Here is a 72,089-nt window from a genome sequence, read left to right as displayed (position 1 = left end):
GGTGGTTGTTCTGGGTACTGATTTCTCAGGATCTATGCACCCAAACCACGTGAAAATGTACTCACATGTCAGTTCTAGCATAATATATTTGTCCAATGAATATCCATTTATCCTCTGCATTTCTTTTTGGCGTAGCACTTTTAATGGCCAGTAGTCTATTTGGTACTTTGTCCCAAGATGTTTGACACAAAGATTCGATCAGGGATGTAAAATCTTTCGGTAAAAGAAATCGACTTATTACAGGGTATACAGCCTGCCTGTGAAGACAATTTTAGCGATGCTGGAAAGAGTAATTGGCAATCTGGTGTTATTATAGGTAATTATAAGTTCCAAACGTTGCAAATAAAATGTCTTATGGCAAAACGAAATAATTAACAAGTAGTTTGTTAACGTGGTCATCACCTGCAGCAAGCACAGAAATATTCATTTTGTAAATAACAAACGCCATTTTCTTTCTGTGATTTATTTTATTTGTCCAAGACGCTTTTCGCCTTTTTACTTTAAGGCACTCCCAGTGGACTCAGAATTGTAGGTTATGAAACAGATCATATTTTTTTGCCTGAACAAGTGACTACTTAATTATTCGAATGTTTGGCTGGCATTTCCGTTTCCTCTCACTTGGTCGCGGGCTGCAGATCGCACTATAAAATCGCAAGACATAAGCACATTTTCACGTTAGAAAGTTTTTACTTCACAATTTTAATGTTCTTTGAGCTAATTGGTGTAGAGCACAATTATTCTTGTGTCAATAGCTACGCATATTTTGGTAAAAACTGATCTAGAGTCGTAACTGTTGTGTGCTCAATTTCTCTCTCCTAATTTGGTTTGCATATCTACACGTTGCCAAAGAAACGAAGTATATGTAGTTCATTCTGTTCCCTTTCATATCTGTTTCTGTGTGTGCGAAGTTAGTCTCGGTGGGTTGTAGAAAGATGAATGTGAATGTAGCAGTGAGTTTACTCTTACATGAACTACTCCACAAAACATTTAAACCAAAACTGAAATCAGCTGAACACCAAACCTTTCAACCACTGACAACTATTGCCTTCACTTTCAACTTTAACTCTCAATGACTAGTGACACACACACACACACACACACACACACACACACACACACACAGATAGAAGCCGAACAGAAATAAACAGCTTAGTTTTCAGCATAAAATTCGTTAGGTTGGCAACATGTGCACAAACCAAACACACTGCAGTTACGACTTTAAATTATAGTTTTAGATAAAATGTTTAGAGCTAGTGACAAGAAGAAAGAGCCAACATGAAGATGTGCTTGTGTTTCATAACCGAAGTTGTAGCTGAACCTCCTGCATGTGACCTTCTGAGAGGACACGCAGATGTCCGTCAAAAACTCTCAACTGTCAGTTTAATCACTTATTCACGTAAGAAAGTAAACTCTGGACCACTTTATAATCTGCAAGTATCATATACGAAAACAAAACTGAATCATTCTAGATTCCACCGAAGATGCCTTAAAGTAAAAGGCGAAACGCGTCTTTAACAAATAAAGCACACTGCAGCAGGAAAGCGTTTGTTACTTACCAAAGGAAATAATCAACAGCTGTAGATACTTAGCTAATTACATTTTATGACATACCGGCAAATTAGTTTTGGTTTAACTTTTCTAGGTCTATGTAGAATATTGTAGATATTAACCTGTTCCATGTCATTGTAATTCTCATTTCACATGCCATTAAATGCCGTTTAAAGAAATTCATCGATCCATTTTGAAAAATTGTAGTTACTTTCGTATCTCGATAGATGAAGATGAACAGATGTTGGATATGGTCTGCTCGTAACTTTAAAAACAATTTCAGCATGTTGGCTAAAGTTCATACGTAATGATATGTAACCGAAAAAAATTACACTTAAGGTCAACACAATGTGTTGTTACCTCTTCACACTCATTTCGTGTAATGGTCTGCGTAAATGCGGTACAGCAATTAACCACGGCGAATAACTGAAAGATACTCAGTCCTTTATCGAGAGAAGACACCAGGCTCTAAGACGCAGATGAATCATTTCTTCACAGAATAGTTTCCTTTAAATCGGATGGTAACTATTCCATAGCTTGGTCCGCATCAGCGCTTCGACCAAAGTTTCATTCGTATAGCCGGGTGTTCAGTACATGACGTCACGCTCAGCGCGTTCTGTGATTGGCGGCGCGCACCTGCAGCGCGGTGTGACGTGACAAACAGCGACGGCTATGGCGGGACGCTGACAGCGTTTCCATGGCAACCGAGGCCTTGCGCAATGTTGCGGCGCGCGGGAGCCCTGGCGGGAAAGGGTCTTTACACTTGCCGCCGTCACGTCAGCCTCGTTGACTCCTCACTCCCCCCCCCCCCCCCCCCCCACATGGTACTTTTCCGCCAGTGTGGCAGCAGTGTGTCATGTGCTCGGGGAAGTCCCGGCCTCTGGCTGCTCACAGCAGACGCAGATGTCTCCACCGGCAGGCGACAGTCCGCTGTTTCACACACAGAAGAACAATAAAAGAGAAGCGCAACTCCTGTGTTAAAAGAGGGAAACATCGACAGAAGCGCCTCTAGTGGTATGGAGATTAACTAATAAAGGATAAACACTGCGGGTCGCATCCCTCCTAGTTCATGTACGTTTAGGTTTTTTGCTTGTAATTTTATCCCAGTTTTCCGGGCGTGCTATGTAATTATTTTAGCTATCATCATAATAAAATCATTTAAACACAGCTGTAGCACATTGCAACACAGCACTGACAAACCTATTTTTCAGGAATATTTGTAGTCCAATTTAGCTGCTACAATTTTATTTAGCTCAGCCATTTACACTACAAGCTTGTTTCGACTTACTGTGTGTTTCAAGTGTTGCGTCTGGTTCTTATGACGCACAAAACATTCTCGAGCCTTTAAATGGAAATCAATATAAGTGAGTAATTTACAAGTCTATTGAATAAAAATTGTAGCAGCTAAATTGGACCACAAATATTCCTGAATAATGTCATACTTTGAGATCTTACAAGCTGTAGGGTCAATGGAGAAAAAACCTATTATTAAGAGAATAATCGTCAATTAAAGAGGTTCAATTAAGAAATGTTTATCACAGTGTTAATTAATGAAGAATTCCAAAATTTGTTACGACTAGGTTTCAGGACTGTAATATCTGAGTAACTGCCCAAGAAACTTGCACTACTGACCACTAACTTCTTAAAAATATGTTCCTACATCTTATGATTGTAAATGCTTCAACACAAAAGAGAAAACAGCAATATTAAGTACCAAAAATAGGAAAGTTGGATAAAAACAGTGAAATGGGAACAAAACTTACTTTTTATTTTTCAAGCACAAAATAAAAAATTGTAGTTAATTAGCACCAGTTATGGTATTAGCATCTATATAACGAACACTTGCTATAGCACCACTAGTAATGGTAGGCCTAATTCACTATTAAGAACAGTTTCACCTGATTCACTCCTGATATTAGTAATTTCACAAGGGACACCTGCCACATGTTTTGGAAACACACCCCTGTTTAGCCTATGCCTAGTTTTATTCACAAAATCTTCTTTGAAAAAATAATCTTCAAAAACAAAATATTTCATTGTTGCAAACTCGTTTCCAAAACACCCAACAACTTTTTTTCAAACTCGTGCTGTTTTCGTTTCTTCGGAAATGGACTTTGTTTCTCCCTCTGCGCTGTGCGAGAGGCTTTGGAATTAGTGCATTGTATGTCAGGTGTCGCGTTTGCTTCTTGTTGTCCAGTGTTGTTGTCAGCGTCTTGTGTACTTTGTTAGATCGACAGCCATATTCCCAGATTTCCGGTGGTAAAAACAGAAAACTATAATTGTCCACAGTAAAATTTTATAATTTGTGGCCATGCGTGGCTCACTCTGGAACTTAAAAACGCACGAACATTATAAATATTGAATACTCACTCTCTACACATAAACATTGGAGAAATGACAACTGTTAGTGATAAATGTTTCCTGGGTTTTGACGACTCTCCACTTTTGCCATCGTGCATTTTGACATTTTTGTAGTAGCAATCCGTAAAGGTCTTCCACTTTTTTGCACATCCTTCAAAAAAAACTTAATATAAATATTGATTCTACTTTTAACCCATTATCAATGTTTCATTGTAGGTATCTCGACCTGGCAATCCCATCAGATCTCTACACTTGCAATTTAGACGTTCAATAATTTGAAGGATTATTCGAGACATGCTCAGCAATCTGGGAAACAATGCAAGGCCAATATATGAAACAATTAATTGCTGAAGATTGGTTGAATATTAGTTTATGGTTTGAAAAAAAAAGGCAGTTTTCCGCACTCCGAGGGATGTATTGATGGCAAGCATATTAGAGTGAACAATGCATGGGGATCGAGTAGTGAATACTTTAACTACAAGAAGTATTTTTCAATAGTTGTAAAGGTGCAAATTACTGCTTCAGATGTATAGATGTTGGGGCCTATGGACACGAGGGAGATTCAAACATTCTGAAAAGTAGTAATTTTGGCAAGAAACTCTATTCCAACAGTTTTCCATTACCACCACCAACCCCTTGCCAAATGATACATCTGGTCGATTACTGCCGTATTTGTTTGTGGCAGATGAAGCCTTTGCTCTGTGTGAAAACCTCCTGAGACCATATCCCGGTAAGGACATGGCTGACATTAAAAGATTTTTCAACTACCGTTTATAGAGTGCCGGGCGGTACGTGGAATGTGCATTAGGTGTTTTAGCCAATAAATGGCGTATATTCCACCGTCCGATGGACGTCCGTATCGATTTGGTTGACCTCTTTGTTAAAGCCACTTGTGTACGGCGCAGCTTTGTGAGGAAAAACGATGGGTACAACTTTGATGGCAGATTATTGTGCCCTTTGGACAGCATTCCGGCCCAGGGGACAAGAGGGACCGTGAAAGTAACGCACACAAGATATCAGTTTGCTGAATACTTCTGTTCTACCGCAGGTTCTGCACCCTGGGATAACTGATACGCAAACACTGCTGAGTGAAAAAGACTGCTCACATAACGAGACAGCTATAGAGCGCGTATGTTGTGACTTGTTGTAATTAATTTAACAAATGTAATTCACCAGATGTCTTTCCAAACATTAAAATATGTTATTGTATTTTTGATCTCTTATAGTTTCCAAATTAAATGTTTTTACTACACTCCTGTAAGGCTTCCTTTGTTTCTTTGTCTACGTTGTCCTAACCTTCACCAACAACGTTACATGTCACAGCTAGCCAACCGTCTCTTTTTTTGTCTGTTTTGTAATCGGCATTTTGAATGTCGTATAAAAAAGGTCGAGCTCGAAAATGTAAAATAATACGCTCGCTATCAAGTTCAATGTTTTCCATCTCAAACATAAAAAAACCGTAATGAAACACTTGACTACACACGCTGCCTTGTGTTGACACACTGCTGAGTTCACGCGGGAACGCAATGTGAGAAGCGTCTTTTGACGCAGGAAATGGGACCCAGCCCACCTACCTAGCGCCTGACCTTCCCGTCGGGCGCTGGCAGGGAAAGACGCTGCGTGTGTCCAGCACCGGCCTTCTCCAGCCTGCCTGCCGACTGTGGCGCCTTTTGACGCTGAGCGTCCAGCTCCGAGAAACGCCAACTGTGGCCGCAGCCTAAGAGCGGCGGTCACGCCGTAAGCTGGGCAGCCACACTGGGAGCAGGGATGGGCTACGATCGCGCTCGAGAAACGCGTGACGCGAAGGTAGTTTCTCGAGAATTTCTCGGGTACGCTCGAGAAGTTGACTGTGCTGCGCTCTCTGAGAAATTGAGCAAACCATCAGTACACGAAGCACTGAGCCGCAGCGGTCGTACTCGACGTACGTACGTGCTCGGAAAACTTTGAAATTCTATGATTGATATCAACTGTACTACCGTTATTAATGTGTATTGAAGTATTATTATATGCCTCATAAGACAAAAATCATAGAATTGTTCTTTAGAACGAAGCACAGAATTCCCATAAAACAGAAGCTTTATTCTGACAAAATAAATTACCTTGTACATTCTGCATGTATGCATGCATGCTTAAACGTAAAAGAGAAGTGCTATAGTTTTTTATATACAGAAACTGTGTACATGCGTTTACTTACTGAAGAAAGAAAGGAAACAAAAGTTGTTCAGCAGAAGGCATTTTTACATCCCATTGCTACACTGCCATCGATTTTTGTTTAGAAATGTGATTTTATTAAACAACTGGTCTTTTAGTCTGCTTCTTTGTTTGTTTATAAGTAGTCCTGTTTTAGAAAATATTCTTTCACTGGGAACAGAAGTCGCAGGTATTGAAAGATATTTTTTTTGCTAGACCTGGGTAACTGTTTTCATTTTTTTTTTTTTCTCCAGTAGTGTGAAGGATTATCCGTGCATTGTAGGTACGGTTCTTCCAAATATCGTTGTACCTCCAGGTCTATGCTATCGCAACCGCTTTTCATTAGATTTTTATTGGAAACCTCTTCATCGACAGAAGCCCATAAGGAACTACTGGCGTTTTGTACGAAATGGTACTCGCGGCTAGTGTCGCTAGCAACCGAATGAGTAGATCGTACGGTCTCTACGACGTTTGTGCACTCTGCAATTAGGCTTGCAACGGCATGTTTTGAATGAATGGGATTCGTACATGGTAAGGTTTTGAGACTTGGGTCGAGAACTATGGCAACGGCTTGTACTTTGTTTGTTTCTATTAATCCTAGGTTGGTTGGTTGTTTGGTTTAGGGAAGGAGACCAGACAGCGTGGTCATCGGTCTCATCAGATTAGGGAAGGATTGGGAAGGAAGTCGGCCATGCCCTTTCAGAGGAACCATCCCGGCATTTGCCTGGAGTGATTTAGGGAAATCACGGAATACCTAAATCAGGACGGCAGGACGCGGGATTGAACCGTCGTCCTCCCGAATGCGAGTCCAGTGTCCAACCACTGCGCCACCCCTCTCGGTCTATTAATCCTAGCCGGGATAATAGTGAGTTGTGCAGATGTTGCTGTAGCACTTGCGCTGTCGTGGTAGCCCACTTCCCATTGCATACGGTTATGATTAGCTGTCTGATTAATGGAATAGCTTTCGAAAGAGAGGTATAGTTTTCAGTTGGGATTTCACTTGTTACCACTTCAAATGGCTCTAGTACACATAAACATTCGCTCGAAATTCGCCACTCGTCAGCTGTGAGGTTCTCTACACCTAAATACAAAGGTGATAAACAGGCTGCAATGCATTCCTTTTGCTCGAGACGTTGTAGCATATAAAACCTACTGTTCCATCGGGTTTCGGTTTCCTGAAACTATTTATGAACAGGTTTTTTCATTAGATCCTGGATCTCATAGTTTTTCATTAGCATTGCAACTTGTTTTAAAATAGCTAACAATTTTTCTGGCCCTTTCCCGCATTATGCAGAACTTACTTTTGCTGTTCAAAGAACGTTTCACAACTAAATTGATGGTGTGTGCTAAACAAGGCACATGTTGCATATCTATGTTGCCACTGTGAATAAGTTATACTGCTGCCGTCAAGTTACTGGCGTTGTCAGTTGTGATGCTTACAACTTTGTTTTCAATGTTCCATTTTGAAATCACGTTATGTAACGCCTGACTAATATTTAGCGCTGTATGCTTTTCCGGGAAACGGAATGTCTCGAGAGCTAAAGCTCAAATGGTTCAAATGGCTCTGAGCACTATGGGACTCAACTGCTGAGGTCATTAGTCCCCTAGAACTTAGAACTAGTTAAACCTAACTAACCTAAGGACATCACAAACATCCATGCCCGAGGCAGGATTCGAACCTGCGACCGTAGCGGTCTTGCGGTTCCAGACTGCAGCGCCTTTAACTGCACGGCCACTTCGGCCGGCGAGCTAGAGCTTTCAGGCACCAATTAGTGTTAATGAAATGACCAGTTACAGCAATATATGCCTCACTATTGAGTGAGGTCCAAATATCGGTCGTTAAAGAAACACAAGTAGTCTTCCACGGCCAAGTTTACAGCCTCTTTCTGTTTATGGTAATCGTCCTCAATCATGAGGTTCAACTTTTTTCGGTTTGCTATCGAGTATTGTGAGTCCAACAGTGAAACAAAACGTCGAAAGCCAGTGTCCTCGACGATTGAAAGCGGTTGAAAATCGTCTGTTGTCATGACCACTGGTGCTTCATCTAGCTGTTGTTCCCGTTTACTTCCCTCTATGAAGTGAAACGTAAGATTTAGATCAGTGCTCCTGCAAGGGGATGCGTTATGCTCTACAACTAGTCCAATACAATTACTTATCGTATCGTGCAAAAGCTAGGATAGTATAGGTTTGATTTTGAGGTATGTTGTGTGTTACCAGAGTACGATTAAAAAATCAATGTTTTTTAAGCGTAGTGGACCGCTTCGGACACTATCCGAACTTTTGCACGGTATTCACCTTTTGTACCATACGTACCTGAATATTTTGTTTGCCTCGCACTATTGGAAGAATGAGCCTCTGTATCCACGGACGTCGCTGTTTAATTGCTCGATAAATTGTGCAGTTCAAGATGTCTAATCGTGCCCGTTGTATTTTTTGATACATTACGGAGATTTTTACGACAAAAGTAACGTTATCTCCATCCTCCGTAAAATATTGCCAGCACCGTGACGTTCGTATTCGAGTGTCCATATTGATTTGAATAACAACTTTACTCGAAAGAAACCTGAGACATACTAGGTACAAGCACAGCGAGCGTCTTTGTCTAGCGGCGGCATTCAATTCATAAAACAGCGGCGCGGCGTATGTTGTCGCAGCCAACTGGCGCGCAGCGGCGCATGCCGCCGAGCCGTATCTCGTGAGCTTCTCGAGAATTGCTCGAGAACTAGAGGCTCGAGATATTCTCGGTGCGCTCGAGTCGCCGCGCCTCGCCATCCCATCACTGGCTGGCAGGAGGCGACGTCTTTCGGGCTTCGTGACGTCAGCCGCATGCAAAGCACACGGCTGCTGCACCTCAGCTCACAACACCACCCAACTCGAGCTGTTGGTTTGTGTGTAGACCACTGAAACTCAGTTGTCCTACTCGACATGTAAGTACTGTGGACTCAACACCTAGACCTTGAGACTCATTTGGGTTATACACACGCGTTCGTCCTCTGTATGACCAACAGAAAATGCTTAATGTTTATCAGTTGACTAGTGTTTTGACACGCAATGTATGTCTCGGTTTTGGTGTATAATTTATAGCAAATACCTAGGTGTGAGGTAGCATGATTACATTCATGAAGTGGTAACAGTCATAAATGAATCGTATAATGTCTCAATTTTAGCCATAAGGCTTTATCCATCTGTTTACTCGCTTCTGATTGAAGCCATTTACAACTCAGATTGTAACTGGCATCTGAACTTCAGGTTACGTTAATACTCGCTTTAATACTCAATGTTGTGGATTACAATTTTTTATCAGTAGTATTGCATATACAAGGGCTATCCACAAAGTACATTACGTTTTGGAATTAAAAATAAATAAAGTATTGGAATTTTTTTTATTATATACAGATGAAAGCCACACTGAAATACTACTTTTCTACATAGTTGCCATTTAAATTAAGGCACTTATCGTAGCGATGGACGAGCTCGGAAATTCCTTCGTCGTAAAATTCGGCCGCCTGCACCTTCAACCACGTGGTTATCTCTTCTTTTGGGACAGAAAAGGTGTGATTTTTGTGGATTTCCTGGAATGAGGCACTACAATAAACTCTCAAAGGTATTGCCAAACTCTGCACAACCTCAGAAGAGCGATACAAAACAAGCGCAGGGGAAAGTTGCGCTCAAAGATCTTGCCGATTCACGACAACGCCCGGGTGCACACGGCAAATGCCACTCGTGAAATTCTCGAATCTTTTAAGTGGGAGTTGTTTCCTCATCCGCCGTACAGTCCCGACCTGGCACCGAGCAACTTCCCCTTATTCACAGCAATGAAGAAGTGGTTGGCTACGCAGCGTTTTGATGACGACGCACAGCTTCGACAAGAGGTGACCACGTGGTTGAAGGCGCAGGCGGCCGAATTTTACCACGAAGGAATTTCCGAGCTCGTCCATCGCTACGGTAAGTGCCTTAATTTAAATGGCAACTATGTAGAAAAGTAGTATTTCAGTGTGGCTTTCATATGTATATAATAAAAAAATTTCCAATACATTATTTATTTTTTATTCCAAAACGTAATGTACTTTGTCGATAGCCCTCGTACTTTTCCTGTATCTTAAAATATTGCACTGCTTTCCACTGTGACCGTATTAATTTCCTTTTTTATAATGTCCTTGTTTTGTACAAATTTACAAACAGCTTCGGTGAACTGGTTACTACAGATTGTGGAAACCGGCCAGTTTCTCGCACCCCTTGTAAGGCAGACCTGGTGGGGAGTTGATACGTTGCAGTCCTTTGTGTTCCTACAGAGCCATGGCTCGGTTGCCCACCAGCGCCGCCTTTCACTGCATAGAGGTGGCAGAAAATAACGTAACTGATAGAAGTAACGGTTACTGCGATAACCGTTCCTCTGATACAGGCAGTTATTTCAATAACTGTCTAGTGTCAACAGTGCTTCGCGCCATCTGTTGACCGAAGATCCTACTGCGCCTTCGCATCAACTCATCGGAGATCTCGCTAGGAACTACGGAGAGGGTAGACCATTTGGAAGGTGTTCTATAGGCCACGGGAATAACTGTGAGACTGCGCGCCATCTGTTGATAAGAACTGTGTACTATTTCGTGGGCCTTCGTTACTTTTAGCACAAACAAATAACGTTAATGTCCAGGCGGCGGCTGATAGGAGCTGCAGTACAGGCGTCAACAAGCACAGTCGATCCCTTGAGCCACCGCCTTATGTGTTAATTTAGTTTGCACCGGTAGTACAAGGAGAGTTACCATAAGGAATTCGAGCGACTATGGAAATAACTGTCAGAGATCGGTACTCTCCTCTGGCAGTTATCGTTCTCGCTCTCTGGCAGTTATCGAGCTACCACTACAGGTAACCTGGAAGTTGGTAACGGAAAATAACTGTGTGTCTGTGTTCCTGACACAGTGACTTCAGTCTTAGACCCCGGTGACATTTCAGATACGATAGTTAATGGAGCTGACAAATATTTACGTTACGTACTTCTTCGGAAATAGCCGCTGGCCATCGCGAATGACAAATAACATGTCAGAAAGTATAACATAATACAGTTGAATATAATAATTATTATCCTCATGATCTGTCAGGAGATTGCCAAAATATGTGAATATATTACAGTAACTGCTAATATTTACAGAATTGATACACTGTCAGAATAAATTTATGATACACTGTCAGAATAAATTTATCATACACATAATACCCGATCTTGAACTGTTGCAACCAAGTGCTGTCAAAACTGAAATATAGCAGAATTTTTACCTAAGCTGGTCTATCAGTCTCTGTTACGATATTCATCTACAGAGTAGAAGGAGGGGTCATCAATGGAAGCGTCCGGTTCCACCCATCTGCTTCGACGTAAAAAGGTGTTGTGGTGTGTGAATGTCATTACGGCATGGTGTTTATGAGTTGGTTTTTGTGTGTTTGTGTGTGTGGTGGAGGGAGGGGCAGTGCCGGAATTTGCTGGTGGTAATTAATTTCTTTTTTTCTAGTTGTCATGTTTTGTGTATTTATGGAGTACTGAATGTGATTTAATTTATGCAGGGATGTTTGATTTGTGGATTTTTGGGATTGTGGTTTTATTTTTCGCAGTTGTAGGTGTTGGCTTTTTGGCATCAGTAGTTGTGGTGGACCTATATAAGGCACCGGAAATGACCGATTCCCATTTTCATAGTTGTAGGTGTTGATGTTTTGGTATCGTCATCTGAGGTTGACCAATGTAGGTCAAGGGAAATGTCAGATTCCAATTTTCGTACTTTTAGTTGTGGGTATTGGTGTTTTGGTATGGTCACCTACGGTTCACCTATATTGTTCAAGGGAAGTGTCAGATTCCTGCAGATTTTTGTTGGTGTAGCGGAATGCTGAATTTTTTTTATTTTTGTTCTTGATTTTGTGTTTTGGGATAATGGTGTGTGTTTTTTTTACTAGCTTGTCCTCACCCTAAAACCCCCAACTTCCCGCGGTTGTCCCGTTGGTTTGATTGTATTTTTGGTGGGAGATATTGTATTATTTATATGTATCTTCGTGTTTGTTGCCATGTGTATGTAGTGACGTCATAGACACACTTAAAATAGCCATTTCCGGCATATTGACGACGTCCTGGGCCAAAGCAGACGGGTGGAATCAGACACTTCCGTATCGAAAAGTCTTTCAAACACACTGTAAACCGTGCTTTATCTGAAACCGAGTTTTTAATGGTTGCTGACTTGCTGACAGTTTATTGAAAATGCATGTTCCTGAATGTTGTACCATTTTTGGACCGAGGTAAGTGATTTTAGGTCTTTATGTAGATTGCTGTTCCTATTTCTAGTACTGATATTATGTATTGACCTATTGGTTGGAAATACCTGTAACAAATTTCATTGAGGAATAATTATACTAGGAACCAGTGGTTAGAATACAAAGTGCCTTGAACAGGTTCCTACATGATGATCTCGAATTTATACCACAAACGATTTTTATTACACGCTTTTACATGCGAAAAACTTTTGCTACGTTTGATGAGTTACCGCAGAATATGCTCCCTTATGAAATAATAAAAAATGTGGTATGCCCTTCCAAACTGAATTTATTATCGAGTTGTAGTCCAAGAAATGTAACACTGTCAACGCTTTCGATCTGCGTGTCTTCATATGTTATAAACATGTTGTAGCCGGAGAAATCTAGCAGTTTCGAAATCTCACACAAAACTTGCATTAGCGCACTCACACTTTCCCCAATAGGACTATCTTTTACATGACAGGAGTAAACGAATCTGTCACATTGCGTATATTTTTTGTTGTATTACAAGGCTGTACACTTATTCTATTAAGTGAGCAGCACAGGAAATTAAGCTTCGAATTTAACCTACAGTATTCAGTTTACATATTACTTCATACTTAAAAACGCATGTTGTTAACATTTTACTTGAACAGTGCTGTGGCGAAGTTACGCGTACTTTCTGTTGCAGCTGCAAAGATATTTCTAATAGCGACCGATAACCTACAAATATATAATATGAAACACTAATAATCGTTCTAACATCGACTAAAATATACCCAGAGTTAATAAGCTAAGGTTATGACACGATTCACACGACCTTCCTGCCATTTCACACTACTAGCAGTTATACTGATAACTAAACTGAAGGCTTCCAACTATGTCGTTATTTAACTGTAGCCCCTCTGAGTATTCGGTATTCGCTAGCGAAAACTAAGTTGGCAGTTATTAATAACTGTTACACATAACGGTTATCAAAGAGTAACTGGAACTGTGATAACGGTTGCTCCAGAGTAACCGTTTGGCCCACCTCTACTACACTGCACCCGAGGCGAGCGATGCGCCGCCAGACAGAATGCGGCCTGTGGCCTTGGGCCGCACTGTCGAGTCGCTCGTCGTCGTATGGCAGCGGTCTCTCAGAGCGCGGCTCGGGTTGCCACAGGTCACAGACTCGCCGCAAGCCGGAGCGGCTGCCTGCGCACTCAGCTGCTCTGCGGTCACACTGGAAGCAGCGGCGTGAGGCGGTTTTTGTCTCGCAGCTCGTGGTGCACGCATCGTGGACACAGAAAGACTTATAGAGGAGGCGAGACAAAACAACTTTTTGTACGATACACGCGATCCTGATTTGGAGGTAGAATACTTTTGCCCTCGACATACTCTTGTCAGAAAGCTGAATCATCAGAAATACTGTTGTCACTGTGACGTCCATAATTTCCAATATCAACTACTGTAAACTCGTAGTATGGACCAATAATCGCCAGGAGAACCAACGAAAAGAATTGTCTGTAACAGAAGAACTGGGATCCACTATCCTTTGGCCATTTTAACCTCATACGCTTTCGCCTATGCTTCCGAGGCAGTTCGGAAACCCCCAAAGTTCTAGAAATCCTTCTTCAGATTTCTTCCACATCTCTGTTGTAGGAGTAGGTAAATACTCGGGTTGTAGAACAGTCCATATTGCCTGGCTCACTTGTTTCACAATTTCTGAGACTGTCGAACGTCCTAACCGAGAAGAAAAAGCTACAGTCTGGTGACTGTCGCCTGTAGTCGAATATGTTGAAGAGATTAAAATAAATTATGCCGATAGAACGAATAGATAAGTTAACGACCAAAGATATGTTTGTTTAAATTCAATGAAAATGCTATGAATACAATGAAACAAAGCAATTTATTAAGTAGAAAGTTCTCTCTAGCGGAACATAGGGAACCAGATGTTACTATCGTTTGCTGTATTCGTAAACACTGCAGATAAATTTATCACTCCACTCGTAACTAGGTAGTGGGACAGCACTTTCTTCCGCCGAACATTTCGTATCATACAGCAAAACTGAAATGGAATAAATTATATGACTTCTGTTTGAAGCACAAAGAGGTCACAAATGGTAAAACTTACCTCAAACAAATGGTTAGCCTGTGCCTTGTATCAATTGACTTTCTCCAGTTCATTGTGCACTTCTCTGTGCTACCTTTTTATCAGGCGATGCATTTCCTCGAAACATCCTCGCGACGTGCGAAAATATTTGAAGAACCTATCTTCGTCAGACTCTAGATCAACACACAGACGATGCTATTCTCCTAAGCTTTCTCTCTCGCTATTAATGTCGTGCACTCAACATTTGTCTCCTTGGTGCCATTTTGTATCGCTAGTGCGAGCTACTCATTTCCTCGCACAGAGATAACGTGTCTCGCGTGAAGATTCCAAATCGTCTTAACGCCAAGACAATCGCGCTACGCATGCAAGCTTAATAATAGGGGCCCCTTCCACCCTATAACAGCTGACTAACGTCCCTGGCCGCTGACGGATTGTGTGTAGCCAGGCCTTTAGGTCCACACACGCACTGCGTTGTGGTCACCACTGACATCACACTGCGCTCAAACACACTGACTACGGGAGAGCTGCCTGGTTGACGTCGTACATTATGTAACCAACGCGACCGACTTTTGGCTGCGTCAGTACTCGACTTGCGACGGTACGCATACGCACTCGCTACCGCTACGTCTGACGAAAAATGAGCAGAACGGCGTTAAAATAACGTTTTAACAAGTCAGCGATTCAGCACAACCAATCCTGACGATGTCTAATGCCTCATGCCTGACATAATTAAGCAGCAATTTTTTTTTGTTTGTATGAAACAATGGAAGTTTAAACATAAAATGTGTATGTTATTCTTCACCTCTTATGCTATTTTCGGCATTTTCGATCTGACGATGGTTGGTCAACGTTCTGAAACTATCAGTTAGTGAAGGAGTTTAAACGACCTTGAACTAGGGTTCTTAAAGACACATTTTAAGATAACGTATCACCCTGCCTTCCGATTTGACAATATCGAATAAGAACGACAAAAACGTAAGTTGTGCTCAAGGACGTTATTTTGCACAGTGTTGGCATTACCTGTGACAACTCCAATTAGGTCTTAATTTCATTCGGCAACCTAAAATCTAAGTTTTGCAACGCCTTTTGAAACGTCCCCTTAGAACTATTTATACAAGACTGTGCTTAAACTGACACACAATAATTTTAGCGCAATGCAATCTGACTATCAAAGATCCCTGCAAAAGAATGGCCCTGAGTAACATTAAACTATACCTTTCAGAAATCACTTACCTCACAAAAATCTTCGTTACTCGAACTACTGCAATACAGCGAGCGCCACTACTGCCAGCTAAATGAAAGATTCAAACTACTGAAGGCACTAACTACTGATAGGAATAGTTAACAAATGAAAGATTTTAATAGAGAACAAACAATGTATTTACCTTAATAGTCTTAATATATGATATCCAGTATTACAAACTTCGAAACTCCGCCATCTCTCTCCCCACATCCGCCACTGCTGGCGGCTCACCTCCAACTGCGCAACGCTACGCGCTGTTCACATCCAGCTATAGCAGTTCATGACAACAATGGCAGGCAACAATGCAAACTAGCCACATACTGCACACAGCACAGCCAGTGATTTTCATACAGAGTGCTACGTAACGTTGCCAAGCAAACTTACATAAAAAAAACATAGACAGCCTACTTACATAGAGAGAACATAAACAGCCTACTTACATAGCCCCCATGCTCCCCACAAAAAATTTTACAAATATTTTTGGCCAGTGGCCAATAAAGATTTGAAAAATTTTTTCATAATTACAATAACAAAGATATCAAATGCACACACTTATTTATACAATGTTGGTCAAAAGCTAAAATTTTCTCACAGTCCATAAAGACAGTCCAGATTGTTCATAACAGTAAAATTGCAGTGTTTTTCTCAAAGTCTGAGGAGTAAAAGGAAATGCACACGGAAGTAGTGGATGTCCATGCAGTCTTGAAGAAGTAGTGTTGTCCTTCCAACAGAAAGACAGTGCTGACTCTTGATATGCTGACAGGTAATGGGCCACAACAGAGCAAACCCACACCAGAGTCATTCGACGTTTTGAAGAGGATTGGTAGGTAGGTCATCACAGAGCAGACCCACTGTAGTCCTGGTAGAGAGTATGGTATTGGTGGGCCAGCAGAGGTGCAGACCCACTGCAGTCCTTGTAGAAATAATGGTACTGGTGGGTCATCAGAGATGCAGACCCACTGTAGTCCTTGTAGAGATGGCCAGCAGCCATCTGTTGCGACTGTGCAGGTGCACAATCACCATCGAAGAGTCTTGCAGAGAAGATAGCAAGTCCATAAACCACTACTTGTGCACTCACGAAATTTTTTTTTTTTAAATGTCCTTAGAACCAGCAATGCTGTTATCCAGTCCCTTGCTGAATTATTAACACACGTGCAAACACGAACAGTCCCAACTTCTCACATATTGTGCATATACTATGACCAACAGAAAAGTGTGCAGTGAAATGAATGCTTACAAGTTACTTAATTTGATTAACTGGCGTCAATTACAATTATATAAAATAAGAATACAATTACAAAGATACAAAATACATCAATAAAAACATAACAATACAGATAACATTTGTAGTACAGGCTTTACAAAAGAATAGAAATAAACATATACATCAGTGTTACAGGAATGATGACATGAGTACAAAAATAAAAGATCAGAATCACTTTTGAAACGTCAACTTCACACATGAGCATTAAAACAACACAGAATAAATAATGTCTAAGCATCTTTACAAAGAAAATAACAGAGTATTAGAAAAATTCTACAACATAGCTCTCATCAGCTTAACACACAAAGACAGGAAAAACACAAATACACAAGGGTACACAAACATATAGCGGAATAATAGAAGGAAAGGACAGGGTTTGTTTTACTGCAGTATTTTGCAAACAAAACTTTCTTTACTTCTCGGAGATCTCCCTTCATTCATCATTATTCCCAAAAAGTCCTATCTATACTTCCTTCCTGTATTCGATTCATATTTCTTTCAAAATAATTGTTTCTCATTGTACAATACTCATTTTGGCCCAAATCTTTTTCATATAACTTCTCAATGCATTCTTTCCGTACTGTCCATAGTCAGTTTCTTATATAGTCTACCCTTCTTAAGCTAACTTAGATCTACTGACCTCAGATGCTAAACTAAGGGACGAGGCAATGCAGCATCACATAACAAATTAACACAAACAGCAATGCAAAAAAAATGGAAAATCGCAAAGCAAGCTACAGTAAATCTAAATTACCAAGAAATGCAACATTACAACTAATATGAGCCAATGTGCAGCAACAATAAATATAAGTCAGTAGTAAAACTAGCTTAACAGAGTAACACAATTTAAAATTCAGTAGCACTATGCCTGGGAAACAGCAGCAGCAACTTATATCTAAACATGACATAGCTCAAGCAAAAAAAATATTACACTAAAATGGCCATGTCTAATACCTATGTCACATCTTAACATTAGAGTGATGCATCACGAAAACTTACGCTAGTAGATAAGTTACCAAATCGTAAAAAAATTATTTATGCAATTCCTGTGAAGGGAAATGTCTTTTTGTGCTCCCTCATTTTTTTTGGATAGATCATAAAATTATTTACTGGATCTGTAGGCATAAAATATTTATATTAGTACATATATTAAATTTTATTTTAACCAATGCTGCAGTGCAGCTAGAAACTTGATATTAAACAAAATGTGTAAATAAATACATAAAGCAAGCCATATAGCATTTTTCTTAACTAGCAAGACAATAGCTGTGAAATGTTTCTCATCGTTTCATTAGGCATTTCAGTACATATCATAAATTACGAGCTCCACAGTATGCTTTCAACAAGGAGATGTCAGTAGCGCGGACAATGGCCTTCCCTTTCTTTTTTTTCTACCTGTGCTTCTGACGAGGCACTCACACTAATGGCTTGTTCTCCAGGCATCTGACACACCTGGGTGCCCACGACGCATTATGTTCAGGTGGTCACTTAACTTTCTTACGGAAATATTTACGACAGCAGTTTCCGCTACAGTGACAGTCTCATATAAAAATATTTCACAGGTCCAGAATTTGCGTTGCAAATGTGTAGAAACAAAATCCTATGAATATAACAGTGTCCAAAAAATTTCGTCGGCATTGTGATACATTCACGCATTTACACACATCTCATAACACTTAAAGTACGATTCTCGGTTTCCAACATCCTTTTTCACAAGTCAAGAGTCCTTAACTTCTTTCATTACTCCTTACCTTATTCGTCGACACTTCTTCCATATTGCATCATAACAGATAAGTAGCATAATCAAATAACTCATATAGCATCAGCCTATTAATCATAAACATACCTCAGCAGCATAATACACATCGTCATCGTAATAATAACATCGTAACACCTCAGTCAAATCTCAAAAAGGTCGTAGCTTCCTCCAATAATTAAAAAAAATTCTCTCCTCATGTCAAAAGTGTCATCTGCCTCAAACGTACTTTAAAAATCATGGTCTCATACCAAATACATCATTCAAAGCTCTCATAGTATCACAATGGTTCCGAAAAAATTAAACAGTTCACAAAGTACAGACAAAATACAATTTCATAAGTGTGAAGTTACCCAACGGTGTAATCACGTAAACATGTGTCACTGACGTAGTAAAAAGGTTTGTCTCTCTCAGTTAAATGATCAGATAGCTGTGTAATTTATGTGTTAGAGAAAAATGGTACCGATGTGTAAAGTTGTATAAGCAAATACCATATTAGCTAGGGCTCCTTGTGCTTGCCAAACATATGGTACACAAAGCAGGCGTGTACCCCCCTGAGGTTTATTGTAATTGTACCCTCAGGTATTATAGCTTACAGCAATGGAATGAAATGTATCACGAAAAACTTTCTTTGTAATTCAAAAATCTCTAAAAATAAATGTTTTAAGCACAAAATTAATCACTCAAATACATGTCCTGTAGCGCTAAATGTGCGTCTTGCTGTAAGATAATCTCTGGGAAGTGTCGTAGTTATTGTCCTCCGAAAGCTAAGTTCTGCAGAAGTCAATGTACTTACCTCATGATAAAGTGAAATGCTTTGCGTATAGATATCATACTTATTACGCATATTGCCGTGATGAAGAAAGTACTGTGCTGTAACGTATTGTTGTGCTACAGAAAAGGCTGTTTCCTTGTAGCTATACCACAAAAGTCACCACTAAAACATGTCTCACTTTATAGAAGAATTCAGAAAAAACTGTGCAGATATAAAACAGATACACCGCAAAAGCAACATTGTAAATTGTCACGCATTAGCAGTGTCGTGATAAAATCGTGTAGCTGTCACATAAACTAACCACTGTGTCATCTGGCATTTCACAGAAAGCACCTCAAATCCAGAATCCACTCTCAAGCAAACCAAAATGTTGCATGAAAATTTCATTAGCAGTGCTGGTATGTTCTAAGTATGTGAGCCGTATATTCGTTACGTAATCATGCAACTAACAAGGAGGAATGTATAAATAACAACACTGTGTCGTCTGTTAGCAATAACAATGCATTTGCAATAACTTGTCTAAGTTACCTATGTTCTTGACTGGATGGTTAGTTAGCTTTAAAACATAGTTGCATGTTAACAGTTTCTCAGTGTGACAAATTGTACAAGTAGGGTGAAGTGAAAATTGCAAAGACTAAGTTAAAAAGCAGATTATCTGTCAATAAATGGTTTTACATGAGAAATGTGGTGTAAACCTTTACTCTTCCTAGTACGCAGAGTTTCAACTTCAAAGCAATTATCATGTTGTATACGTCAGTGAAGAACAGTGGAATTTTTCTCAAGGTTAGCGTCTATGTTATTTTTCTCTGAGCCAGCCGGCGCACGCGGGTGCCTGCGGTGCGAGTCATTGTCTGCTACCTCTTTGTTGGCGCGCGCCGTTATTGGGATTTGGAGACCTAACTTCTACAAATTCACGTTGCCTAGAGGGCCCAGCTCTGTTAGACGTGAATTTCATCAGAACTGGCGGGTTTCTGTCGTTTTGTCGGTAGTTTACATAGTTTCTTTCTTGTCTGTCACGTGGTGGAGAATTTCTCCCTGAGTCGTAACTGCGCGCTGGACCGTTGCGTCTAAGGTTATTCTGTCTCCCTTGATAATAATTATTTTGGTTCCCATATTGTCTGTTTCTCTGATTGTCTCTGTGATAGTCATTACTGCGGAGAGGTGATCTTTCCCTGTAACTATTACTCTGCCAGTGGTTGTCATATGGGTGGTGTCTGTTTTGGTCACGATTTACGTTGTAAGAATAGGCTTGACGTGGCCATTTATTGTTTCTGTTATCACGGAATTGTGACGGATGTGACCTGTAGTGATTGTTTTCCTGTTTTCGCATCCCGCGACTGTCTGTGTCAATTTCTAATTCTTGTAAGAGTCCCTGAAAAGCTTCAATGTCGTCTTTGCAACGTCCTGCTAAAATAATATGTCTCAAATGTTCGGGCAGTTTGATTAAGCAAATGCGGATGAGTTCTGAGGGGCTGTATGGGTTTGAGAGGTATTGATTCTTGTGCAACATGTCTTCAAAACATTTCACAAGACTGGAAAATTCTGATTGTTCGAAGTGTTTCATCATTATGATGTTATGTTTTCCACGGTCTTGTGTGGCTTGAGACCAATATGCTGAGAGGAAGGCATGGTAAAATTCTCCTTCACTGTGGCAATCGTGAATGACCGATCGCATTCTTACAGCTGGTTCATTCTCTAAGTAGCCACACATAAATTCTAATCTGTGCTCCAATGACCAGTTAGGAGGAAAACAATGAGAGAATTGATGGAGCCACGCTTGTGGATGAATGTCGTTGGCAGAATTCTTAAACGTTTTGAATTTACGTGTAGTAATGAACAGCTTATAGTCAAAATCATCGTGTCGGCGAGTAGCATATCGGTCATTGTTACGTCGTGTCGGCGGTTCCATCTCAAAATTCGGTGTACCTTGCCAATTTCTTTCATATTTACCGAAATGCCCTGTGTTATTATTTTGTGGCTGTTCCGTATTTCTATGTCCCTCTTCCCTTATTGGGGCGCGAGTGTCCTCTGAAATACGTAATTCTTGTATTACCTGTGTCAGCTGATCTTGTACTTCCCGCATTTCTCTTTTGTATTGCGTATTAATTTGATTCTGATTTTGTTTGAATTTTCTTATTTGTTCATACTCTTCTGTGTCAGTGAAGGCTACGGGTCTTGTGTCATTCAGATCATCATCTACCTTTGTAGATGAGTTAGTGACCTGATCCGAAAGTTCGGCTACTTTCTCTGATAATGAACTAATTTCTTCCATGTGTCTTTCTACTGTGTCCTTTAAGTTTTCCTGAGTTTTTGCAAGTTGCGTAACCGAATCGGTAGATGCAACTGAGTCCATTTTAGCTTGCAAGGTCTCATGATTTTCATGGACAATAGTTTGCAGTTCTTTTATGGCTGCTTCGTGATTCTGTAATGCATTTTCATGCCGCGAAAAAATAGGTTGAAAATGTTCACAAATTTGTGTTTTTACGTCATTACAGACCTTTTGACATTTCGATTCGATGTTATGTAACTCAGTAGTTAAATCTTCACGTGTTTGTTCAAGTGTGGTGTCTAACTTCTGAAGCTTTTGCTGTGTTTGTCTCTGATTTTGTTCCATTGTGTCTAACTTTTGCAGCTTTTGCTGTGTTTGTCTCTGATTTTGTTCCATTTGTTGCATTAGTTGTAATAACAATGCATTAGTGTCTGGAATCTGTTCCTCTACTCTTTTCGGCAGTGCATTTGCACCGGCAACATTCACATTTTGACAAGCTGAAAATGTGTCTTGACTTATTTGAGAAAACAGTGAGGACGCAAAACCTGAACCTACAGTATTTGCAAAATTGTGTCCTATCATTTCGGATTCCTGAGGCGAGCTGTTGCCGACCGATCGATCGATAATGCTTCCCTGTTCACTACCTGTTTGACTGTCTACGCCATTGTTTGACGCCCACTCCATTTCCCTATGCACAGTTACCAAATTACTACTTTGAATATTAGTTAATTCATTACATGGTGGGGCCAACACACTGCTTTCGTCTTCACTGTCATTTCTCAGTTTACTTTGGAGCCGAGTGTTACGTTTTTCACACGCCATTATTGTGACAATATTTCACACGATAACACAGAAAAGCACAATTTGAATAGCAAAAATAAGAGAACACATTAACATAGCACTGAAAATAATATCTAGTTAATTGCAGCTGCGAAATACTTGGTGCAAATCTACATGCATGCCACAACTGTTTTACAGTACAACAATGAAAGACTGCAACTACAAAGGAGATTCTCTCTACAATTACGCGCTAGCAATAAACAAAAGCTACACTAAATACACAAACTACAAGAAAAAATCAGAAGATTCCAGTGAGGTATCCTAGGCTAAGGGTCGACATATGAAACATCCCCTTAGAACTATTTATACAAGACTGTGCTTAAACTGACACACAATAATTTTAGCGCAACGCAATCTGACTATCAAAGATCCCTGCAAAAGAATGGCCCTGAGTAACATTAAACTATACCTTTCAGAAATCACTTACCTCACAAAAATCTTCGTTACTCGAACTACTGCAATACAGCGAGCGCCACTACTGCCAGCTAAATAAAAGATTCAAACTACAGAAGGCACTAACTACTGATAGGAATAGTTAACAAATGAAAGATTTTAATAGAGAACAAACAATGTATTTACCTTAATAGTCTTAATATATGATATCCAGTATTACAAACTTCGAAACTCCGCCATCTCTCTCCCCACATCCACCACTGCTGGCGGCTCACCTCCAACTGCGCAACGCTACGCGCTGTTCACATCCAGCTATAGCAGTTCATGACAACAATGGCAGGCAACAATGCAAACTAGCCACATACTGCACACAGCACAGCCAGTGATTTTCATACAGAGTGCTACGTAACGTTGCCAAGCAAACTTACATAAAGAAAACATAAACAGCCTACTTACATAGAGAAAACATAAACAGCCTACTTACACTTTTTGAACATGTAATTGTTTACTTTCATTTTCGTAGCTGATTTATAACTGACCACTAATAGCAGCAGTTTGTCACAATAAACCAAACGTGTTTCTTCTAAGATAGATTTGCCTCGACGAGGCAGAAATTCACGCTTAACTTTTCAGCAGTCGAAAAATTATGTGCGTTACGAGATTACGAGTCGGATTAAATACAAGTTGGAGAGAATGCAAATGAAAAAGAAATGGAGGACAACGAAGAAACAATCCACACAGGTAACACTCCAAATACGCTACAAGCTCTGGTAGAGCGCATCCCGAAGAAGCATCCCGGAGTCTGTGAAAAGTGAGTTTACCAACTTGGACCACGAACCTCAGCGAGTAACTACAGCTGCGAGAGGAATGTGTGTGTGAACCATTCAAAAAAATTTCACTCTCGAAATTGTTAGGAAAATTGCGGTCCTACAACAGAAGAATCTGAATGAGAAAATGAATCTCCCGTTACCGATTCTGAAATAGACGCTTTGTTCTGAATTTTAATTAAAATGAGAGCTTACCTGGATATTTGCCACAGTCTTCGAAGAAGTGAACGGTATATTCGCAAGGTGGGCGTCACAATACAATTGACGGGATGTTGTGTCTTGCCATTTAACGCTTTCCCCAAAGGCAAACCTGGCGCACACGTTAGCACGTTCGGTAGTGCTGCCGAGTGATACACAACAGAAACGAAGGGAGAGCAGGCGCGCCTGCGGACGCCGTGCTGAGAGAGAGTTTGGAGGCACCGGTGGAGCCGGTAAGGAAAGGAATACAGGCTGCGACACCACAACCCACCGTCTCTGTCACACGACTACAGGCTTCTCTCAGCTGGGACTTCCTAATGCAACACGAAACGCACACCGAAAGAGCTTAGACGGCAGCAGGCAAAGAGGTGTACTCCTCCAGGTTTGCATTCGCAGATTTACCGACCAGTAAGCCTCCACTAAGAGTTATACTGGAATCACAAAGGAGAAAGTGAAGAAAAATTTGCTGCCAGGAATGACAACTTGACGCACGGAAGAAGAAAACCCGGAAAAACCTTAGGGAGGAGTGGGTGCTGCAGACCAAACGCCAGGGACGGGAGGCGTGTGTTCTGCGGTCTGCTTGCCGTAGCTGCAGTCAGCTCTTAACACAACGTCCAGCGTGGGTGTGCCTCGGCGCAACGAACGGCAGAAAACTGCAGACGCGCGAATTAGGAGTGTAACTTTTGAAGAACGATTCGAGGACTTGAAAGAACTGCATTTGCCCATCATTTACGCTGTTAAGAGCCACACCCGGAAAGAAGCTAGAGGTTATTTAAATTACTCCTGTTCCAAATGAAGAACCAACTAGGAGAAAGCCAGATGCCACACATGCTTCAAGAACGCAGTTAAGCAGAGAGCCAGAGATAAAGACCACAGAAAGCGACTTAACGTGTGAAAGCTATGGTTACCATCTGTGCAAGAGAAATTCTGAGTAAGTGCTTCTGTGTGCAAGGGAAAAGTGTCATCTGAAAACGACAGTATTTTCTACGATTGAAGACAGTTTCTCGACAGTTTTAAATATACCGTAACCTACATTTGTGCTATGTTTTCATTACTGTTTGTGAAACTTTTCGTCGCTGGCAAAAATGTATTACTCAGTTATTAAATCGAAGGGTAAATAGAAAATTTGAACGCCAGTTTCTTCAAGCAATGAGTTTACGTTTCTTTCATTGTCCACGTTTCAACGACTGTTTGTTATGCTTCAGGAGAGAGAAATAGTGTATTAAGCTGCGCACTTCTGGACGCCCTGTATGTTCTCGTACTCGGAAGGACGACGGTTCAAACCCGCGCACGGCCATCCTGATTGAGGTTTTCCGCCATTCCCCTAAATCGCTTCAGGCAAATGTCGGGACGGTTCCTTTGAAAGGGCGCGGCCGACTTCGTTCCCCTTCCTCCGCAAATCCGATGGGAGCGATGACCTCGTCTGGTCCCTCCCGCAAACCAACCAGCCAACCTGTATCTTCCAAACATTACAGTTTCAAACTGATCTCAGGCTGGAAACCATCATCTGAAGTAGATACGCATTAAAAGATTTTAAAACCTATTGTAGCAGGTTAATAATTTCGCGTCTTATAAAAATCTGTGTCCACAACAGAGGTACGTTCCTTGCTGCTGCGTGCGCTCACACACGCACACACACACACACACACACACACAGACACACACACACACAGACACACACACACACAGACACACACACACACAGACACACACACACACAGACACACACACACACACACACACACACACACACGACCTGCTCTGCTGTGGAGAGGGCATTCGCTGCTGCCCATGGGGGTAAAAATAAGAGGAAAAATGCCGGCTTGCATCGTTCTGATTGTAGTCTAAACAAATCACATTTCATTCGTAAGTGGACTTATTTAAGCGCTATTTTCTTATACATACTTGAAATTCTGATGAACTGTAAAGTTTTACAGTATGGTTTTATTTCCGTGATTTGACTTTAGACTTCCTGTCAATCCAACGCGAACAGCTCTGTGGAAGTGAGCGAAGCACTTGGTCTTCAGTGTTTGCTTATTCCGAAGTAACTGGAAAGTCCTGGCAGGAAATATCCTGGAAATGGAGACCAATGTTTTAAATGGGATAGTTTAATACTAAAGTAATGTAAGTACAAGTAGTTAATTGAATCTTCAGTGAAATGTGTGGAACACCTGTTACAGTGGTTGAATTGTAAGTATTTAAAGGGTTGGATATTTGTTACAGCAAAGTTCCCAATCTAAGTTCAGGCTACTTAGATCATTACATTAAGCACTGTGCTGTCGTGTTACCCTGTAAATTGCTGTTATTCGCCACACGGAATGTCACTTGGTACGTACAATTTAAGAACAAAGCAGACGTGTAAATTACAATGGGCCTGACAATCTTGAATTCCGTTCACTGCCTTCGCAATTTAACGAATCTTTCACTCTGTTGACACGACAGCTGGCTTGTTTAAATCATCCTTGCATACAGCTATGGGACACCAAAGGAAATAAAGTAAGTTTCTTGCAAACTTGAACACTTAAAATTTGCATTTGACTTGAAAATGCAACGAATACAAATGGGTGCCTCTAAACTATCAATCATTGCTTTCGGAGTTCTCGCTTTATCAATTATCGACACAAACACAATGAAAATGAAGAGAAATGGGTTACGAAAGCACGCTTTTCAGAGCACATACTTGTATTCTCGGTTATTCGAACTGTATAAACAAAACGGAATTACAGTACTGGGGCCAGAAGCGTCATATTTTCGTGTCGTATTACTGTATCGAATATGCATTAAACGTTTGAAGTTGCGTTCCTAATGCTGTGTTGTTCACTAAAACATTGTAACATTTACTGCACAAAATAAATATCGCCTGCACAAGACAGAAATAACGAACAAGCAGCAATTGTAAACACTCGTCTGTTAACGTTTTGTGGGATCCAAGATGGCGGCAGCCCCGCCCACTGACTTACAGCGTCAGTCTGCAGCGCCGTCTCCCCTCATTCCACCTCCATGATCCAGCCACTGTTCCAGAACCGGACGCGGCTTTGACGTCACGCGAGCCCCCCTCCCAGCACTTTGACCCCTCCTCATCTCCCCACCGCCACCCGGCAAGAAAGCCACGTCGCGAATCGCTTACCGCACTTTTTGACAGCCGCCTTGCACTTCAAGGGGAAGGACGTAACATTAACCTAACCTCTCCTTTTTCTTCCACATAAAAATTTCTGTTTAACATCACACACGAAGACGGAATAGGGCTGTGTTGTTGTTGTTGTTGTCTTCAGTCCTGAGACTGGTTTGATGCAGCTCTGCATGCTACTCTATCCTGTGCAAGCTTCTTCATCTCCCAGTACTTACTGCAGCCTACATCCTTCTGAATCTGCTTAGTGTATTCATCTCTTGGTCTCCCTCTACGGTTTTTACCCTCCACGCTGCCCTCCGGTACTAAATTGGTGATCCCTTGATGCCTCAGAACATGTCCTACCAACCGGTCCCTTCTTCTAGTCAAGTTGTGCCACAAACTCCTCTTCTCCCCAATTCTGTTCAATACCTCCTCATTAGTTGTGTGATCTACGCATCTAACCTTCAGCATTCTTCTGTAGCACCACATTTCGGAGGCTTCTATTCTCTTCTTGACCAAACTGTTTATCGTCCATGTTTCAGTTCCATACATGGCTACACTCTATACAAATGTTTTCAGAAACGACTTCCTGATACCGATGTTAACAAATTTTTCTTCTTCTGAAACGCTTTCCCTGCCATTGCCAGTCTACATTTCATATCCTCTCTACTTCGACCATCATCAGTTATTTTGCTCCCCAAATAGCAAAACTCCTTTACTACTTTGTGTGTCTCATTTCCTAAACTAATTCCCGCAGCATCACCCGATTTAATTCGACTACATTCCATTATCCTCGTTTTGCTTTTGTTGATGTTCATCTTATATCCTCCTTTCAAGTCACTGTCCATTCCGTTCAGCTGCTCTTCCAGGTCCTTTGGTGTCTCTGACAGAATTACAATGTCATAGGCGAACCTCCACGGATTTTAATTTATACTCCTAATTTTTCTTTCGTTTCCTTTACTGCTTGCTCAATACACAGATTGAATAACATCGGGGATAGGCTACAACCCTGTCTCACTCCCTTTCCAACCCCTTCTTCCTTTCGTGCCCCTCGACTCTAATAACTGCCATCTGGTTCCTGTACAAATTGTAAATAGCCTTTCGATCCCTGTATTTTACCCCTTCCACCTTCAGAATTTGAAAGAGAGTATTACAGTCAACATTGTCAAAAGCTTTCTCGAAGTCTACAAATGCGAGAAACGTAGGTTTGCCTTTCCTTAATCTATTTTCTAAGGTACGTCGTAGGGTCAGTATTGCCTCCCGTGTTCCAATATTTCTACGGAATCCAAACCGATCTTCCCCGAGGTCGGCTTCTACCAGTTTTTCGTTGTTATGTAATTAGATTGTAAAAAATTCATTCGAACGAACTAATTAGAGGTGAATATTGTAATTTAGATGTAGTTAAAACGCTGGCCTATGCAAGCGAGTTTGCTGTTGTACAGAGCCGAAGCGTACGTCTGGAGTAGACGCTACTGTCGGCCCAAACTTGTTACGTCGAGCGACATTGGAGAACTGCGTGTCGTCACACACTGTCTACCACTAACGCCGTACCTAGCGCCAGCCCATCCAACTGAGACCCGAGTAGTCTCACGTTGAGGCTGTAACAGGCCGGCCGGTGCAGTACTGTTTCGTAACTGAGTGAGGCTGTTGAGATCAGTAAGTGTTATAATCTAATGAACTTTACGTCAGTCATTTGCTCGACAGGCGCTATCCCTTCACCATTACTGACTCCGGGAACACCACGAGCGAAAGAATATTAAAATATTGGAATGGTTACATTATTTAATTTCGGTAAATACGATAAAGAAGTGAAACAGTGCTACTCAAGACTGTTATTTAACATCGGTGAATTTTGTTGCTCCGTAAAGCAACTAGTTAAAGAATAATGACAACGTAGAAGAGTTGAACCATAATTCAAATGAAATGTTGACGAAATATTACCTCAGAATGACATGTTTTTTGTGTGCGCTGCAAACTCTACTCACATCTGAATATTACGTTAACAAAGAACTGCAAAATTACGGATTCTTCGCTACACGAAACATCAAACGACGCGTACAGTGTAAGGTGCACACCACCTGCAGATCGACTTTCTGCCCTCAGCGGTTTGGACTGGGCGATGATTCAGTCAGGACACTGGCTCTTATATAGAGAGTAACAAACGTACAGCTATTTTTGCTCACAAATGGAGCTGGCGTCGGTTCAAGTAATTTGCCATCTAAAGTAACAGATTCAGATTATTTATTGCAAATTTCAGTAACTATTTCATAGTTTCACGTTTCTTTCTATCGCTACCGTGCAAAACTAGTCGCGCAGTAACGATTCCGTTGTAATTGTATCCGCAGTTGTCCGGGTTTCCATTATTCTTCGGGACACGTGGCTTTCCCAATTTACAGGGAAAAATTAGGTGCGTGTGTCATTTAAAAATCCTAATTAACCCGAAGTGCAGATCCGCTGTAACTGGCGTAGTCAGGAATTTCATTAAATGTCCGCTGTAGTTCAGCGGAAGCCGGACCTCGGTACATACTGTGCGTATATTTTGGGTGACCTGATAGCTCTACGACCGGCTGAGACCCGTACACGAGGCACGTGTAACACCTGGAGCGTAGTACGTAATTTTTCACGCATTTCTAAAGAGAACACTCAGGAAGGGACGGATTAATCATCTCTGAAACGCCACTGCAGTGTGGTTGTGGTGTGCGGACATTTGCCACGATTTTACTGCTCCGAAGCGTTGGGTCCCGTGTCTCCCCTTCCTCATCACTTACTGAGCCTTTCCGCTGGTTTACTTAACACAGAACCAGTCTCTCTGGATTTTCCGCCACATGTCTAGAGAGAGTTTCGTTGTAGAAACTATTAAATGCATGTCGCATTGAAATCCGCACCAAATTTCGAGCCTCGGTAAAACTTGGTGAATCTTGGAGATTTTGCGTTCGTCTAAATTATACATACCTTTTTCAGTGCTCCTGCAGCAGCTTTCTGTGGTGTTTTGTGTACCATGGGCGATCAGTTCCGTCTCTTATTAATTTATTTGGTATGAATCTCTCGACAGCTGTTGATACTATTTGTTTGAACTTAGGCCACATATGGTCTTCACTTACATAGTTTGGAAGGATTGGAGACTGTCTCTTAGAAAGACGAATTTTTAGTTGCTTTTATAAATAGATATATTTCGCATTTAGTTTTGGTGAATTTCTTTGTTACGGAATTGAGCCTCGCTACGACTGTGTGTTCACTAATCCCTGTATCCATCGTGATGCTCAGAATTATTTGTGGCTAAGAGGTCAAGTGCGTTTTCGTAACCATTTGCAATTTCAATGGCCTCGTGAACTAATTCTTCAAAATAATTTTTAAAAAAGCATTTAGAACAATTACGGAAGTTGTTTTCTATCTACAATAGGGTCTGAAAATGTATTTTTGTCAACATACAGAAGGTAGACTGAAATCACTGCCAATTGTAATTGTATTTGTAGGGCACCTATTTGTGATGAGACTCAAGTTTTCTTTGAACTGTTCAGCAATTGTTTCATCTGACACCGGGGGGTCGGTAAAAAGAGCCAGTTATCAATTTATTCCGGTTGTCGAATATAACCTCTGCCCATACTAAGTCACAGGAACTATCTGCTCCAATGTCATTTGTGAGCTGGAACACACATTACATTATTTTTCCCTTAAGTTGTGCTTCTTGCTTCTGTTGCGCAGATCATTAAAATCACGGCTTTTCCCTACAAAACCTAGGTTGCTTTCTCTGTGACCCTGTAAATACCAGAGGCAAACAATGAAGAACAACAACGTACGTTACAAGCACAGCATTCTGTTACTTCATTTCCTTATTTCTAACATTTTAAAATTGTAACGTCGACTTTAGATGACACGTCGATCACAGATGTTCTTACCTTTATTTAGTGAACGAATTTTCAGTCATATTTTTAAGTGTCCCGCTATACTTTATTAACTAATGTTTCGCCGCAAGGGATGTCTCATTTTAGAGAGTAGGGATGTCGCATTTTAGAGAGTAGGGATATCGCATTTTAGAGAGTAAATTAATATGGAGTATGTCGTTCTTTTCAAACATTGACATAGCCATTTCTTCTTTCCTTGTATTTTGGGCATGCAGTTGTAGTAATTAAAGAAGGCACAAATGCAGTGATCAAAACGAAATGATTAGCGTACATTCGCATTCTCTTTACATCGTTCCTTTCTTGTTGCTCCCATGGCGACGGACTGTTTCTATCGCAATCAGTAAGCGTGAAAGGAAGCTACCGTACAGACATACGAATCTATATTTATACTTGGCAGAACTAATTACATACTGACATAAGCGTCGGTATTGCTTTCGTTTCCCAAAAGTTATGAATACTTCGATTTCGGAAAAGGAGCTCTGTATTTGGCCAAGATGTCGAAGAAGAAGGTCCCTTACGTACTGGTTGTACCGAGTAAGATGTGGAGACGGCGGTTTGAAAGCGGACAGAATAAGAACGAGGAATGGCGTCTCTTACCTGAGGGATCGCTACATGGCGAAGGGGCAAGTGTGGGAAATGTCCGGCGTGGCAAATGTCCGGCGTTCGTCCAGACATCGCTACACGAGTAACGAACTGAAGAATCCCGGGAGGGTGAGTGCGTGCAGCAGGGGAGGGGCGGGGCGCAGCGCAGGGGCCAGCAGCGAGCAGCGCGCACCAGCCCGTGCTCTCGCGGTCAGCGTAGCCGGGTTCGATTCCCGGCCGAGTCTCTCGGCTGGCGCCCGTCACCTCAGCCCATCTTCACCTCTGCCCGACTGCTGAGGCAGCTCTTCCTGGTGGCTGGGGGCCTCTACTGGGAGCGTCGTGAACTCAGTGACGGGAGAGCAGCACCAACGAAGCGCAGGACAGCAAAGGAGACGAGAGGAGAGGAGAAGCTGACTCACAGTCGACCAACCGCTTTTATAACCGGAACGAAAAACGATACAATTTGTGTTGTCAAACTATGCCAACATACGAACAATCACATCTTTCAAGCTGATGGAAACATTCTTCCACCTGAAAACTTCATGTGGCGTGCACATTTTTTATGGCCCGGTGTTTTCCGCACCAGTATGAAACATCGCTCTCGAAGATATGAAGCATACCGAATCTACCATTGTGAATCCAACAGTATACTCTCATCCGCGCAATCTCAATTCGTTATATTGCTCTATTGCAACACGTCTCGTGCAACAACCAAATCTAAACGGGAAGTAGTACCGAATTAATACTGTGATGCGGAGTGCAGTAAAACTGAGTAACCGCCTGCATCACGTTGCGGTATGTGGAGGAGGGTACTTGGCGCACTCTCGGCCTCGCCGCTGCGCACTTCCCTGCCGGCGCGGCCGCTGACGTCACCGGCTGACCCTGAGCTGCCGACACGCAGTTACCTGACCCGCGGTGCGCGGACACGGACGCCCGCTTCCTGCGGCCAGACTGCTGCTTCGCAGTCCAGACTCACGGGCTTGCAGCGAAATGAGCACGAGCACGAAATCCGGAAACTGCAGCCAACACAGACGCTTACAGACCACCACCTTACCCACTCGCCATTCGCGAGCGGAACAGGCATAAACGGGTAGTATTATGAAGAAAAATCGGCACTTCTGCAGTTTAGGGGGTACATGCGCTGATCACGAGCAAAGTACCTATTTTTCGAGGAAACGCGTATTTCTGAAGATATAAGCACATATATGCACGGAATACCAAAACGTTTTTTATTTCAAAAATTGTGTGTTTCAATCGTATCTGATGCGTTTCGTACGGATGCAAAAAAATAGATCAATTAACTGCCTCAAAAAATTTTTTTTATCAGAAATGATGTATTGCATATGTATGCACGGAGTTTCAAAACCTTTTTTTTTTTGCAGAAAAGATGGAATTAATAACAAAATTTTCTCAAAATATCTTATTTGTTTATTTTGCACAGATATACATTAAAGCTCGAATCACAGATTAGATAAAAACAGCTACCTCAAGTTAATTTGCGGCATTGCGATAGATTTTTCGAACACGCTCAATGAGACTGTGGAATGGATTTTCCCCAAAACGTTGACGCCAGAGAAATTCCGCCGGGTACTTACTCAGCACAGCACGGTGAGTTCCGAAACGCCTTTTATTTTTTCTTTAGCTTTTGCAACACTGACTCCACGTGATTTGTGGTATCGTTTGTAAAGGGATCGACAAAATAAAGCGAATGACTGACAGATGATTGTAGCCCATGTTACCTATGGTGGTGTAAGCTTGCCACAAATCGGAAACTACTGTGGTTCCAGGCAAAACATACTGTTGCAGCAAACGGGTAGCGTCACGACGTGGCACAGCAACCATAAAGCTTTGCTCTGTCTCAACGCCAAGAGCCATTGCTCCCGCACACTATGACCTTTACTTTCTCCTGAAGAAGCAGCTCTCGTCTATTTCAACAGTATGGCCAGGGCCGCCCAAAACTATTGGCTCAATAACGAAATATTCATGGCAGATATCCCTACAAAATTGGCACCAATCGACCACAGTCTGCTCACTGCCAATTTTGAGCTCCCTCATTAAAAACTTTTGCTTATTGAGTTCGAAAGCCCACACGTAAGACAGTCGCAAAATTTTAGAAATGTCTAAATGACTGCCAGCAAAAAATGACATTTTCCTGACTGAACATTTCATTCTGCAGGCCCTGCCAACGGAGCAGCGGCAAATTTCGCCATCTTTCCCTGTAGTTTTCTCCTGTGTATCCAACACAATTCCCATTTTCACACACCATATCGTTCTTCGAAAGACCTTGTTGCCCAGCCCATTGTATAGAGCTTTAGGTGTTCTCCGTAACATGGTATAAATCTTCCATTACAAAGTCACTCACATCTCGAAAATTTCTCGCCCTTTTGGCACACACAGTAATATACGATACTTCAAAACAGACAGCCTCAACAGAAAAATATAGGTTGTTGGGCGCGCTGATCAAGATATATAACTGTGAGCAACAGGGGCATATATACCATATGCAACAATATGCAAAGCCAACTACAGCTATCATGGTTAGGATGCATGAAACTGTAAGCTTTACCTATGGGTAAAGACTGAAGAAATATATTGAAGAGTCTGCAGCATATTGGCAAGTTGGTCAAATCAGACAGTTAATTGATCTTTTTTTGCATTCATATGAAAATAAGTACTTTTTTGGTAATCCGTGCATATATATGCTTATATCTTCAGAAATACGCGTTCCCTTCAAAAATAGGCACTTTTCTCGTGATCAGCGCATGGACACTATAAACTGCATAAGAGCCGAAACATCGTGTTGAGCATGGTATTTTAGTTGATACTAATGTCCTCCGTGGTACTATCCGTCGGCAATTACGACAGTATCACATCGGTTGCATTCCAGGGCTGCGTACATTAAACACGAGGCAATTTTATTGAGAAGAAGACCAAGTCCGAAGTATGCTACCTATTTCTTCGGGTGTACTTTCTTTCACGGTTTCACTTCTAAACAGGAGAGCATTTCTGAGCGAACTCTTAGTTTTCTTTCATTTCTATTCGGCCATTTACCAGCAAGCTGGATCTATTCTGCCTGCATAGCCCGAGTAACAGTGTGAGATACACGTTGACGCCCTTTTACGGGTCACTAGAGCAACTTTTTTTCAGAGTAACTGAGCACATATTGGTAATTAGAATAGTATGCACTTCGCCGCCTCTTCACACTGAATTTTGACGTATTGCTACCGGCAAAAGCTGCAACATCTTTTTGTAACAAAGGTACCACAGTTCGGGAGAACAGGGCGTCGTTCGTGGAACGTGTTGTGCCCACAAGTACAGTCACTCTACAAACTATTCGACCGACCCGTGGCGCATAGACTGTAACACAGTCATACAAATATTGCTGCGAAACGAATAGTAACTATTTCCTTACGTCGGCTGATTTCTACACTTGGTAATAAACCGGTCTTCACCTCTATTTGCGACCAAACGCACGCTACGTAAGATCGCCACACGAGTCCCCCTCCCCCCCCCCCCCCCCCCCCCCCCCCTCCCCTCCGCACTGGGCCACAGCCGCGCCGACACACGCCTCCCGCGCTGGTCAAGTGTTCCCTGCAGCCCAGCGAACAGCTGCCCCTCCGGTCTGGAAGCCGTTCAGCCATACTCACGCCATATAGGTCCGAGAGCGTTGCGAAACTATAAACGAAGAGATACGTGCCCTCAGGTTGTTTCGACGACGAAAATGTTTTTGGAGAAACCGCTCGGTACACACAGCAGTACAGTTACGAGTATGATACACCAGCTTTAATCGTGAGCAGAAGAAGTACGAAAACAAATCGCGAACCGGTCGTGCTGCAGTTCTGTCCGAGATGGAGAAACGACAGCTACTTCGAGAAGTCATGAAAAATTCGAACTGAGAGCCCCACACCTCGCTACTGGTTTCCGACTGTGCGTACAGGAAGGCCTGTTTCTGCACGAACAGCCCGCAGAAAACCGTACGTCAGTAAAGTGAAGTGAATAGAAGAAAGCGAGTTGCATTTCAAAGGGAACGTAAATCAGGTGCGTTTGGTTTCTGCAGGATGGTTGTATTTACTGGTGAGAATGGATTTGAGCTGTTTACGTGTAAAGGGCGCGTAACAGCGTGGAGAAAAAAGAATTCTGAATTTGAACAGAGAATGTAACGGCCCCAGTTACACATGGTTTCAGTACAGTGTGTGAGGGTGCTCATTGATGGCATTATGGGACAACAAAATGTACATAAATACCCTAAAAACAGTACTGTGAATCATATGGGTATTATAATTTCACACAAGACATTAATTCAAAACGTACTTCTCTAACTGTGGCTGTTGTATAACAGGCCCCACCTGGATGCACACACCCCAGACACTAATCCTATCGACAATTGTGACGTTTGCTCGACCAAAACATCACGTCAGACATCCAATAGAAACGGTCGACAGACCGCTCTCCAGGAGGAATGCCGTAAAATTACACTGCAAACAACAGAATCTCTGGTGAAATCCACTCCAAGCAAGAATGCCAGCGTTTATAGGAGGAAAGGAGGCCCTACTAACAACATTCTATGTTCAAAGTGTGATGTACAGTACTGCAGACGAATACTGATTTTGCGTCTTACATTGTCTATCTGTAATTCTGAATGCTCAAACGTGTTTATTCACGGAGCAAACCTGTGTTTTCTTTATAGCATACTCATTTTCACTGATCAATAAGGACGTGCTTGTACCTGCTTCGTTTCAATCCGCAGTTTTCGGCCCTTTATACACCCTTAAACATACGATCACGTATTAGACGAACACCTTTGCGGAGTCACTGTGTCACCGGATAGCCGATATTCCGTGTCTGCAGCTCCCGAGCACGTTTAGACTACACTGTAAATACAACACGACGGTATCTTCAGCTTTAAGAAAGATTTCAACACCTCAGCGGCACATTACGCAGCATTTTACGGCCTAATGTGTGCATGACGTACGTCAGACGGCGCCTACATTCTCTAGACCGAAATCCCACGAATTACGTTGCATTTATTCCTACAATATGAAGCACAATTAAGGAATATAATTAAAAGGTAACTGTGATTGTGACACACACACACACACACACACACACACACACACACACACACAGAGAGAGAGAGAGAGTGGTCCATTGATCGAGACCGGACCAAATATCACACGAAGTAAGCGACAAAGGAAAAAACGACAAAAAAACGAAACTCGTCTAGCTTGAAGGAGGAAAACAGATGGCGCTGCTATAGGTCAAACGGATATCTACTGCCTTTTTTTTTTTTAAATAGGAACCCCCATTCTTATTACATATTCGTGTAGTACGTAAAGAGAGATCAATGTTTCAGTTGGACCACTTTTTTCGCTCTGTGATAGATGGCGCTGTAATAGTCACAAACATATGGCTCACAATTTGAGGCGAACAGTTCGTAACAGGTAGGATTTTTAAATTAAATACAGAACGGAGGTGCATTTGAACATTTTATTTCTGTTGTTCTAATGTGATACATGTACCTTTGTGATCTTATTTCTGAGAATGCATGCTGTTACAGTGTGATTACCTGTAAATACCACATTAATGCAATAAATGCTCAAAATCATGTCCGTCAACCAGAATGCATTTGGCAATACGTGTAAGGGCATTCCTCTCAACAGCGAGTAGTTCGCCTTCCGCAATATTCGCACATGCATCGACAATGCGCTGACGCATGTTGTCAGGCGTTATCGGTGGATCACGATAGCAAATATCCTTCAACTTTCCCCACAGAAAGAAATCCGGGGACGTCAGATCCGGTGAACGTGCGGGCCACGGTATGGTGCTTCGATAACCAATCCACCTGTCATGAAATAGGCTATTAAATACCGCTTCAACCGCACGCGAGCTATGTGCCGCACATCCATCATGTTGGAAGTACATCGCCATTCTGTCATGCAGTGAAAAATCTTGTAGTAACATCGGTAGAACATTACGTAGGAAATCAGCATACATTGCACAATTTAGATTGCCATCCATAAAATGGGGGCCAATTATCCTTCCTCCCATAATGCTGCACCGTACATTAACCCGCCAAGGTCGCTCATGTTCCACTTGTCGTAGCCATCGTGGATTTTCCGTTGCCCAGTAGTGCATACTATGCCGGTTTACGTTACCGCTGTCGGTGAATGACGCTAAGTAGAACGCAAAAAATCTGCCATCGTCCCGTAATTTCTCTTGTGCCCAGTGGCAGAACTGTACATGAAGTTCAAAGTCATCGCCATGCAATTCCCGGTGCGCAGAAATATGGTACGGGTGCAATCGATGTTGATGTAGCATTCTCAACACCAACGTTTTTGAGATTCTCGATTCCCGCGCAATTTGCGCCGTTTAAGCGCTCCATCTATTTTCGTTAGTACATAATAGTTTTCAGTTACATACATCTGTACAGTTCTTTCGTTTTGTTTATTCTTTAGTCAAGAACAATACACAGTTCAATAACTGGTGGGCCATTAGCAATTCTGATTATATTTTCTGCCTCCACAATGTTTTCAGATCGTAAGAACGGACAGACGATTCATCGTGAAGGTGGTGATTAAGGAATATTATAAAATCACGTGATTTAGTGGCAAGGCAGGAAAGTAAAACATCGTTACCTACTCTTTGCCTGTTATGCTGACGTATCTCTACGATCTGTTGCAAAAAGTCGAAAACATGTAATTTCCACAGATATGACCCCTTTGTGCATCTGGAAAAAATCGTCCAAAGGAATGTAGTACGCAAGTTCCACTATCGTTATTTGGATATTGATGTAATAAGAGACATTACACTATGTACAGGTGGACATCACATTTCCATTGTAAGCTAGAAACAGTCGAAAAACAGTCACAAATAATCATGTTTTAATTGGCTCGCCAATTGAGAGAAACGATTTCAATTGTTGTATACATAGTATCAGCATTAATAAACTAATTATGCAACAGGCTACACAAATTTAAAAAAAAATTTCGGTGTTATTACGAAAGTAGGAGTTTCCTGAAAGAATGTGGTAATTACATATATTAAATTTGTTGAAATGTATTGCTGACAAAGGCACCTCTACTTTCATGACAATGTTTTTCGAACTATCGCTCACAAGGCATAAATGGCTACCTCCCACATTACTTTCGTGCGCATTATGCTCAACTGCTGACAATGCACTGACCATTGTGTTGTGCGACAGATCATTTTTTTATTTTTCTCAGTAAGAACTATTTTATTTGCGAACTGCACATTCCGAGTTTTGCAAGCCATATGTGAGTAACCAGCATCTGGCATGTTCCTGTCATTCCACCTGAAAGAACGCTCGTCATTAATTTAAATCATGCTCAGATCAAGAGAAGGAATAAAATCCTTTGGCAAGTTTCCATTCCAGTCGCTCAGTGTCAAAAATACCGATGCGTTATGGGGATTCAACCAAAATTCCAACAGAATTAGCAGTCTTTGTGTGAGTTGATAAAGTTTTCTGACGCGCACTATGGCTGTCGATAACTCTTACAAAATTAGTGACTGGAGTGAAAAAAAAAAGGAAGTCAATTTGCGCTTAGCCTCACATCGGTCACTGCTGCTACAACGGCAGGTTAACAACAGTCAAGTAAGTTGGAACGTGGTGTGACAGTCGGCGGACTAGCCATGGGACAAAGCATCCCCGAGGTAGCGATCAAGTGGGGTTTTTCCCGAACGACAATTTCACGAGTGTACCGTGAATATCAGGAATCCAGTAAAACAACATCCGAAAACATTCGCGCGTCTATAGAAGAAGATTTCATTATAAACGACCCGATAATGACGATAGTGCAGAAGCTAATAACTGATCGTTAGTTTATCGATGTTTACGTAACTAGTCCTACCTGTTGCGTCCACGAACACGCCTGCCCTGCTGTAGGAAAGCGACTGAGCGCAGCCTCGCAAGAGACTGTTCTAGAAGAGGAGGGGCGGCGGCTGCGACGTCACGTGACCCCCCCCCCCCCCCACCACAACACCAGCAGCTGACGCAGCGAGCCGTCACGTCCGCGCCTCGTGCACAATTATTCTCTCTCTCTCTCTCTCTCTCTCTCTCTCTCTCTCTCTCTCTCCAAGAACGGAGCAGTCTCCACGCTTCCCGCGACAGAACACTGCATTCCGAATAAACCAACTCCCTGTACGTCCGCTCAGCCCCTCTCAGCTACGCCGTAACGTCCCAGCGTTTGCTGCCACTCTGCTGCTGATGCCTACGGGCGGGGCTGTTCTCTGCAGTCTGACCTGAAGCTACACCACCGCTGCTGCTTTCGTGCCAGCGCTCTCCGAGGCCACCCCTGTGGACTCTGAGCTACGGATTCAGTGGCCGAGTCTCCCTCTGCTGTCCGTGTTACGCTCCTTCACTTTGAGAATACTGTTTTATCGTGTTTGATTAGATAGTCACAACGAAATTGAAAGGGAAGATATATTTCGCTAGAGGAACAGCGCAGACGAATTTGTTTCGCCACCTGGGACATCCTTAAATGATGACAGTTATCGACGTGGTAGAGCCCCATCTTTAGCTAAAGGTCCTGCATTGAAACAAATGTCGGAGGTGACCGAAGCCTCTTCCAGCGATGGCAGACGATAATACTTTTCCGCGTGTTGGGCGTAAGTGGTGTGAACGCGTTTCTCCTTCACAATTCCTACAGAAACTATACTCAGATGAGCCGCTTTGATTTTTTGATGAATCCTGCAAACTCGTTGCTCACGGCACAATAAAGAGCGAGTCAACCATTACCGCATAGCCCGCGAACTTTGTGTGTCGATTCATCTTGTTTTGCGCCTACCAGAACCGGAGGTAGAAGTAGTGGTACAACGGTTGGAGAAACGCAAAACACGCTCCATCTGTCACCCAAAAAAGAAGAGAAAGACTTCTTATGTTTGCCATTGCTGCAAGAAGCCATTCTAGCTAGACTTCTCCTAAAAAATTCCAGCTAGTGCACAGGAAACCTCTGAGAAGAAAATTAAAACCTGAAAATTAGTAGTGTAGTTTTTTAATGTTAATAAGGTTTTTAATGTCTTGTTACATGATGATAAAAAACGGTACTGGCCATTAAAATTGCTACACCAAGAAGAAATGCAGATGATAAACGGGTACTCATTGGACAAATATATTATACTAGAACTGACATGTGATTACGCTCTCACGCAATTTGGGTGCATAGATCCTGAGAAGTCAGTACCCATAACAACCACCTATGGCCGTAATAACGGCCTTGATACGCCTAGGCATTGACTCAAACAGAGCTTGGATGGCGTGTACAGGTACAGCTGCCCATGCAGCTTCAACACGATACCACAGTTCATCAAGAATAGTGAGTCACGTATTGTGACGAGCCAGTTGCTCGGCCACCACACGTTTTCAATTGGCGAGAGATCTGAAGAATGTGCTGGCCAGGACTTTCCTTATCCAGAAAGGCCCGTACAGGACCTGCAACATGCGGTCGTGCATTATCCTGCTGACATGTAGGGTTTCGCGGGAATCCAATGAAGGGTAGAGCCACGGGTCGTAACACATCTGAAATGTAACGTCCACTGCGAACAAGAGGTGACCGAGACGTGTGACCAATGGCACCCCATACCATCACGCCAGGTGATACGCCAATATGGCGATGACGAATACACGCTTCCAGTGTGCGTTCACCGCGATGTCGCAAAACACGGATGCGACCATAATGATGCTGTAAACAGAACCTGGATTCATCCGAAAGAAAAATGACTTTTTGCCATTCGTGCACCCAGGTTCGTCGTTGAGTACATCACCGCAGGCGCTCCTGTATTTGATGCAGCGACAAGGGTTACCGCAGCCATGGTCTCTGAGATGATAGTCTGTGCTGCTGCAAACGTCGTCGAACTGTTCTTGCAGATGGTTGTCGTCTTGCAAACGTCCCCATCTGTTGACTCAGGGATCGAGACGTGGCTGCACGATCCGTTACAGCGACGCGGATAAGATGCCTGTCATCTCGACTACTAGTGATACGAGGCCGTTGGGATCCAGCACGGCGTTTCGTATTACCCTCCTGAACCCACCGATTTAATATTCTGCTAACAGTCATTGGATGACGACCAACGCGAGCAGCCATGTCGCGATACGATAAACCGCAATCGCGATAGGCTACAATCCGCCCTTTATCAAAGTCGGAAGCGTGAGGATACGCATTTCTCCTCCTTACACGAGGCATCACAACAACGTTTCACCAGGTAACTCCGGTCAACTGCTGTTTGTGTATGAGAAATCGGTTGGGACCTTTCCTCGTGTCAGCACGTTGTAGGTGTCGCCACCGGCGCCAACCTTGTGTGAATGCTCTGAAAAGCTATCATTTGCATATCACAGCATCTTCTGTCGGTTAAATTTCGCGTCTATAGCACGTCATCTTCGTGGTGTAGCAATTTTAATGGCCAGTATTATATAGCCGACAGAAAAAATTAGACTGCAGGGTATTTGAGTTTTCAGAGCATTAAAATTATTATGAAATCTGCTGAGAAATCCTTGGGTAACAGAACAGATATTGAAGTTAATTGATGACAGAAAATATAAAAATGCAATAAATGAAGCAGACAAAAAGGAATACCAACGTCTCAAAAATGAGATCGACAGGAAGTGCAAAATGGCTAACCAGGGACGGCTAGAGGAGAAAGAAGTAACTATGTAGAGGCATATTTCACTAAGGGGTAAGATACTGCCTACAGAAAATTAAAGAGATCTTTGGAGGAAAGAGAACCACTTGTAGGAATATCAAGAGCTCAGATCGAAAACCAGTTCTAAACAAAGAAGGGAAAGCAGAAAGGTGGCCGGAGTATGTAGAGGGTCTATACAAGGACGACGTACTCGAGAGCAATATTATAGAAATGGAAGAGGACGCAGGTGAAGATGAAATGGGAGATGCGATACTGCATGAAGAGTTTGACAGAGCACTGAAACAGCTACGTCGAAACAAGGCCGGGGTAGCAGACAACATTCCATTAGAACTACTGATAACCTTGGGAGAGCCATCCCTGAGAAAACTATCTAGTGAGCAAGATTTAAGAGACGGGCTAAATACCCCCAAGACTTCAAGAAGAATATAATAATTCCAATCCCAAAGAAAGCAGATGTTGACAGGTGTGAAAATTACGGAATTATTAGCTGAAGTCACGGCTGCAATATCCTGACACGAATTCTTTACAGACGAAAGGAAAAACTGGCAGAAGCTGGCCTCGGGGAAGACCAGTTTAGTTTCCGTAGAAATGGTGGAACACGTGAGGCAATACTGACCCTACGAATTATCTTAGAAGATAGATTAAGGAAAGGCTAACCTATGTTTCTAGCATTTGCAGACTTAGAGAAAGCTTTTGACAATGCTGACTGGCATACTCTCTCACAAATTCTCAATGGGGCGGGAGTCAAATTCAGGGAGCGAAAGGCAATTCACAATTTGTACAGAAACCAGATGGCAGTTGTAAGAGTTGAGCATCATTAAAGGGAAGCAGTGGTTGGGAAAGGAGTGAGACAGGGTAATGTTAATCTGTATACTGAGTTTGCAGAAAAGGAAAAAAAAGAAAAAGTTGGCGTAGGGATTGAAATCCATGGAGCAAAAATGAAAACTTTGAGGTTTGCTGATGACATTGTAATTCTGTCAGAGACAGCAAAGGGCCTGGAAGAGCAGTTGAATGGAATGGACAGTGTCTTAGAAGGAGAATATAAGATGAACATCAACAAAAGCAAAAAGAAGATAATGGAATGTAGTCGAATTAAATCAGGTGATGCTGAGGGAATTACAGATTAGGAAATGAGACACTTAAAGTAGTAAAGGAGTTTTGCTATTTGGGGAGCAAAATAACTGATGGTCGAAGTAGAGAGGATATAAAATGTAGACTGGTAATGGCAAGGAAAGCGTTTCTGAAGAAGAGAAATTTGTTAACATCGAGAATATATGGGTCCGGAAGTCTGTTCTGGAAGTATTTGTACGGAGTTTAGCCATGTATGGAAGTGAAACTGGCGATAAATAGATTAGACAAGAATAGAACAAAAGCTTTCGATATGTAGTGCTACAGAAGAATGGTTAAGAACAGATGGGTAGATCACATAACTAATGAGGAGGTATTGAACAGAATTGGGAAGATGAGGAATTTGTGGCACAACGTGACTAGAAGAAGGGATCGGTTGGTAGGATACGTTCAGAGACATCAATGTATCAGCAATTTAGTATTGGAGGGCGGTGTGGAGGATAAAAATCGTAGAGGGAGACCAAGAGATGAATACATTAAGCAGATTCAGAAGGATGTAGGTTGCAGTAGGCACTGCAGATGAAGCTTGTGCAGGATAGAGTAGCATGGAGAGCTGCATAAAACAAGTCTCTGGACTGAAGACAACAATAACAACAACGACGACGGTACTGGACAATAACATCGATCAATTTTTCAGCGTTATTTTGCAGGAAGAATAAAGTCATTAGTGTATTGGCTTCTAGTAGTACAGGAGTCTCCACAGAATGAACTTCTAGACTTAGCCTAATTTCACAATTCAAACACTTACCTGCAACCTATTAAGGGCGCGTGTCTCTTTGCCTATGTATACGACAATCAGATGCGAAATTGCGTTCGGTTACATGTACGTACACAGTCTTGGACATAAAAACTAAGACGAAGTCAGTCTCTCTCACTTACGGTGACCAATAAAACCGACCGTCCCTAAGAACGCGAAGTTCAGCGTTCTGCACAATCTGTTAACACTGTAAGATGCCGAAGTCTCAGGAGGAAGTTTTGTCTGCTTCCGTGATGTGTTGTGCGAGACCGTGGGCTAGGTGTAATCGTCGTGCATTCTGAACTTATAGGCCCGTGTTCGCGTCCATTGTACAATTGGGTCGGAAGTGGAAAAAGATGTAACATCTGCAACAATATTTACTTTGGTATAATAGATGGGTGAATGCAGAGGAGGCAACTCGAAAGATTTGAACTGTATGTCGAGAGAGTGTTTTTGGGGGAAAATACGCCAGAAAAAAATGGTTCAAATGGCCCTGATCACAATGGGACTTAACTTCTGAGGTCATCAGTCGCCTAGAACTTAGAACTAATTAAACCTAACTAACCTAAGGACATCACACACATCCATGCCCGAGGCAGGATTCGAACCTGCGACCGTAGCGTTCACTCGGCTCCAGACTGTAGCGCCTAGAACCGCACGGCCACCCCGGCCGGCAAAATACGGCAGAATAATATTTTCTTGTTACAACAAAGATCGTTCTGATTCCAAGACATTCTCTAGAAGTGGCTAAAGAATGTCTTGGAACAGTAGTGTGTAAAAGTAGGAAGAAGCAAACAGCTTGGTGGAATGATACAGTCAAGGCAGCCTGTAAAAGGAAAAAGAAGGCGTATCAAAAATGACTACATACCAGAACCCAGGTAGACAGAGAAAGTTATGTTGAAGAAAGAAACAAAGCCAAACAGATAATTGCAGCATCCAAGAAGAAATCGTGGGAAGACTTTGGAAACAGGTTGGAGACTATGGGTCAAGCTGCTGGAAAACCATTCTGGAGTGTAATTAGCAGTCTTCGAAAGGGAGGTAAGAAGGAAATGACAAGTATTTTGGACAGGTCAGGAAAACTGCTGGTGAATCCTGTGGATGCCTTGGGAAGATGGAGGGAATATTTTGAAGAGTTGCTCAATGTAGGTGAAAATGCGATCAGTAATGTTTCAGATTTCGAGGTAGAATGGGATAGGAATGATGATGGAAATAGGATCACATTTGAGGAAGTGGAAAAAATGGTCAATAGATTGCAGTGCAATAAAGCGGCTGGGGTGGATGAAATTAAGTCGGAACTCATCAAATACAGTGGAATGTCAGGTCTTAAATGGCTACACAGGATAATTGAAATGGCCTGGGAGTCGGGACAGGTTCCATCAGACTGGACAAAAGCGATGATCACACCAATCTTTAAACATGGAAACAGAAAAGATTGTAACAACTACAGAGGTATCTCTTTAATCAGCGTTGTGGGTAAAATCTTCTCAGGTATTGTTGAAAGGAAAGTGCGAGTATTAGTTGAGGACCAATTGGATGAAAATCAGTGTGGGTTTAGGCCTCTTAGAGGTTGTCAGGACCAGATCTTTAGTTTACGGCAAATAATGGAGAAGTGTTATGAGTGGAACAGGGAATTGTATCTATGCTTTATAGATATAGAAAAGGCATATGACCGGGTTCCTAGGAGGAAGTTATTGTCTGTTCTACAAGATTATGGAATAGGAGGCAAACTTTTGCAAGCAATTAAAGGTCTTTACATGGATAGTCAGGCAGCAGTTAGAGTTGACGGTAAATTGAGTTCATGGTTCAGAGTAGTTTCAGGGGTAAGACAAGGCTGCAACCTGTCTCCACTGTTGTTCATATTATTCATGGGTCATATGTTGAAAACAATAGACTGGGTGAGATTAAGATATGTGAATACAAAATAAGCAGTCTTGCATATGCGGATGACTTAGTTGTGATGGCAGATTCAATTGAAAGTTTGCAAAGTAATATTTCAGAGCTAGATCAGAAAGGTAAGGACTATGGTATGAAGATTAGCATCTCCAAAACGAAAGTAATGTCAGTGGGAAATAAATATAAACGGATTGAGTGCCAAATAGGACAATCAAAGTTAGAACAGGTGGACGGTTTCAAGTACTTAGGATGCATATTCTCACAGGATGGCAACATAGTAGATTGTAGCTGAGCGCTCACTACATTAGCTTTGCTACACCTCGCTTCCAGTTCTTTCACTCTCTTCTGCAAGAAGGAAGTCAGTACCGAGACTAAGTTATCTGTGCACCGTTCAATCTTTCGACCAACTTTGTTGTATGTGAGCGAAAGCTGGGTGGATTGAGGTTACCTTATCAACAAGTTTGAGGTTATGGATATGAAAGTAGCTAGGATGATTGCAGGTACTAGCAGATGGGAACAATGGCAGGAGGGTGTCCACAATGAGGAAATCAAAGAAAAACTGGGAATGAACTCTACAGATGTAGCAGTCAGGGCGAACAGGCTTAAATGATGGGGTCATGTTACACGCATGGGAGAAGCAAGGTTACCCAAGAGACTCATGGATTCAGCAGTAGAGGGTAGGAGGAGTCGGGGCAGACCGAGGAGAAGGTACCTGGATTCGGTTAAGAATGATTTTGAAGTAATAGGTTTAACATCAGAAGAGACACCAATGTTAGCACTGAATAGGGGATCATGGAGGAACTGTATAAGGGGGGCTATGCTCCAGACTGAACGCTGAAAGGCATAATCAGTCTTAAATGATGATGATGATGATGAACAAAGATCGTTCTGACATGAATAATTTCACACATTAAGTAAGTCCCGACTACTGATATAAGTGATGGTTCAAATGGCTCTGAGCACTATGGGACTCAACATCTTAGGTCATAAGTCCCCTAGAACTTAGAACTACTTAAACCTAACCAACCTAAAGACATCACACACACCCATGCCCGAGGCAGGATTCGAACCTGCGACCGTAGCAGTCCCGCGGTTCCGGACTGCAGCGCCAGAACCGCTAGACCACCGCGGCCGGCAATATAAGTGATGGATTACCATTTAACCATCATCATGAGGTATTTGCATTCAACAGGCAAGGTTCAGAAGTCTTGTGTAAGAGTAGCGCACGCTCTAATTCGAAACAACAAAAATCAACACAATGATTATTATTGCAGTTTTGCTTGAATGTCGTCAGGTCGCTCACTGCACATTCCTATGCAATAGTGTTGCTGGTGACAAGTTATGATGCCTTAATCGCTAGTTTCCTAAGAAGAAATGAAAGGCTGAGTCCTACCAAAAGACATAAACTCGAGCAAAGGATGGTGTGAACATAATATTTTCCATCTGATAGTTCCAACAGTGTGTTTTGCACTACGAATTCTTCCCCCAAGGATGTGTCCATCACAGCTGGAATTTGTTGCCGAGAATTGAGACACCTTTCGGTCGCCGTGTAAGAAAGTCGACCGACAAAACTACATCACACGTGCTGCTACATGATACCGCATTCTGTTGATCTGAGGAACAAAACTATCCAGGTGATTGATAGGGAAGTCATCTCTCAGGCGCCTGTCCTTCATAGTATACGCGTAAACTTTTACCGTTCCCGCTCTTGATCGATCAACAGTCAAGGTAATTCATTTCTGAACGAAAATGCTCTTCAAGATACACTGGTTTAATGACATCGTTAGGACCAGTAGATTTCTGCAGGCGTACAATTTGTAAACTACTTTAGCATCATCAGATTGTTTTAGATATTGTGAAAGAATATACTATTGCTGATTAATTTCTCTTACCGATTAGTCTTGTGTTCAATAAACGAATGGAAAACGCAATTAAAATACTGACTGTACTAATACAAATTAGGTTGAACTTGCTACCAGAAACATCACGACTGTAGTCTATCTTAATGAAGCATCAAGTGTCTGTAAGACGATTACGCCTATTTTAACGCGAATTAGTCTGTATTTACTTCATGTCCTGTATCATACTCAAGTATTGTGAGAATGTGGCAGTTCATAGCCGAAATTATGTATGCACAACAAAAAATACGTCGGCAGAAAACAAAAGTGGCGTTATGAATTTCTCAGTACCGTTAAGGTTTTCGCTCTGACACTGTGGGGTACGGAAAGTAGCGAAACGAATTTTGGTCGAGCGTTGTCTTACGATTGCTTTATTGAGTTCCGTCTGCCCGCTTGCAGCTCCGCCACAAAACAATTAAAAATGTGGCTTCCAGCGATTCTCGAATGGCTAAAGAATGCAGCTTTGCACCTGGCAGGCGCGCACGCTACCTCAGAGGTGCAGCGTGTGTGCCTTACTTACTGGCTCAGTGGCCGCTGTGAGAGGAAATCGATACGTTAAGAGGCGTGGGTTCGTGGACTCCAAAGCATTAACTGATATCCTTATCACACCTCAAGAGAAAATCTCTCGCATTATTCAACTGAAACAGGGCACGAAAACATCGAGTGAATGTAGCAGTATAGTTCTGTGCCGTCAGGGAAGTAACTCGTCGGTCACAGAGTTGCCAACCATTCTGCGTTGTTGCCAAGTTCCAGGAAGGATACCAGCTGACGTGTTCTGTGAGTGAAGTGACTACAGCTTCGTCTCCAAGTTGTGGGTGGCAAGGGCCGGAATATCCTCATTAGATGTCTTAATCGCATTTCTGAAGCTAGGTTTAGGAGCTGGAGTGTAATTACTTGCAATACATCGATGCACTGAGAGCGAACGAAACGTCGTAGATTAATAACTGCGACAATTATTTGTGTTTTACTGCCTTAATCGGACCGAAACCTTGAACGCGTGTTCACCACACACGCTATTCACAACTTTGGAGCTTCTCCAGCGGTTCGGTTGGCAACGTATCTTCGCTGTACAACACTGTTACCGAGGTGACTGTCTCTGGCGAAGCCGCCGTAAGGCAGGCGGGACGTGGCTTCTGTGTCGCCACCTCGCCTTACACGGATATTCTGCCGTTGCTCGAAACGTGAAGACCCGAGGTGAATTCGAATATCCCGAACGGCGAAAATCTGATTTTTCTATTCTTGCAGCGCTTACATTCAAAAAATAGTTACAATAAGCATCAGAAAAGCGCCTGTGAACCAGTCATAATTAGTGCGATCTGACAAACTCCATCTGGCATCTGATAATTGTGGAAAACTAATTTTTTCATTTGCACAGCACCGCAGCATGAACTCGAGGGTTTCGTTGGATTCCTGTACTTAATTTCGTTGTCATCGTTTTCAACGACAAGTAGAGGAGGAAAAAGACCATCTGAGTTGAAGTATACTTTTCCAGCGGGATTTTGAATCTTTGGGTAAAGTTGGAATAGCACATTCAGTGGGTTATCAAGATTGTGAGCATTCACACATTGCTGCAGTATAGTTCATTACCTCAATTTTTACCACAGTTTTTAGTAGATCTGGAAAATTCTAGAGTGTCATACACCATTGAGTATGGTTTGTATGCTGTGCAAAATTCATCAAAGAATGTGTCTTATGAAGCAGAGTGTACCTATAGCAACAAACGCAACCAACAGTAAGTGAAAAAACGATAAAATTTCACATATAAAAAATTATTTTGTTATGTTTTTGAACTTCCACTACTACAAGTGTGAATCCTGAATCCTTCCTGGTGATGCTGAGAAAGTTTCATAAATTTGTAAAAGTAAAGGCAGTGGAAATTAAAATGTCCTGCGGTGCCTCTCTTACTCCAAATCGGCCCGTTTGTCGTCCTGCCCCCCCCCCCCCCTTAAACAGTCACAGTTTTATTCAATCAAACAATGGAAAATGCAGGATGGAAATATAGCTGGGACGCAGATAGGCACAACAAAAAGATTTCCACACTAAAAGCTTTCGGTGAATCGCAGTGTGGTTTCAGTTGCCTGAGACTGCAGTCGTGTGTGTGTGTGGTATTTTCTTTTTTTTTTTTTTTTTTTTTTTTTTTTTTTTTTTTTTTTTTTTTTTTTGGGAAAGGCCATTGGCCGAAAGCTTTAACTGTGAAAATAATCATTTTATTTTTCTTATCTGCGACTCAGCATCTCCAATGTATGGTGAGTAGTTACTTTCCTCCTCGTAATATTGTTATTGTTTCACTATCACTGAAGACGAACACGATTTAACGATTAACTTTGATTCCGATAAGGTGTCCTAAACCTAGTAGCACACAATTAGTACTGAGCCAGACTGCGCTCTACAAATAAAAGCGGCTGCTCCCGGCCACTTGGTGTGTGGTGGAGGGTACTCGGGCCAGCGAGGCCATTCTGCGCTGCTCGCATCTCCAGTCCAGCTGCATTGCGTCAGATGCAGTTTTCTTTTCTTTTCCATCCTCAGTGCTGATGGCGGCGCTCGGGCGCACTGACAGCTTAGTACTCTTTTGACACCTTACACTTTCTTATGTAATTCAGTTTAGACTATGTATGACACATTGGGCATTCTTATAATTATTTTCTAATTACTATTGTGCACTTATTAATTTCAGAAATGGGAATCTGGGTGTATTCTGCATTCTGTACAGCAGTTCCCTCCGATTTCGCGTAGTTTCTCATTACATGTGCCATTTGTTGCACTTCTTTTGTGATTGCCGTTCGTACTCGCTAATATACTCATCACTAATTCTATAGTTTCGGCTCTCACACTTGCCAGTTATGACGACGTGCAGTTTAACTGATCACGACACCTCTGACCTCTTCAAAACGGGGCCATTTTCAGTAATTTTTGTCTCGCTTAAGTGTCGGTAAATGTGATGTCAGAGACTGCCCATGTTTGCAAAGCAGTGGCTTACTGTCAACAACGGGTAAGTCTTCTGTCGCAGTATGTGGCCAAACGAAATAAAATGTGCCATACGTGTCTGTCAAACATAATTAGTATGTCTCCACAAATGTTATCATTCTGACATGATTCAGTCCTCTGGCGCAAACTAGTAACAAATCACCTCGACTCTCGCAGTTATTGCACTGGAAATGACAGAATTTAAATCTATATTCTACCGTCGTTATAGGCTGCACATCAAAATTTACGCCGCCCTTTAATCTCGTCTACTGAACCTCGAGTAAAGAAGTTGGCCAGTGGCTGCGTCAGAACCGGTAAGATTCACTCTTTCTTGAGACACGACTGCAACAACTTTTCTGCACAACAAGCCGCACACAACTCGACGCGTCTACAAGGGATCTCTGATGCTTTGCTCTCTCAGCACATCATATGCTCTCTCATCACGCAAATTTTTAACTCGAGAACAGCCAAACGAAGCGCTGCAGCGTGGAACAGAACAAGAAAAGTGTGGCGTGTGGTTGCTTCCGTTTCATCAGCAAATCTCAAAAGAGGAGACGTGACGTCACACAACGATACTAAAGAATGCGAAAGGTTTTATTTTACGGGGCACGGACGTTCGCCAACTACTAACCAAATCGTCGCCTCAGTCTAACCAAGATATTGGGGAACGCAACAGATTACTCGTCCACCACAGCCCCAATTCCAGGAAATTGTAAAAATACTGAAACACACGCAAGCACGTCGGCATGGTGCCACGAGTCGGTCACAGGAACAACTTTCGACGTCTCATTACTTTACAAGTGAGTTGACGTGTGTAATATCCGACGTCAAACGCGCAAGCGAGAGAAAGATTCAGAACGGTTTGGAATTATTCCTGACGTGCCTTCGAAGCCTCCAAGTGCTCTGGCCATGAAACGCTGTGTGAGTACGGTCTGGTTAATTTGCGCTCCGTTTTAAGCAAAACCTGGTTTTCCGCGCGTGTAAATGTTTATGACGTCATATCTCCCGACGCGTTTGGCGTACAATGATATAATTTCGCCGATACTTTCAATGGTGTCTGTGGGTACTGACTGCAAACTATGTTGCCAATAGTGTCGGTACTAATGAAGCAGTGAAACGCCATGACTGATGGCATGGTTGAAGGCATGAGCAGCGAGTGTGTGGTAACATTTTTTGGCTGTGAGGTCCGCCAGTTAAGCAAAACATCGTTTTTCTCAGTACCCAAACTTGTTTCGGCACCACTATGCCATCATCGCTGGGTTTTCGTTTTTAGTTATTCTGCAATGTGAAGACTTTTGTTAGATGAGTATAAAATTATGTGCATTTTTAGTCCAAACAACAGATCATTTCTTTTTGTAGATACCTGTGGGTTTGGTGTGCACGAATTGTGCGGGTCACATTTGTGTTAATTACTACAGGTAGCTTGTCATCTGCAACCAAACGATGTTGATGAGAAAGTTTTTTGCTGCGAGTTAACCTTTCTCGTCAACATCGTTTGGTTGCAGATGACAAGCTACCTGTAGTAATTAACACAAATGTGATCCAGACAATTCGTGCACACCAAATGTAAAGGTATCTACAAAAAGAAATGATCTGTTGTTTGGACTAAAAATGCACATAATTTTATAACCATTAAACAAAAATGTTCACGTTGCAGAATAAATAAAAACCAAAACCCACTGATGACGGCACAGTGGTGCCGAAACATGTTTGGGTACTGAGAAAAACGGCGTTTTGCTTAACTGGCAGGCCTCACATCCAAAAAGTTTTAACTGCAAACACGGCCAATACAAGGAGATGCAGATGAAAATGATGGAAAGTGTGGTAGTTCACGTCGGGTGTTGTTTGTAGGGCCGGGGGGGGGGGGGGGGGGGGGGGAAATGTTAGCGAGAAGAGTAACTGGGGCTTTGAAAGTTTGCCGAGTTTATTGCAGACGGCTAAGCTGTCATTCTCAAATCCTGGGTGACGCATGTCCGGGTATTTCAGCGCCTTGAGTTAGGTTTCCTCGAGACTCGCTAAGTGGACTGTGATACATTTTTTTACTGCGTGAGACCCGTTACACACGATTATGCTTCTTAATAAGTAGATTACGACAGCATTTTACATGTTTAAATTCGGTCAATTTACACGAAACATTGAAAATGAAATTTCTGCTGGAGGTTCCGTAACAGGGAGGGCTACGGCTGGAGGAATCTGACGCAGAAGACGCCGTGCCGCACTAATTCTTAGTCCTAAGTGCTGCATTTGACAGTTTTCGCAAACTTGTCCTACTAGCATGTCTTATTTCGATGCACAGTGATATAATAACGCGTCGTTTTCACTTGAAGTGTGTGTGGTACGAGAATTCTGAGGGAATCTGGACTGACAGCGACTAAATGACTAGAAAGACAGGAAGTAACGAGCAAAAAATTATTAAACACTGGGCACTTTAATTTAACAGACTATTCGCCATTCGTAGCGACGCTATTTTCTGTTTTCAAAGTAAGACACTGTATTAGAGAGGAGAAGTTTTCTGACGTTGCTCTCTCGTGACTTAACGCGACGTACGACACAAATCGTGCAGAACGGCGGAACAGCCGCGGCTTCCGGAAACTGCAGTCGGGGCCAGCTGCCCGCCTTCCCCTGTACGCCCTGAGGACCTGCCGACACTGGCCGCCTGGCCCCTCCCCCACTCCACGGCTGACCCGCGCGGCTGACGTCACGACTGCGGCGTTGCCAGGTCGGCCCCCGGCAGGCGAGGGAGCGGCTGCGGCGGAGCCGGCGAGGCGTCTACGTCGGTGTCCGCACTGCCGGACCGGACCGCCTGCCTCCACCCACACCGGATTGTCTCGCACTGCCGTATACAGCAGGCAACACAAACCCCGTCCCCCTTTACATGGGACTCCAAACACCAGATATCGTAATCACATTTCCGTATACCGGTTCTGGGTAGTCATGTACACCTATTCTGGAAATCCGCCTCCAGTTGCCGATTATCCAACTACGCAATCAATTCTCACTCCCACGTAAACGCAACCGGTTTTGAAAAATCCTAGGGCTGCCAGGTTTCATCTCGTTTTTAAAAGTTTTAGACTAATATGGACGGAGGGGCATTCTGTACAGTGAAGGACAAGCAGAAATATTAGACGAAAGTTATTTACACATGCTCTAACTGCAGAGAAATAGCGACTGTGCTGAGTAAATCGGAAACTAACGCCTGTTTTCTTATCATCGTATCTGGGTAACTGGGATGGCAAATCCGCTTCAGACCTTAACATGTAAACACGACGGCGAAAAACTGATTACGAAATTCGGTTTGCGCCTTTCGGAAGATGTGTCGCATGTAAACTTAGCGACAGTGAGCCGTGGTAAAATTTGCTGTTTCGAAGAGCGCGCCGCAGCGCGTAGTGTGAAGCAGTCGCCCTCCGTTTGTGGAGTCGCAGCTTTGGTGTCTCCCTCTGTTGGCAAATCGGAAAGGTAGGCTGTTCACGTGCATGTAAGGGGCGCTATGAGCTCGCCAGTCGGTCAGTTGGCCAGCCGGGTCAATGTGAGGCAGTCAGTGTCTGCCTGTCGTCCGGAGTGCTAGCGTGTGTTAGGCCGCCAGTCTGCTCGAGTTTGTTCAGGCAATGGTCGTTGGCGGTCGGATCGATAGATCGGTCGCGCACTGGAGAACAAGATGACTTGTCCGTCTTGAGCGTCGGCGCATGTGAGGTCGCCACGTGAGTCCAGTGGGCCGCGCCTTATAGCGAGGAGGGGTAGTGGCTTCGCGGCAGACACGAGAGCAACAGGAGTCAACCCACGACATCGGTCTGGCCGGTGCGAGCTGCGACGCCGTGAGACGGGAGATCGGCGCGCCTTCCTGCGTCCGTTGAAGCGGCTGGCAGCGGACGGTTCGGGAGAGCGATTTGGGGGTGCCGCGCCAGGTCTTCGCCAGAAATCGCAGTTATTAGAAGTTAACTGATTCGTCATATGTCGTTTCATTTACTTGTTAAATTCCACTTGTTTTCTTGGTCAGTCTCTCGTACCCAGCTTGTCTCCCGTCCGCATTTGTTAGGCAGTTAGTGTCTGTGTCTGTCAGCCATACGTCAATTTAATAAAGATCTATCAGATGAACAGATTACCGATTTTATGAATCTCATTAATGTCGTTGTCAAGTACAACTACTCTGAATTCAACGGACAACTGTACCAGCAGTCTGATGGGCTCGCTATGGGCAACCCTTTAGCCGGCATCCTTGCCCACATCTTTATCAAGTCCTTGGAAAAAAAGCTGTTTAACCGTTTCTCAGCCGCTTCCCTAGGTATCCTTTCTTACACAAGATACGTTGATGATATTCTAGTCATCTATAACCGACCCGCCGATAGCACTGATCATATATTTAAACTTTTTAACGACCTCCATGAAAAAATTTCTTTCACTATTGAACTCGAAAACGAAAACCGCCAGTTTCATTATTTAGACTTGACGGTTACAATAGAAGACAATAACATCACTTCCAATATTTTTCGAAAAGAAACAACGTATACTGACCAAATCGTGCCTGCTTCCTCTTTTCATCCACAGTCTCAAAAAATGGCCTTTTTTTCACTCTGCCGTCCACCGAGCCACCTATATACCACTTTCAACAGAAAAGTTTAACGAGGAGATTAATTTACTTAAAACCATAGCAGTCAATAATGAATATACGCCTAACATATCCTCAAAAAGAAAACTGCAAGAACTACTACGCACAACACCTCACGTGCTGAAGTTAACCCAACAAAACGTTCTTCTATTCCTTTCGTAGAGCCCATTTCGTATCAGATTCAGCGCATGCTTCGCAACAAATACAACTGCAATGTTGCCTTCTCTACTAATAACAATCTGATGAGAAACTTTATTCATAATTTGAAATCCATTCGCTCACCTACATCTACATCTACATCCATACTCCGCAAGCCACCTGACGGTGTGTGGCGGAGGGTACCTTCAGTACCTCTATCGGTTCTCCCTTCTATTCCAGTCTCGTATTGTTCGTGGAAAGAAGGATTGTCGGTATGCCTCTGTGTGGGCTCTAACCTCTCTGATTTTATCCTCATGGTCTCTTCGCGAGATATACGTAGGAGGGAGCAATATACTGCTTGACTCTTCGGTGAAGGTATGTTCTCGAAACTTTGACAAAAGCCCGTACCGAGCTACTGAGCGTCTCTCCTGCAGAGTCTTCCACTGGAGTTTATCTATCATCTCCGTAACGCTTTCGCGATAACTAAATGATCCTGTAACGAAGCGCGCTGCTCTCCGTTGGATCTTCTCTATATCCTCTATCAACCCTATCTGGTACGGATCCCACACTGCTGAGCAGTATTCAAGCAGTGGGCGAACAAGCGTACTGTAACCTACTACCTTTGTTTTCGGATTGCATTTCCTTAGGATTCTTCCAATGAATCTCAGTCTGGCATCTGCTTTACCGACGATCAACATTATATGATCATTCCATTTTAAATCACTCCTAATGCGCACTCCCAGATAATTTATGGTATTAACTGCTTCCAGTTGCTGACCTGCTATTTTGTAGCTAAATGATAAAGGATCTATCTTTCTGTATATTCGCAGCACATTACACTTGTCTACATTGAGATTCAATTGCCATTCCCTGCACCATGCGTCAATTCGCTGCAGATCCTCCTGCATTTCAGTACAATTTTCCATTGTTACAACCTCTCGGTACACCACAGCATCATCTGCAAAAAGCCTCAGCGAACTCCCGATGTCATCCACAAGGTCATTTATGTATATTGTGAATAGCAACGGTCCTATGACACTCCCCTGCGGCACACCTGAAATCACTCTTACTTCGGAAGACTTCACTCCATTGAGAATAACATGCTGCGTCCTGTTATCTAGGAACTCCTCAATCCAATCACACAATTGGTCTGATAGTCCATATGCTCTTACTTTGTTCATTAAACGACTGTGGGGAACTGTATCGAACGCCTTGCGGAAGTCAAGAAACACGGCATCTACCTGTGAACCCGTGTCTATGGCCCTCTGAGTCTCGTGGACGAATAGCGCGAGCTGGGTTTCACATGACCGTCTTTTTCGAAACCCATGCTGATTCCTACAGAGTAGATTTCTAGTCTCCAGAAAAGTCATTATACTCTAACACAATACGTGTTCCAAAATTCTACAACTGATCGACGTTAGAGATATAGGTCTATAGTTCTGCACATCTGTTCGACGTCCCTTCTTGAAAACGGGGATGACCTGTGCCCTTTTCCAATCCTTTGGAACGCTACGCTCTTCTAGAGACCTACGGTACACCGCTGCAAGAAGGGGGGCAAGTTCCTTCGCGTACTCTGTGTAAAATTGAACTGGTATCCCATCAGGTCCGGAGGCCTTTCCTCTTTTGAGCGATTTTAATTGTTTCTCTATCCCTCTGTCGTCTATTTCGATATCTACCATTTTGTCATCTGTGCGACAATCTAGAGAAGGAACTACAGTGCAATCTTCCTCTGTGAAACAACTTTGGAAAAAGACATTTAGTATTTCGGCCTTTACTCTGTCATCCTCTGTTTCAGTACCATTTTGGTCACAGAGTGTCTGGACATTTTGTTTTGATCCACCTACCGCTTTGACATAAGACCAAAATTTCTTAGGATTTTCTGCAAAGTCAGTACATAGAACTTTACTTTCGAATTCATTGAACGCCTCTCGCATAGCCCTCCTCATACTACATTTCGCTTCGCGTAATTTTTGTTTTTCTGCAAGGCTTTGGCTATGTTTATGTTTGCTGTGAAGTTCCCTTTGCTTCCGCAGCAGTTTTCTAACTCGGTTGTTGTACCACTGTGGCTCTTTTCCATCTCTTACGATCTTGCTTGGCACATACTCATCTAACGCATAATGTACGACGGTTTTGAACTTTGTCCACTGATCCTCAACACTATCTGTACTTGAGACAAAACTTTTGTGTTGAGCCAACAGGTACTCTGAAATCTGCTTTTTGTCACTTTTTCTAAACAGAAAAATCTTCCTACCCTTTTTAATATTCCTATTTACGGCTGAAATCATCGATGCCGTAACCGCTTTATGATCGCTGATTCCCTGTTCTGCGTTAACTTTTTCAAATAGTTCGGGTCTGTTTGTCACCAGAAGGTCTAATATGTTATCCCCACGAGTCGGTTCTCTGTTTAACTGCTCAAGGTAGTTTTCAGATAAAGCACTTAAAAAAATTTCACAGGATTCTTTGTCCCTGCCACCCGTTATGAACGTTTGAGTCTCCCAGTCTATATCTGGCAAATTAAAATCTCCACCCAGAACTATAACATGGTGGGGAAATCTAGTCGAAATATTTTCCAAATTATCCTTCAGGTGCTCAGCCACAACAGCTGTTGAGCCAGGGGGCCTATAGAGACATCCAATTTCCATGTCTGAGCCTGCTTTAACCGTGACCTTCACCCAAATCATTTCACATTTCGGATCTCCGTCAATTTCCTTCGATACTATTGCACTTCTTATCGCTATAAACACGCCTCCCCCTTCATTGTTCAGCCTGTCTCTACGGTATACATTCCAATCTGAGTTTAGGATTTCATTACTGTTTACGTCTGGTTTCAGCCAACTTTCTGTCCCTAGTACTATTTGGGCATTGTGACCGTTTATTAATGAGAGCAGTTCTGGGACCTTTCTATAGATGCTCCTGCAGTTTACTATTAGCACATTAATATTGTTATTCCCTGTTGCATTTTGCCTACTCCTACCTTGCCGCGTCTCAGGAGGCGTCTTGTCGGGCCTAGGGAGGGGATTCTCTAACCTAAAAAACCCCCATGTGCACTCCACACGTACTCCCCTACCCTTGTAGCCGCTTCCGGCGTGTAGTGCACGCCTGACCTATTCAGGGGGACCCTACATTTCTCCACCCGATAGCGGAGGTCGAGAAATTTGCACCCCAGATCTCCACAGAATCGTCTGAGCCTCTGGTTTAAGCCTTCCACTCGGCTCCAAACCAGAGGACCGCGATCGGTTCTGGGAACGATACTACAAATTGTTAGCTCTGATTCCACCCCGCGAGCGAGACTTTCCGCCTTCACCAATTCCGCCAACCGCCTGTACGAACTGAGGATGACCTCTGAACCCAGACGGCAGGAGTCACTGGTGCCGACATGAGCAACAATTTGCAGTCGGGTGCACCCAGTGCTCTCTATCGCCGCCGGTAGGGCCCCCTCCACATCTCGGATGAGGCCCCCCGGCAAGCAGACAGAGTGAACACTGGCCTTCTTCCCCGACCTTCCCGCTATTTCCCTAAGGGGCTCCATCACCCGCCTAATGTTGGAGCTCCCAATAACTAATAAACCCCTCCCCCCGTGTGCCTGCTCGGACCTTGCTGAAGGAGCAGCCACATGTCCACTCACAGGCAGAGCGGGCGATGCCACACTGCCAGCCTCCACATTGACCCTCCGCGTCGTGCGCCGCGAACGCCGCTGAACCCGCCACTCCCCTTGGGGAGAGGGTGGCCCAACCGCGCCCGGTACCCGCGAAGATGTCTCGACAGCAGGGACAGTGGGTGAAGCATGTAACACCTGGGGTGTACCCTGCGACGCACCAGACTCCCCACTGCCGCTACACTCCGAGGCAGCAGCCTGAAGACGGCTGACCGCGGCCATCAACACGCTCAGCTGTTCGCGAACAGTGGCCAGCTCCTCCTGCGTCCGTACACAGCAGTCACACATCCTATCCATCCTAAGGAATCAATTTACTGAAGAGAGTTGTTCAACCTTTAACTAGACTGCTAATTCACTAAAGGCGGCTGTTTATTCACTAAACTGGGGTTGCTAGCCACTTCTTGTAGAAAACAATGAAAATTGCACTACCTGTCTCGGACTGTATTGAAAACAAACACTAGCACTACTGGCACTATGGTTGACTAAAGGGACTCTCTCTGACTGTATTCAAAACAAACACGAAATCTATGGAACACTATTAATAGCACCAGACAATTAAAGCTTCCTAAAAGCAAATACACACGGAAGAAGAAGTGACAAGTAAGAAAAATACAGTTAATACTTAAATTAAGGTAGCTCGCTGCACAGCAGACGTGAAGCAGACGGCAGTTACGACGACCTACAGAAACTTCTGGCATTTATAAGATAACCTGTGATACGTGCTCCTATTATATAGGGCAAACTGGACGTGCTTTCACCATCAGATATAAAGAACATCTTCTGAGAAAAAACGGCACCAGACCCCTAAATTCATCCTTTGCCGATCATCTCTTAATTACTGGAAACGTGCCTAAAGCCATTGGCGATAATATTCTGTATACCGGAAAGAAGGTTAGATGTTTTAGAGGAATTGCAGATTTTCAAACATCTATCTCGTCATGATGGCCTCATTTTAAGCGAACAGCTGCAGGTGCGAAATAAAAACTTTTTCCACTGTATAAAGCCGTTGCTTGATCTTTGATTCAATTTCCTCATGCAGTTTGCCGGAATGTTATTTTCCTGTTACGTCTTTGCTGTTTTCTTGTATGTCATAACTGACGGTTTTTTTACGTTACAAAATGTATATGTTTAAAGCAGATAAATATGTCACTTCATCTTATTATTATTAGTGCTTACATTATGCCTGAATCAGCTTCATTACAATTTCATGTGTGTAATTTTGAATGTACAGTAGCGTAGTTGTTTCTGCGGCTACTAGGTGGCGCTCGTAGCAACACCGTGTTTACTTGCCCACACTTTCTAACGTGGGCACCTCAGTTTGGTTGCAACCCGTGTTCACTCAGGTACGAGCAGCCTTTAGCGGCTAGCCATCTTATTTACAACTTTTCATGACGTCGCCTTTTCGGCTTAGATTTTTTTTAGAATGCATCTCTTTCCAGTCAGTGCACACTTTAGTTTATTAATGTCTTATATACCTATTATGTTGTAGAACAGTTAGTTTAATTCTGAAGACGACGCTCATAGCAGCGTCGAAACCTGGTCAGTTTTGACTTAATATTTGTGACCGAGGGCTTATTTGTTCTTCATTGTTCCGCAAGGCGAATAATGCTTGACTGTCAGAAAGATAAAATAAAATAAAATCTCAAACTGATGACATTTTTGCCTTCCGTAATTATGTGAATGTATTTCAATTCACTTGAGAGCTCCCGGCCATAGACATCCGTTTTGTTTTCATTTTCCGTGAGGGTAAACGAAGGGGAAACAGCAAAATCAGTAAATCTAAACACACTACCCACCTTGAGACTGCTCTGTGCATCAGCACCGGATCTACGATAATACTAAAAAATCCAATTTTCCAAAAATATGTTCATCTTGTAGCGCACGTCTTTCTGAGAAGTCTGAAACATACAACATACGTGTTCGAGGAAATGTAAGACATATTATTTGGTCTGAAGTGTGCCAAAGTGCAGTGCCACACCTCTTGATAAAGCATTCTTCTACCGCACGTCACTGTATTTCGCTCTGTGGAATTGAAACGTGTACATTTTGTGATGGGTGCCACCAAAGTATATTCAGGACAGTGGAAACTGAAATGTCCTCTGGTGCCTCTTCTGCTCCCAGTTTGACAGCCTGCCCCTATTTAAAAAAATCTCACAATTAATAGAGGATGGGATTATTTGTAATAGGGAGAACAAGAACTCTCCAGAAAATTTGCAATCTTTATTGCCTATTAGCTAATAACTTGCTGTTCTGTGTGGCATAAAATTAAATATAGGATACATCAAACCAATAAAAACAAGAGATAAGCAAGAAATTACACATTTATTCAATCCTTAGCTCGTAGCATTTTTTTTCTCTCTAATCTTGCTCCAGCTTTACATGGCATGGTTTCCTTCCTGCGAAAGAATCTATTACCTCAAAGTTCGTCAAACGTTTTGCTACATGAAAAATGGAAATAGCTAATACTGAAAAAGCTTTTAACACAAATAATATCCAAGACTGGTGTGGCTTTACGATCTGATTACGTCTATTTTGTCACTGTCTGCTAGATAAAGCAAAATAGGCCTTTCTAATATTGCAGCAATTTTGTAACACACATCAAATAAACGTGACTGTTTTGGCACAGATGGCCATTTTTATAACACGATAGAATTCACAAAGTACCAATATAACATGGCTATTAGGCCTACTACAAGCAAAAAGCTTTATGTTAGGAAATAGTTTCACACTTTATTTATACGCACCAGGTTCTCAAGCACGAGATCGAAAAGTAGTATTACGAAGTTTTTATATAAATCTGGATTCGTCTTATTCTTCTAAAATTGTGTAATGTCCCCGTTTCTTCTCCTTCCACGTTCTAACAAACAATCCTATCATAACGAATTCTGTAGCTATTCCTGCCATTGTCAAAATTTGTTCGCCGATTAACTTCACTAACCCTGCCAGAATCACAGGTTTAGTTATCCCGCGATTATTTTACAGTTAGGCGTTTTACATTTTCCGCGTTACTTCCAGAATAGAACTTAAGCGGCTGCTAGCCGGGGACTGTACAACGGTACTTACTGGTGTAGCGATCTGGCCAAAAATTATCTGTCAAAATTTCGTTTTCTTGGATACACCGAGAAGATAATACGTAATATTTCTCATCTGTTATTCCTGTCAGTCGTTTATTTCCATTCTGGTACTCTGAATCTTTGGATTGCACTAGTAATTGTAACAACGCTGATCATTCGCACACCCAATCAACCACATAATCAGACAGCGATTGGCATTCATCCCTTGGGCTTTACTCCGTTCAACTCGTATAACCCCATCCCCTTTTGTCTGCGGAAAGTTTATTTATAGATGCGACGAGGATTCTCCTGAGAGAGACATCACGTACACTATGCACACACTTAAAAATCAACTTATGAGTCATTCATAAATCAATTTAAAATGTGTTCAAAAATGTTCAAAGACCAACAGGGAGGCGTTTCAAAATCATATGAATAATCTAGAGACCAACGAGAGCTGGATGCTAGTCGTCTTGTGAAACGTTTTTCTTGCTCAAGAGTATGAATTTGGCGCCCCCTTTTCCCGGTAGCATCTAGCTGCTTGCTGCGAGTGCTTGCACAGCCAACAGCCATATTCCTGTAGCCAGAATCGGGAGAATCTCTACTCAAACCCGACTGAACTGCGCATGCGCATGAGCCCGCTCGTAATTGCTGCAACTAATGTAATGTAAATAGTTGAGACTTCACGCTCATCGGAGGCAATTTGTTGTTCTGAAGCATTGCATAGTCTTCCTGAAGCCTTAGACACGTTTTGCTGTTGACAGACGCTTGTATGAGCACTGTTCTGTCCTTTGCAACTTAAGTTGCATTTACGTCTTTCTTCTCTCGTGTATGTTTTATTGTTGAAGTACTATTGTGCAGCAGCGGGATACAGTAATATCCTTTGTCAGAGTATCGGTTCTTACCAGTGAAAATTACAAAATTTTAACTGAAAACTGGAACAATGAAAAATGCCCGGAATTCTAAAAAATTCCCGGATCTCCCGGTTGTCCCGGGTCGTATACACCCTGAAAGAGCATTTTCCTACCACGTGTGTTTATGTGCCACGCCCAGTTTTCTGTTACCCACTGTCAACTCTAAGCCATATGGAGATGCCATTATTAGCACAATATAATGTGTAGGCCATGTTCAAAAACGGTTTGGGAACAAGGCTGAGAAAACTAACTGGTGATATGAGAGGAAAGAAAATTTAGGAAGATGGAAAATTGTTGACTGGACACGGTCGGTTAACTAAAACTTAAATAGAAAACTTGCAGGTATATACTGTGGGCAGGCAATTTGGACAAATAAAGAAAATCTGGAGGCAATGAAGAGAGATGTCCTCTACTGACAATAAGCCATTTCATGGATTGTGTCCATCAGGAGAAACTTCGTGGTGCAAATACAATAGGGCTCAGGCAACTGGAGAATCTTATTCTCACCAGCATTCTCTTCCTGCTGCTCTGATTACAGAAATTAAACCAATTTTCAGAGAAGTGGTTCATCCTGAACTTCTAAGGAAATGTCTGCGTGGGCAGACACAGAACCCAAATGAATGTTTCAACAGCATAATTTGGAACCGCCTTTCTAAAGCTGTATTTCTAGGCATGCATACAATGAAACTAGGAGTCCAGGGTAATGTTATTACTCTCAATTGTGGTATAATTTTGGAAAGTGTTGGGTACTGAAGAAGCTGGGAATTGAACCTGGTGAAAGTATGATCACTGGGCTGCAACATTGCAATAAAACGAGGATAGCCGATACAGACAGGTCTGCATCTAAAATGGCCAAGAAAGCAAGACAGACATGCAGGAAGGTGAAAAAATCTGGAAGACCTGCTAGAGGCCAAAGAAGGGCCATCATATGCAGCAGCACAGTTTTAATTAATAGTAAATAACAAATTTCAAAGGTTTTTCTTTAAAGTGAATTTCCCTCAAACTAAAATTTTCAGTAGATATGCCTCATTATATCAGAAACTATCATAGATAAATGAATGACATTTCCAGAGGCTCTGCGTAACATAGAAGTCCACCTCTGGTACTACATTCATTAATGTTCCATTCGGAAGTCCACAAAAATATTTTCTGCAGAAAAGTTAATATTTTTTGTTAATAAATTTAAAAAAGTATTTCTTAAAAACTATAAAATGGATCAAGTAGATTTTAGTACAGTTGGCTCCACTAGCATCATGTAACATACAGTAAAACTATTACGGTCCTGCATAAAATAGTTTTTTTCAGAAATGAGTCAAATACTTGCCTAAATAACATGGGTTAGGTAGGCAGGGTGTGGTCTCCTTAAGGTATTATAGGTAATGGAGTTGAGCGTGACAAATTACTACACAAACGGTTCAGCAAATGCACGCAGAGAGATGAGTAGTGCTCTGTACAAAAACTACGGAGATGTTTTTATCTACCATAATGTGGAAGTACACAGGCTCGAAGTTTACAGGGTGTAACGAAAACAATCATCGTATTTGCCATGCCTATATTTCCGAAACGGTTGCACACATACAATGAATTTAGTTTGTTGGTGAACGGGAAACTCGAAAAGTTTTTTCATACCTTTTCATAGGTGTTCAATATGCCTTCTTGAAATGCACGTCATAGATCAATGCACTATTCAAATTGTTCCCACACTGCTGCGACCATGTCTCGAGTTGCCGCTTCCACAGCTGCTGTTATGCAATGTCTCACTTCTTTCATTGTTATTGGTAACATAGGCACATAAACATGTCTTTTGTAAGCTCCCCCCCCCCCCCCCAAAAAAAAAAGAAATTATCACATGCGGTCAGGTCCGGAGATCTTGGAGTCCAGTAAAGCAAGGCTGAATAGTGTGGTCCAGTGGGAGCGAATCCATAGGCCAGTAAACCTCCGATTTAGAAATCACCTTCACGAAGAGCTTGCAGCAGCTGACTTTTGTGCAGTTTCATGCGTAGACGTCGGCGCAACAGACGGTCATCGGGGCCACGTATAGCTGTCGAGCTGCACGGTGAACGGATTTCTGCGGACTCCCTGTGAAGCTATGGCGGATGCGTTAGACGTCCTTGTCAAAGACATTCGGGCACGATCCGGCGATTGGCTGTGACACAAACAACCTGTTCCTAGGAGTTGTTCACGGCATCGTCTAATGCTCTGTGCTGTAGGCGGATCCACAACATTGCTAGTACGGAAGACACGCTGAACCGGTATTACTGACCCGCACTGTGCAAAACGCAGAACACGACACGCTTTCTGTTATCCGGACACCATTTTTATTTGAACTGAAGTCGGCGCACAGTGCTACCACCTGGCGGGAACCATGTAAAACTACGAGTTTGCTCTTTACAACAGTACGTTGTTCACACACTCATCTCAAATAACATAATAGTTACGATTTTTAAAATCGGACGATACTTTTTGATACGAGCCGTATATTAATGCCAATCGTTAGCTTATGAAAGGAAAGTACAGTGCTATAATGCAAGTCAATGTTTAGAATAAAACTTGCCGCAAAAACAGAAGCAATTAATATACAGTCGCTTCCGGCAAGAAGTCCTAACATACTGCGAGGCGGCTTCATTCTTGCACGTTAAACAGTCATTGAGAAGCATTCGTACATATTAGACGAGATTTGAGTTCTCTGTAATTTCATACCCGTTTCATGACAAACGTTACATTTATCGGTATGAACATTGTCCAGTTTATCTTGAATTGATTTAACAACTGAAAGCTGAATGTCAAACACACAAATACAGTGCTTTACTCGGCAGTTCCTCATTGAACACACAGAAAACATGTTATTTACCACGTGAGTTTCCTCCTGCGTGTCTTCACAGAAGGGAACGTCTAGAGTGGAGCTGTCAACACGCCACCTAGACGTCCAACAGTGGGCCAATGTTCTTTCCACACACGAGTCCCGATTTGGTGGAGAGCGATTCTCGGCGGATTCGCATGTGGGGGGCACGTGCGACACGGCGCTGGGACCCAAACCTTGCGGAAAGAGATCCCTGGTGGTGTGGGCGGGGACTGTGTTGACCAGTCCAGCACCTCTTCAGGAACTCGTACGCGTGAACCAGCGCGGCTTAACTGCTGTGAGGAGAGCTCGGAATCTCAGGCGAGGCTGCTGCGAGCTGCGGTGTGCCCAGACTGTCTCGATGAGCGATGATGGCCGACCTCTCTGAGCACACGCGGTTGGTGTTTCTCACGGAAACTGAAGATGCTGCACGCGTGCCGCGGCCAGTTCGCTCTCCCGACTCGAGTCTGGGACACAGTAAGGAAACAGGCTGCGTCCACTGGCCACTCTGGGAGACTCGGGAGCAGCTCTGCAGGCAGAAAGGGCGTTGTCGCCTCAACACGAGATTCGTGACGTCATTCACAGCGGTCCGTCGTTGTGAGGCCCGTATTTGTGCCACAGGAGGTCACACGCCCTACTGAGCACGCTAACCAGTTGTCAGAATGTGAGCAAATCCGTCAAGTTGGACAAAACGAAAATCATTTGTCTCTACTATGCGTGTTGCAGTTGACTACGTCCTGCGTTCTTTGCACTGTTTCCATTTTACTGTCTTTTTTCACAGCTTTGTGGCAAAATAAACGCAACCTTGAAAAATTTCCGTTCCTTGCTTTGATTTTGGACACCAGTGAAGATGCTCAATAACGTTTACAATGATTCCTCTTACTTGTGACACATACAACGAGGTAGAGGCGATGGACATTACAGTTGTGGCGCAGGACTGCCAAACATGCATTCTCACATGGAAACAGTGGGTTCTACTTCAAGTATACCTGTTCTTGAAACAAAATTTCATCCATCAAACAAGCGTAAGTTTCCACGAAACAATAAAAGATATTGTAAATCGGAATGGTATGTGGCTTATCCGTGGCTTCATTACAAAGAAAAGAGTGGCAGTGGTATCTGCTATGACTGCATTCGGTCCATCCACTTAGTGAACAATAGAAGACCAAAGAAAGGGAGAGCTTTTCTTAAAAACTTCTTAGTCTTCTGTAACTGGAAAAAAACCGAAGAAAAATTCGAGATACACGAAAAGAGTCTTTTCCACCGAGGGTCTCGAGCAATTACTCGGCAACATGAAAACAGGACACCTGTTACTGGTCGTGTCAGATGTCTGCTGACCGATCAGGATGAAGCTAGAACCTCTCTGCTAGTAATTATCAGCTCACTCAGGTTCCTGGGTCGAATGGGAAACACACAGAGGTCTTGAAACAGTCTCTGGGAAACTTCACGACATTTCTTGATAAGAAGAATGATGTGCCAGAACTGAAGATATTTCTGAAAACGTCATAACCCTTGGTTGCCACCGGCGGTACAAAACGAAGTAGTGGAAATTATGGCTCACACGATCCAGCGAGGAAATGTGCAGCAAATAAAAAATTCGCCTTTCTACACAATTAGAACATTCAACGACGAACTTGGCTAGCACTCTTCGTGTACATAGTGTTGACCCTGAGACGCTTGAAATAAAAACTTTTTCTGGCTTTATGCAGTCCGTCGGACTCCAAGGCAAAAACGCTGGTAACTACGATTACAGACATCCTTCTAGGGCTGTCACTAAAATTGAGTTTTTACGCGCCCACTGCTACGATTGTGCAGCTAATATGTCTGGGCGGAACAAGGGGTGAAGAAAACCCTTCAAGACCGGCCAAACCGTTGTTACATCCACTGCAGCATTCATTGTTTGAAGAAGTTGTCATCCATTGTGTCATGTACCGGTAGCTGTGAAAGACGCCTCAAATACAATTCTAAAATCAGCAAAGCCGAAACACGTGTATGCACGTGTTGTCAACGTCTGATTCCCATGTGCCCCACCCAATGGGCTGTAAGAGTCAAATTTTTCGCATATTTGAGGGAAAACTATCAGCGAGTCCAGAAGACAGTGACCGAAATATTGAATGTGCCGAGCTCACTTAAGAGACAAAAGATCAGTCCTGCGGGGCTATGCGAAGCGGCCCGAAGAGTTTGAAACTATTTTTTATATACACAATGATCAAAAGCATCCGGACACACCCAAAACATACGTTGTTCATGTTAGGCGCACTGTGCTGCCACCTACCGCCAGGTACTCCGTATCAGCGACCTCAGTCGTCATCAGACATTGTGAGAGCAGAATGCGCGCTCCGAGGAGCTCACGGACCGAACGTGGTCAGGTGATTGGTTACCACTTGTCTCATACGTCTGCACGCGAGATTTCTACACTCCCTAGGTCCACTGTTTCCGGTGCGATAGTGAAGTGGAAACGTGAAGGGACAGACAGCACAAAAGCGTACAGGCCGACCTCTTCTGTCGACTGACAGACCGCCGACAGTTGTAGAGGGTCATAATGTGTAACAGGCAGACATCTATCAGACCATCACAGAGGAATTCCGAACTGCATCAGGATCCACTGCAAGTACTATGACAGGCGGAAGGTGAGAAAACTAGGATTTCACGGTCGAGCTGCTGCTCATAGGCCACGCATGACACCGGTAAATGCTAAACGACGCCTCGCTTGGTGTTAACGAGTGTAAACATTGGACGATTTAACAGGGGTAAAACGTTGTGCGGAGTGACGAATCACGGTACACAATGAGGCGTTCCGATAGCAGGGTGTGGGTATGGCGAACGCCCGGTGAACGTCATCTGCCAGCGTGTGTAGTGCCGACAGTGAAATTCGGAGGCGGTGGTGTTGTTGTGTGGTCGTGTTTCTCATGGAGGGGGCTCGCACCCCTTGTTTTGCGTGGCACTATCACAGAACACCCCTACATTGTCTTTTGAGCACCTTCTTGCCTCCCACTATTGAAGGGCAATTCGGGGATGGCGATTGCATCTTTCAACACGATCGAACACGACCGGTGGCGGAGTGGTTACACGACAATAACATCCCTGTTATGGACTGGCCTGCACAGAGTCCTGACCTGAATCCTACAGAACACCTCTGGGCCGTTTTGGAACGCCGACTTCGTGCCAGGCCTCACCGACCCACATCGATACACCTCTTCAGTGCAGCACTCCGTGAAGAATGGGCAACCATTCCCCAAAACACCTTCTAGCACCTGACTGAACTTATGGCTACGGGAGTGGAAGCTGTCATCAAGGCTAAGGGTGAGCCAACACTACACTGAATTCCAGCATTACCGATGGAGGACCCCACGAACTTTGAAGTCCTTTTCAGGCAGGTGTCAAGGTATTTTTAATCACGCTGTGTAACAGTAGCAACTGAAGCGTCTGGATTGTGTGAGAACTTGTCAGATCCCCACGGAATACAAATTTTAATGCAGCCAGAGTGAAACATTTTGTCGAGGTTCTTTAACTGGCTCCTGCAAGCCCAACTACAGAACCATATGACATGCTGTTAGAGAAATCCAAAAATTATTCTAAAGACCAAAATATGAAACACACAAATATCTCGAAGCCAAGAAAAATTCCGGCGAAATTGCAACACACAGAAACACCATCTGTTCCCAAAAAATTGTCTTCAGAACGAAATTTTAGAAAGGATTCGTTCGAAATTCTTGATCTCATTCTGAAAAAATTATCGAGGGGCAACCAAGAGGATTTACAGAGACTATCCCATCTTGAAGCGATGGTTATTAAGTTCTCCCAAAGACGTCCAGTCCACTATATACACGACGTTTGGGAATATTGCTTTGAGTAAATACAACAGACTTCAAACTGGACAGGTTTTCTGCACAGCTCGAAATGAGGCGAACCATTGCGACTGGTATACAACCATGTAACGTACCCTCTATTGGAAGAAAACTTATCGCTGAACCTGTTAGGGTTAAACAACTCCTCCAGGAAGTTATTTGCCTCATCATTCTGGTTCTGACAGTTCCAGTACCGTCATCATCATCAGAGGTCATACAGCGCTTTGATACGATTTAAAACTTGCTTCAGATCAGCGATGACTCACCCCTTTACTCGTCTTCCATATTCATCAAGACACGACTGGAAAAATTAATCTTGTCGATGTCATGAAAAAATTTGTTTCCAGAACCGTAGAAAGGAAAGCTACATTTGGAAATTGTACCTAAATATTTGTAGTCTAAATAAAAACAAAACAAATGCCTCATTTCAAATTACGTTTTTCTTTTTCTATTATGATGTGATGCACAGTATCTCTAAAATAGTAACACTAATCAAAGATTTCTCTACACGATTGTTATCCACGTCTATAATATAATAAATAGGTATTCCTTTTCGTAAAAGGTCTTAAAACGAATTTGGACCAATGTCTTTCCAGATAAACGCCTTATAAAAATTAATGCAACGAGACAATTTTACAGAGGACTAACCTTAAAATCTCGTCCATATTATTATTATTAACGAGTCGTTTCTGTAGACGAGCGCTGCGTAGCTATCACCTTCCCACACGGTCGGTATCTATGTATTCTTAACGGTTTGGCTGAAAGACGAAATCAGCAAATGGGCTTTGCTTGATCCCCCCCCCCCCTGCCAAAGAATTTGTTGGTACGCCACTAAGTGAGTCGTTCTATTAAACAGCCTTGACGCCACATCAAGTCTTCTCTTCCGCGGTTTCCTTTATTTATTTATTTATTTTTGTCTTCACAATACAGCAGACCACGCGAGCAGAACCGTTGTTCCAGCTCCACGTACTGGAAACCCTTCTTAGGCTCGTACCGCGTGCCTGGAGTGCATGGACGCGAAGGTGGTTATCATTTTCCAGTATCTATGTCCATTAAAATGTACCACGAACTTCATTTCGTAGAGTACAATTCAATACGCAATGACTCCGAAACAAGCTACCTAAACTTCGCGAAAACTGAATATAATCTGGCTTCTGTTCGGACTGCTGTTTTCGGTCAATCACAGCACAGGACAACTGTTGCCACGAGAAGAGGCACTGACGTCACACTATTTGTTAATGACGGGAAAATTCTCCGTACAGCTTCGTGTGCGTTATGTGGGTAACAATTAAATTTCCATCCCGACGACAAATTTATTACCGTCTATTCATTTACATGCTGATCAGTGAACGTTCTCATCTCAATTCTGGCCTCCATATAACACTACACATTTGCAGCCGAAGATCCTACGGTCAGAAACATCTAAGGAACGAGTAGTAAAGATATTGTTCTCCGGCTTAGACAGAAAACACATTAAACTGCACATTATTATCGATGCACGAATTTCGTGAAATATTCAAAAATATGGTACCTGTTAATACTACTAGCCATCTCGTTTGACTGGTGACCAAAACGCCAGATAAACCACTCCTAAAATGCAGTATGCGTGAAATATCTGTAGCAACAAAAACTAATTTATTCCCCCTAATAAGACATTCATATGCTTCGCAAAGTAACAAACTCCCCTTTCAGTGTAAGGTACTTAAAAGTATCAGCACACTGTGCCTAAGCAAGAATGTAGGAAGAAAATAAATGTGTTCTGTCTGTGCACAGAAGGCGTCCCGTGAAATTACGACACAGGTCAAAGTAAATACCTGGCATCGGCAGGGCACTCATGTGAGAATTCTTTTATCGTTCTAACATATGCTGAAGTTACCTGGCATTTTAGGTTTTAATTCGGAAGGTACGATACACAGGGTGAGTCAGGAGGAAACGTACGTGTTTTGACGGGTGATGGCATTAGTGATCCTGAATAAAAAACTTGATGTGGATATATGGCCTATTCCAAATGGTTTGCGAGATACAACACTTAAGGTACATTTGTATTTACATTCTGTATTACTGTCTTTTTACAACGTACCACAGTTACACAGATGAAGTTGGGAGGGGCATTTCGGTACAGGACGCTTTCGGTCTATCAAGTAGGAA

General features: G+C 42.7%; 1 long non-coding RNA gene across 1 annotated transcript; it reads right to left on the bottom strand.

Annotated features, from left to right (window-relative positions):
* Positions 1 to 23,476: 23,476 nt before the first annotated feature.
* On the bottom strand, positions 23,477 to 39,540 carry LOC124720268. Its single transcript, XR_007006106.1, has 3 exons — positions 39,485 to 39,540; positions 25,929 to 26,096; positions 23,477 to 25,530 (listed from the first exon to the last, which is right to left on the bottom strand). It is a non-coding gene; the product is annotated as an uncharacterized LOC124720268 (long non-coding RNA).
* Positions 39,541 to 72,089: the final 32,549 nt, after the last annotated feature.

The sequence above is a fragment of the Schistocerca piceifrons genome, chromosome 11 (assembly GCF_021461385.2).
Source record: "Schistocerca piceifrons isolate TAMUIC-IGC-003096 chromosome 11, iqSchPice1.1, whole genome shotgun sequence".
NCBI lineage: Eukaryota > Metazoa > Arthropoda > Insecta > Orthoptera > Acrididae > Schistocerca > Schistocerca piceifrons.
Note: the sequence above shows the minus strand (reverse complement) of the source record. Positions and strands in the feature narration are given on the sequence as shown.